This window comes from Pleuronectes platessa, chromosome 4 (genome assembly GCF_947347685.1).
Source record: "Pleuronectes platessa chromosome 4, fPlePla1.1, whole genome shotgun sequence".
NCBI classification, from domain to species: Eukaryota; Metazoa; Chordata; class Actinopteri; order Pleuronectiformes; family Pleuronectidae; genus Pleuronectes; species Pleuronectes platessa.
The window spans coordinates 24,608,137-24,669,881 of NC_070629.1; the positions used below are offsets into that span (position 1 = coordinate 24,608,137).

At 41.8% G+C, this 61,745-nt stretch overlaps 4 protein-coding genes across 6 annotated transcripts; all 4 read left to right on the plus strand.

The window, feature by feature from the left end:
- Window positions 1-1,765: 1,765 nt before the first annotated feature.
- paip1 (poly(A) binding protein interacting protein 1) lies at window positions 1,766-10,669 on the plus strand. The gene is made up of 11 exons (XM_053420792.1): window positions 1,766-2,165; window positions 3,636-3,781; window positions 4,038-4,235; window positions 4,348-4,460; window positions 4,557-4,668; window positions 5,040-5,165; window positions 5,257-5,363; window positions 5,515-5,632; window positions 7,924-7,978; window positions 8,170-8,257; window positions 9,556-10,669. The coding sequence occupies exons 1-11, from the start codon at window positions 1,967-1,969 to the stop codon at window positions 9,653-9,655; spliced, it is 1,362 nt and encodes a 453-aa protein (XP_053276767.1). The 5' UTR covers window positions 1,766-1,966; the 3' UTR covers window positions 9,656-10,669.
- Window positions 10,670-15,298: 4,629 nt separating this feature from the next.
- itga2.2 (integrin, alpha 2 (CD49B, alpha 2 subunit of VLA-2 receptor), tandem duplicate 2) lies at window positions 15,299-32,039 on the plus strand. The gene is made up of 30 exons (XM_053420791.1): window positions 15,299-15,525; window positions 16,732-16,855; window positions 18,706-18,815; window positions 19,135-19,226; window positions 19,642-19,756; window positions 20,117-20,244; window positions 20,341-20,489; window positions 20,609-20,759; window positions 20,938-21,103; window positions 21,274-21,350; window positions 21,931-22,069; window positions 25,302-25,447; window positions 25,553-25,696; window positions 25,907-26,110; window positions 26,203-26,333; window positions 26,474-26,637; window positions 26,955-27,106; window positions 27,200-27,310; window positions 27,585-27,670; window positions 28,875-29,016; window positions 29,153-29,236; window positions 29,329-29,405; window positions 29,490-29,573; window positions 29,663-29,765; window positions 29,857-29,967; window positions 30,228-30,338; window positions 30,515-30,628; window positions 30,752-30,841; window positions 31,132-31,248; window positions 31,565-32,039. The coding sequence occupies exons 1-30, from the start codon at window positions 15,480-15,482 to the stop codon at window positions 31,652-31,654; spliced, it is 3,558 nt and encodes a 1,185-aa protein (XP_053276766.1). The 5' UTR covers window positions 15,299-15,479; the 3' UTR covers window positions 31,655-32,039.
- Window positions 32,040-36,830: 4,791 nt separating this feature from the next.
- On the plus strand, window positions 36,831-43,339 carry fsta (follistatin a). Of its 3 annotated transcripts, none has more exons than XM_053421721.1 (6): window positions 36,832-37,054; window positions 38,234-38,431; window positions 38,626-38,844; window positions 38,986-39,210; window positions 39,894-40,124; window positions 42,147-43,339. In XM_053421721.1, the coding sequence occupies exons 1-6, from the start codon at window positions 36,964-36,966 to the stop codon at window positions 42,233-42,235; spliced, it is 1,053 nt and encodes a 350-aa protein (XP_053277696.1). In that variant the 5' UTR covers window positions 36,832-36,963; the 3' UTR covers window positions 42,236-43,339. The 3 variants fall into 3 exon arrangements, with proteins under 3 accessions (XP_053277698.1, XP_053277696.1, XP_053277697.1); XM_053421722.1 differs by having other exon boundaries at window positions 38,234-38,425; XM_053421723.1 differs by lacking the exon at window positions 42,147-43,339 and having other exon boundaries at window positions 36,831-37,054; window positions 39,894-40,132.
- A 1,207-nt stretch (window positions 43,340-44,546) lies between these two features.
- Window positions 44,547-59,606, plus strand: ndufs4 (NADH:ubiquinone oxidoreductase subunit S4). Its single transcript, XM_053421791.1, has 5 exons — window positions 44,547-44,676; window positions 47,264-47,342; window positions 58,189-58,361; window positions 58,470-58,543; window positions 59,400-59,606. The coding sequence occupies exons 1-5, from the start codon at window positions 44,594-44,596 to the stop codon at window positions 59,501-59,503; spliced, it is 513 nt and encodes a 170-aa protein (XP_053277766.1). The 5' UTR covers window positions 44,547-44,593; the 3' UTR covers window positions 59,504-59,606.
- Window positions 59,607-61,745: the final 2,139 nt, after the last annotated feature.

Sequence of the window (61,745 nt, forward strand, 5' to 3'; positions counted from 1 at the left end):
ACACGGCTGGTTCACCTCCGCGGCCACATGCACAACGGTGTTTTTGAGATCAATCTTGAAGAGAGGAACCCCCGCCACCGCCGCCACCATTACCACCACCATTACACCACCATTACCACCACCCAAACACCAACCCCCGGGTAATTTGTGGTCCTATGCATTAGCGAGATCTGTGAATGTTTGAACTCTCCCCAAGACACTGGCACGAGGAGAGAGAAAAGCAGCAATAACAGAAAATAGAGGCAGTAATCTTTTATCAAAGTGGGTCTCCGCAGTTCTGGCATGGGAATTCTCTGTGGCATAATGTGATCCAGCTTTGGGAAATAAGTGGAAAATGACTGGAGGCTAAAACAACTAATGAATACTTAGACTGAGAGGTCTGGTGCAACACATGTTTGTAGTGGGCAGCTCCTGAGTGAGCTCCGGGAGAGAGGTATACGTGTGAGGGAGTTACACCGGTCCAGAATCTGAAATATGTGTCTGATACATCAGGTACATGAGATCATTCAATCCTTTGTGCTTTTAGCTAATATCTTAAATGGATGTGAGATTATTTAACCGCGCATTTGGACAGACAACCGGTGGCTAAACCTGCACACATGGGCTGTAACCAAAACTGACGACACTAAGGTCAACTCATCAGTACTTACGGAGAAGTTTACACAACTCAAGCGGGAGTTCACATGAAACCCCAAACAATCATCACAGGGTTTCAATGTAAAAACAGACATTAAATAGAGTTTAGAGGCTTAATTGATAAACAGTACTAAACAATTAAATTGATAAATGTAATAAAACAGCTATAACTGACAGATTTTTCACAGGGGTCAGAATTTGATGTTTGGACTCTTGCCCATCCAGTGCAGCATCTTCTGAATCATATTAATTTTAAGACGCATGTGGTCACGCAAATCCTTGACACTTTAGGCAGCCTTTACATTTTTTGTATTACTTTACTGATCACCATTCATTTTATTGAGTAACTGTTTTATGTTGATTTTAGAATATTATGTGTTTCTCTTTGTGATTTAGTGCTTTTTGAAATTAAGCAAAATGTTTGTTGACTATTTGGAAAATTTCCTGAGAAGCTTCATAATAAAAAATATTTAGGAAGATAGTGATGCTGTGCTTTTAGGGATGTTGTGAAAGTGATTGGGATGGACAGAGGGGTTAAATGTATATTAGACCCACTTTATTTTGTACTTCTTTCTTTCTATCTTTGTTTCATAATAACATAAATAGTATGAATAATTAGTATGTCTGCGTGATTTATGGCTTCACAGGTTCCACTCCGCGCCAGCAATGTGTTTTTAATGTGTGTTTTCCTTTGTGATGTTTTGGAGATTTTTTAATGCAGGAACAACTTTGTAAAAGTTCATGTGATGCTTCATAATAAAACATATTTGAGAAGATAGGGATGCTTGTAGGTAAGGTGGGAAAGTGATCGGGGTGGACACAGGGGTTAAATGTATATTTCTTCAGTGAGAATTAGATCCACTCTATTTTTAATTTGGACCATGTCCTTGTTCTTTCTTTCTTACTTACTTCCCTGCTGTCTTGCTCTATTTGGTCTCTTTCTTACTTTCCATCTTTCTTTCATCCTAATAAAAATAGTTGGAATAAATTAAAAAAAACTCATAACCCACTAAATTCCTTGCCTACGTGATTGGTGGCTTTACAGGTTCCACTCCGCGCCACCAGAGGGCGACAGCTGCATTTCGTCATCAAACCCTGCCGAGAATAACCCGCGACAGACTGTTGTTAACGGAAGTGACCAAGAACAGGTTTTGTACCCCCTGTTAGTGCGCGAGCGAGGAAAAGACACCATGAAACACAGATAGAGACTCATTTTAAAATAACTGCAACGCAAAAGACGAGAGAGGACGCAGTGGTTACGCTGAGCATCATTCCTCCATCTTGTTGTCCGATGCTGCTTTGAGAGTCGCGGCAGGACACACGAGCGGTCATGAATCAGAATTTCGACCGAGCTCCCGGAGCGGGGAGAAGCTACAGCCTTGCAGCGGACCCCGGGTTCGTGGGCGCGGGGGACGACGACGCCAACAAGCCGCCGCTGTTCGACCGGAGGGGACCGCTGAGGCAACCGCGATCCATGCCGCTGTACGCCGAGAGCAACATCAGCCCGACCAGCGAGGCGGTCGGTGGAGGTACGGGGGTATGGGGGGGGGACTGTCAACATGCTAACGAGAACTAGCTAAGATAGCTCTCACCTTTTGTGTGCAACTCAAATGCCGCTGTGTTTTTCCACATGTGGAATCAGTCTGTGCATGTTCAGTCTGACACGTAAAGGGAAACAACGCGTTCAATCTCTGAACGCTGCCATTAGAGAGCTAACCGCCAGCTAGCATGGATGCTAGCTAACCTCGGTGTTTTGGCGGAGCGCCGTGCAGCTGCTGGATTTCATGTGAGGTAACGCAGCAGCTAAATAAAGATCGAGCTCGGGTGTCACGCAGTCGAGACGAGCTACGAGGCCACAGCCGGTGCTGTTACACGCTGTTCCCCCCCAACCACACAGCACATGTACCCTGGGATGGCGACTCGCAGCAAAGAGGAAGATTCGGTTTCGTTTCCCCAAATCTGCTGCGGTCATGTGCTCCGTCGTTTGGGGGAAACGCGATCACAACAGCCGCACGCTGGGAATGGACGCGCGTCTATTCGTGGTATTACGGTTAAAGGTCATTGGAGCAGAAACAAAGGCCGAAGACAAAGTTGAAAGTTAAAATGATAAACTGAACGAGGATGATTTGATTTACCACACAAGTCAATGAGAAGTGAAATGGAATGTTGTTTATTTAAAAATCCCAGAGACAACGAGGAGAAATATCTTTGGTACATTAAGGATCCTTTTAAAATAATAGTTAATATATGTGATGTGTGTTGAGTGTCATTATTAAGAAAGTAGCCACCTTAACCTTTTAATTTTCTAAAGTAAATTCCTGAAACTTGACATGCAGACATTGGGAGTCACCACATGGGGTAATATCTGTGTCACCTCTCAGGGATTTCTTTATAGTGATATTTAAAATCAGCATGTTTCATTGCCATAATGAAGAGAAGCCAATATTCTCCAGTAAAGTCATTTGAAACTTCTCTTTGACACCACTCAAGTAAATTATTGGAATACAATTTAATAAAGCAGTTATAATTAAAAAAAAGTAGCCAACTTTGCCCTTAATTTTTATTTATTTTAAAACTATATAAACATAATGTTTAATTTCATTATACTTGTTAATGTCTTGTTAGGAAATCACATCAATCATCCGTAATAAGTAATTTTTACTCTAAACATTTGTCCTTGCGCCAGTGACATTTACCGTAAGGCCGCGAATAGACGCGCATCAATTTTCAAAGTGCAGCTGTTGTGAGAGAACAATGGATCACATGACCTCTGTCCAAATCTGATCAGTTTGCTCCAGTAGGAAAAGAGGTGGATGAATCCAATGCACAATTATGCCATGTCAATGTAATATTGTAAGGTCTCGGCCCAACTATTTATAGTTACTCGAGAAAATGTAAAATCTGTAAATAACAAAAAGAACTCAAGGGAACTGACCTATGTGTATGAGTAGTTTCACATACAGCAAAACTTGAGATGGTATAATTTCTTTCTCTTTCAGATTGTAGAAGACAAACCAGACCTCAAACGAGTCCAAATGCCAACAACGTGTCTGCCTCATGTTATGACGTCGACTCCTTGGTCCGGTCATCGACGCTTTCAGCCAGTGCTGCCGAGTTCGTCCCCTCTGGATTTAACTCGTATGAAGTGAGTTTTAACCCCATCTCTTCATTTATTGTACTTTTATAAAAGTGATTTCCAACAACCTTATGTGGAAATGGTGCTGGCAATAGTTCTGCTTTTAGTTTCCAAGTAGGTGTCAGTAGGTAGCTGTTAGTAGTGCAGCCATTATTACTGCTGTAAAGTTCCTTATATTAGCCTGTAAATTTTAGATTTATTTTTTGAAAAAGTAAAAACTGTTCCCTGTTTAGTTTTTTCATGTTTGTATTTTGTTTTTATTTAGGACCCTACTCTTTATGATGACAACGAAGAGTATTACACTGAAATTAACCTGGAAGGAATGGTCAAAGACTTTCTTGATCACCTGAGCTCCTCACCAGGGACTTTTGAGTCGGACATAGATTACATAACTGGCATGCTCAACTCCTGCGTTACTACTGAAGCCTTGCTGCAGGATCTGGTGGAACTGATATACAAAGAGGTTTGGATATTCAGTGCTTATATTGTTCTTTGTATAAATTAATAAACCAAATAATATACATGTTTCTGCAAAAAAAGTGCAAGAAGGGTATTAAGTTTTCTTTTCGTCGCAGTCCACAGCCATTCCAAACTTCTCTTACACGGGTGCCAGACTCTGTAACCACCTGTCCAAACATCTCAACGTCAGCCCGCCGAGCGGCAACTTCCGTCAGCTGCTCCTGAAAAGGTGATTTTTATTTGGTAGTTTTCTCTTTCATTTCATTTAGGTTCGGTAATTCTTTCAAGCTGCAGTTTACAAAGCGCCAATCTTGTCTGTTTTTAGGTGTCGAACCGAGTATGAACATAGAGATGTAGCTGTTCGAGGGGAAGCAGGGACTCAAAAGAAGTTCCACTCCTTTGTGCTCTTTCTGGGGGAGCTCTATTTGTCCCTGGAGGTAAGAGGTCACGCTCATATGCATTGTGTGATGATGAGTATTTTATATTAAACAGCCTTCCCAAAGTAGCAGCACCATGGATTAATTTGGCAGCTGTTAAAAAATACTTATAACATATCCCTTTATCATATTATACATACTAGATGGCTTTAAACATCACCCTGTCGTGTCTGAGTCCTGCTTGAACTGCTGCCATAGGTTCAGGATTTCTGGGGTGGCTGTTGGTTGTGCACTCTGTTGTGGTGATTTGTTCAAGAGCTGTCCACCCTTTATACGGAAGGTTGTTACTTGTAGATCTAGAAAACAGGGGCCAACTTGAGTTATAGTTGATGAACACTATTAAGAATGCTATGTTGATTTGCTTTGCCCAGCTAAAGAGTGCTAAAGGACCTCCAAAACGAGCAGAGATCCTCCTCGTGGCTCTGAAAGACCTGATGCACAGTCTGTTCTCCAACCCCGTGGATTCAAACCTCATCTGCGCCGTCAAACTGCTCAAGGTTTCACTTCTCAGTCTGATGTATTCACAAGCTTCCAGGATTTTCTTTTCTTTATTTTCAGGTGGTAATAAGAGTGTGTTTGAATTTGCAGCTTACCGGCTCCATCCTGGATGATACGTGGAAAGCGAGTGGACAACCACACATGGATGAACTGATACAAAGAATAGAAACTATAGTCCTGGACGCCACATGCAGCAGGTGTGTACATCAATATGGTATTTGTGTGCAGCTGTTAACTTAGTGGTATGTCCTCAAGGTAACAAGGTTTAAAAAGCCTCAAACATGCATCAGTTGTCAGCCATGAATTGAAGTATAGTTATTATTCTGATTTGAGCATTTTCTCCTTCAGGGATGTTAGACAGATGCTTTTAAAACTTGTGGAGCTGAGATCAAGTGACTGGGGCAGAGTTCGTGCAGTTTCAGCAGCGAGCAATGCAACGCCAGACAACGACCCCAACTACTTCATGGTGAGTGTCACATTCTCCTGAAGATTGGCCTGTGCCAGAGAAGTTACACACATGGGAGTTTGTGTGAGAATCACAGGGTTCCCACGGTACCTGGAAACCATGGCAACCATGGAATTTATTTTTTCATTTTCCAGGTTTGGAAAAGTCATGGAAACTGAGCAAAAGTGAGCATTTACATGGAAATTGGAACAGTTGTCCTGGAAAATGTTATTGGATGATGTGTTAAATAGTAATAAAATGAAACTATTGAGCACAGAATTAAGATGAGTTTATAAAAACCCTTTACATCTGAACAGCTTTTACTGTAGATAGAAATGGATGATCCCATGTTGTAGAGCATGCTCTTGGCATCCTATCTGGTATAATCGATGTTGGAATTTGATGCAGGCCACCTGGTGATATGGACTTTAAAAGTATAGTTTCGGATTGGTGGAGTTCAGGAATAATAACCGAGAAACATTACTCGCGATCTCAATAGAAGGGTCAAATACATGCATTTCCCAGCCAACATGGGAGCCTTGACATCTACAGTGAAACTTCTTATGCAAGTTTATCCTCAAATGTAAGTAGCTGTGTTTCAACTGTGTGGTAAACCTGGCTTTATCAACGTTAGTTAGTAAGCATTGCAATCTTGCTAACTAGCTAGCTGCAACTTGCTAGCTAGCAGCTTACACTAGAATTGTTGAGGTAATTTTTAAGATAAGATTAAGATACATTTATTTTCCCACACACATGCTCGCATGCACCCACACACGACATGCAAGGGGGGAAATTTGTTTTCTGCTATAACCCATCTGGTGTACACAGGAGGACACAAAGAGCAGTGGGCAGCCATGCACCGCGCCCCGGGGAGCAGGTGTTAGGGGAGTCAGGTGCCTTGCTCAGGGGCACTTAGACAGTGGGGTGGGGTAGGCACTTTGACAGTGCGGAACAGATCCAGGTGTTGTCCAGGTGTTGTTCGTCCAGGTATGTTGTTTTTGTTGTCACTCCGTGGATTCGAACCAGAGACCACCGTCGGATTTCCTGCCCACAGTCCAACTTTCTGCCACTAGTCCTTGCCTTTAAAATACTAGAACTATGTTTGATCCCCATCTGTATTTCACTCACTGACTTTTCCTAAAACCGTGTTATTCACCACATTTAGGGGAGTTTGTTTTGAATTTGGATTCATTAATGATGGTTAGCAAGTACATGCAGTGCAATCTTGCTAGCCAACATTCAGCTTGCTAACTAACTAGCTAGTGTTGGCTAGCTTGCATTGCTAGCTAACTACCAATACATTTTCGTATTAGGCTGTGATATTACTTCTATACTAGTTGACATGACCAGTCTAGTCTTGATCAATTTTGTAACATTCATTCTTATATCTACTTTTAGCTATTTTGTGATTTTTCGTTTTTTTCTTTAAAAAAATGATACTACTAAATAAGAACATTTGGGGGGAGACATTTTTTTAAAATCATTGATCATGACCAGACTGATTCTATACATCTATACTGTTAAGCTAAGCTTACTAGTGAGGTTGCTGTACTGAGGAACCACAGGGGAACCAGCCTTATGTTTTTCCTTTTAGGTTCATTAGTTTGATTTACAAAAGCTTTTACAGAGTAACAGTAGGCATACTACCCCTTCTACGTAAGACTCATAATCTCAAATGTGTGATGCATTACAGGAGTGAGTGACAATGACACGCTGCAGATTCAGGATGAGGAAGAGAAGAGGGGAGAAGATGAAAGAGGAGAAGAAGAGAGGAGGATACAAGAGTAGAGGATGACAGAGGAAAAGGGAGAAGAGTAGGAAGAGAAGACAGGAGCGGACACGAGAGGGGAGGTGTGGAGAGAAGAGGACAGGATGAGATAGGAGAGGAGTGGAAGAGAGAACATATATCAATCCCAGTGCTCATGTGTCTCAAAGTTCCAGTTCAATAAATTGTTGTTCATCTTCAGATTGTTGCATTATTTCATGCATTGATATTATCAATAAGACATAATCTCTAAGCATTTACAATGTAGACTTGACTGGCACATCTTTTAAATCAAGTAAGTAGTCAGGTGTCCTAGGGGGTTGTGTGTGTGAGGGGAGGGGGGCGCGGATGGGGACGGAAAGCTTCACTTAATATGGTACCTGGAAAATCAGGAGGTAGCATGGACTTTTTTTTAAAGGCAAGCGTGGGAACCCTGAATCAGCTGGTGTGCGGATATCGTCAAAAACTCCCCATACAAACTGTATAGCTACCCCCTATTTTTATTCTCTTTATCTGATAGTCATGGTTTTATTTTGTGTCCTCTCAGAACGAACCTACATTCTACACACAAGATGGCACGCCCTTTACAGCAGCTGACCCAGGTAAGGTTATATAACCATGTATATAAACATGCCCCTGCTCAAGAAAGAGGAATAAAGAAAACACAAGATTAATGTAAAGTGGTTACTTTATTATTCATACACAGAAATATATTTGTATAGGAATAGACTCCTCATTTGTTGTATTTTTTCTGAATAACATTTATTTATTTTAAATGACACTTCTTCCTCAGATTATGCTGAGAAGTACCAAGAGATCCTCGACCGACAGGAGTACTTTGACTCGTTTGGAGAAAACGAAAACGAAATAGAAAATGAAATGTAAGTAGAAATTGGAGGTATAAAATAATATTGATGGGTCATACATGTCTTTCTTTGTTTTAGTCCACAACCATTAGACTAATCCCACTCTGAACAAACGGTTCAGTTTGTGTCTTTAACTTTTTAGTATTTATTTTAATAACTTTATTAGTGTTGTTTGCAAACAAAACCATCTACAGTTCCATCAACATGCACATTCGATAATCGGTGTAAGACAGAGAAGCTTATTAAGCATTTATATATTAATCTGTTTTCCTTCTTGAGTCTAGAAACCAAGTGTTTCTGTGAATGGAATTTTTCATTTTATTAATATACTGTATTTCTGCTGTCGTGCATTTATTAGGGATGAAGTGAGGAGAGACTCGTCAGTAATGTAATGTAATACATTCTCATTTCATTTCTGAAGCAGAAATCAAAAACAAGTCAAAAAATAAAGAGTTTTTATCATGAAACTCAACATTTAGGTTAATCGGGTATTACAGATATACATTTTGAGTTTCATTAACTTCCACTCAGTAATAATCCACTCAGTCCTTTGTGCCAATAAGCAACAGAAAGATGTCATTGTGTTTACAGGGTGTGGATATGTAGAAATCTACTTTTACTAACAGTTATCACTGCAAATAAATTACAGGATTACTCAATACTTGCACACTCAATCGACGCCATGTAAAACAATAAGCAGAGTTTAGAGGTTATACTTAATGATATGAAATGGTTTTCGATGTGTACATTTCTGATAAGTGTGTGTGGGTTCAAAACAAATGTTTGTTCTTTATCACTTGGGGAAATAATACGACTTGAGGGAGCTGTGAAAGCAAAAAAACGATCGGCTCGGTTTTTACATTCTAAAGATTTTCTGTTCATAGACTGATGTACCTTTTAATTATCTGACTTTTATACCAACCTGACCCTAAAGTCCATCACTACCACTGTGCCGGCACACCGTCAGCCATGTGACTGCATGGCGGCTTCTCACAGGTCACGTGACTGCCCCTGACCTGTGTGCCCCTGAGTTTGGCGAACGTGTTTGTCTGGCCCACAACAGGGTCCACGGTGGCCTCAGATTTGGTCTAGTCAGCAGTTATGAGTGAAAGAGGGCTTAACTTTCCCTCAGAACTGTGTATGTATGTGTGTGTGTGTGTGAGCTTGTGTTTTTGTGCCTCTGTATAAATGATGGTTGCTTTCACACATTGTAGGTTCTGTTTATATTAATTTAACAAACCACCTTTTACACATTTGTCTTTAAGATGTAAAAAGAAACATCCTCTAAATCGCTCCGTGTGTTGTGTTTTCAGATCCGACTATGAGGACGAGATGGAGCCTGAGATGGAAGAAGCGTTTGAGAGATTTTGTTTAGAAACGGAGCAGAAACGGAAACTGACACAAAAGAAGTGAAGAGCAGTAAGACTCCAAAACAGGCACATACTGTATTTTTCCATCTTATCTTGCTGGAATGTTGAAAAGCAAAATAGGAACTAAGCGGACGATAGGCTCAAGCGTTTATTTTTTTCTGCAAACAAGCATTTTAACAAAAAGATCTGTTCATAGTTGCACTTCTGACTCTTTTGTTCGGTCAGTGTTGATTAGAAAATGTGGACAATCAAGACAATAATTGTTCAGAATGTTTTTGAATGGAGGCTCTTTTTAGACATGGAAGTTTTCTCTTTGGTCTTTTGAAATCTTTCGGCAATGTATCCAATTTATGCCTGAACTAATTGCAAAGAGGGAAATGGTGTGCTGTGAATTTTTTTTGTTATTGTTCTGAAAGGCAGACGAGCTTTAGATTCCCGTGCATAACGTACAGGCCCGAAAAAATGCACTGTAGATGAGGCAGGTGGTTGTTTTTACCGCGTCCTTACATAAGTGAAAATACGGCCTCTGTTTCCGCTGTCGTGACATTGTCTGTCATTTTAAATTGCCAATATTAACCACTTCATTCAAAGCTTCTCACCTGTTTATATCTGGCTGGAGTTCACTGAAGCTGTCAGGAACTCTGTGAAAGTTTGTTCCGTTCAGACGATTCGTTGTAGAGCTAAGAAAGATCATCTGTCACAAACGTGGACTTGATTTATAGACACATAGTGTTTTTAAATTTCTTCCGGGGGTAAAAAAAAAATCAACATCTTAGGAAATTTGAAGCTCATGCTTTGATATCTTAATAATGTGGTGCATCTAAATTCAGTTCTTTTCTCAAACTTAGGTTTAAATATCTACACGTGTAAAAATCTGCAGCGGTCAGTGTCACATAGAATAACTCAACTCAAGGTTCTCCTTTTGATCTCGGAAAGACTACAATACTGTTTACCAGCAATCCATGGAACCCCTACAAAGGAATGTTGCTCTATAGTTTGTAAATATTATTTATAGTTTTGTTTGCCTGCAATAAATACTTTATAATGTGAGACTTTATCCTGCTTGATTTGTGTTCGAGTCTTTTTCGACCTGTAGAGTCAATGGTTCAAACTTGTACAAATAAACATCAGGAGACAAGAAATATTTTTAGCTTTTGCTGCTCTCTAGTGGTCAATTTGAGTAATGTTGTAAAAGTCAGTAATCAGTGATACAAGAATATTGATACCTGGTACTTAATAAAGGACTTGAAATGCAGTATTTTTATACTACGATATATCAATAGTACTACTACTAAAGTTGTGGTTTCCTATTTGTGTGAATTAAGGGAACATCGGAACACTGCAATACTATACACTATGGTTCGACACAGAAGCACATGAGGTATGTGTGTTGCAGCAACTTTGTTTTGATTGAAAACAGGATTGTGAACGTTTTTCACGTCCAAACATTCAGAGTACAAACATTAAAACAGAAAAACCTCACAGTTCAAGTATGACTCTCCTACCACCACATCCTCGTATCAACAATTCACGACTGTTATTCATTTGTTTTGGAAAATGTGCAGCACAATGCCAGCTTCTATTCTATAATTGTGTTTTTCCATGTAAAGAAAATATAAAGATGTACCTTTTTAAGTCAGAAATGTGTTGTGTGTTCGGATCGGCCATGAAAACACTTAGTGGTTTCCATGATGGAGAGGAAACTGACAGTCGTACCATGACCTCCTTTCAACATCGAGGCCCACCCCACAAATATTTTTCACTCTACAATGACACAGCTTAGATGTGCTGTAGTAGCTCAACACCAGGACGTGTTGAAACTGAGATGTTTGAGTTACATTTAAGATTATTGCAGTGATACAGACTGAAGTTATTACATGTCTGTCAGGGGGTGCAGTTTACTGAGACATCCTGGTGATCCAGAGATGTACGATTATTTTCATTTAACCACAATACTCCTGGTTTGAGCACTGTTGTTGTGTCAAAGATAATAATCAGTACATCTTGAAGCCAGATATCATCCTTGATTCTTATTTTAAACATAATATATCATGTAGTTAGCGATTGCACTGGATTTATACCTTGCAATGAGCCTTCAGTCAATTGTTAACATGTGCCACCATTGAAACCTCTCCCACACGCATGAAGCCAATTTATCTCCAGCGAGAGGTTGTGGCAGTTATCCAGCCCAAGAAATTCTCATTGCATAATCTTCTGACGTAAATTTTATGAGCCTTCTTCATTAATCAGTAAAACTGAAATATTGCATGTGAGTTAGTATGTGTCATCATCATGTCCTCATCTGCAAACCCCTGCCTGTCAGCACACGGCTTGGAAAAGATGAATGCCTCAACCTGTCCACGTTTGCCAGGCACTTCTCTTCACATTCTGTGCTTCTGTCCGGGATGGTTCCATTGACCCGACGCCAGGAAATGCACCTGTGCAAATCCAACAGAGCCTCTCCACAGGTTGTGTCGTGTCATGTGACCCGCTCGGGGGAATTACCACTGCGTCTGTGTACAGTCAGTGACTCGTGAGCCCCTGTGAGCCGGCTGGATGGGACTGTGTGCCTCACAATGCAACAGGGCCTTAGATTCTCATTGGTCAGCAGATGGGTGTGAAAGAGGGATTAGTGCTACAATCCAGCCGGCCAGAAGTTTGTGTGTGTCTCTGTGCTGGTGTCTCTCCATTACATTGTATGACCTGGGTTTTGAAATGTACTCAATAGTAACAGAAGTTAAAAAACGATCTATTTCTTCGTGGGGACGCATTCGTGTGAAAGCTGTAGTGACTAAATCTGTGACTCTGAATCACTGGATATTTTTATAACGGCAACATGGTTCTGTTGGTGGGATGGAGCTTAAGACTGAAGATGTGTTTGAGTTACATCCTTGAGTCCGAAAGGCGATGACTTCAGCTTGGAAAATCTAAGAAACCTTGATTTATGATTTTATATATATATAGAGATTTATAATGGCCATTCAATTTGTTGGCTCCTTGGTGATTTGTGTCTCTTAAAGACTCGGAGTGGATCAAACGGAGTGGTACATTCATGAGGCGTTTTTTTTGCCAGAGAGGTGTTGGTTTAACTTTGTGATTCTTGAGGTTGCAGTTTGTGGTGGTGTTTCAACTGCACTGAAAACATAAGTAGAAAAAAAAAATGCATTGAACAGCAGCACAAATACCACAAACTGCTAACGTTGCTTTGAACACTTTGAAACATCTCTGGTAGTTCAGTGAACACAGCATGTTTCATCCTGTAAATCCTACTTTTCATTTAGAAATATGTTAACAGAAATATTACTCGTATTGGAGTATTGGAGTAATCCCAGATACTCTAAATACGTCTGTAATCGCCATCTGAGGTAAGTGAGGAAATACCTTCTTTACAATGTGGGTCCACTTATTGTTGAGTTTATAACCTGTACAAAGACTTTGTCCTGTGATTATAAATGGTGTCCAAACTTCCTGACAACCTCATATGATTCATGTTCCTCCTCGCAGGGGATTTCACTGCTGTGCCCACACCGACAGGAAGTCAGACCACAGACTCTGTTGCTTCAAGACCCTTCCTTGGATTGTTTCTCATAATTCAAACGACCTGAAAGTCCCTCCGCTGTTGTCAGTGAAATAATGTATAAAAATAAAGGGTTGCGGGATCTTGTTAAAGGGGAAAGGGCTTTAAAAACTTGGTTTCTCCATTCCACGCCCAGATCGAGACGCTGTTTACTTTACAAGCTCACCTTTCCCAGGAACTGCTCTTCATCACAGCCACGCAAATCCTGGAAGTTGCTGATTCAGATTTCCTAACGTGGGCTCGGCTCGTCAGATGACTTGCACACGAATCATGATTTCACAAACAAAGTGGTGGGCGAAGGGATCCAGCCACTGAAGGCTTAGATGGTAACAACTTATATGGAAGACTCAGCAGAGGGCTGTGAGGCTGATGACTACCTGCCTCCACAAACACCAACAGATCTGCTGACGACCAATTCAACTGAACACTTCAGCCAATAATGGCCAATAAGATATGCTACAATTGCATCAGGTGTTTAAGAAAACTTGTTTCATTCTATTGAAGTTGGCGACCAGCGACTAGCCCTGGCCTAGGGCGTTACTTTCCGATACCTCGTCAAGGAAGCGTCCAGTTTGACCTCGGAGGCTGTACACTTCCTGTGTAGCACATTGCCATAGGGACCATCTCAACCAAGAAGTCACATTTAGCATCAGAGATATAGCACCTTTAAAAAAAGTCTTCACCGGAAGCTGGGAAATGCTGACTCTGCCTTCATTTCCCACACAAGGGAACTAGAACGGCATCCCTTTCATTTGACCCACCACGGCTGCCAAGTGCCCTCATCTTTCAAATTCCACAACCCCAATTCACAAGGCAGGCTTTGTGTTAAAAAGTCTGTCGCTGAGATGACAGCATCAGGGATCTTTTCTCAGACGTCCTCCAGAGCCACAGACACCGGCTCCTTTCAGGGGCTGAGTCATACGTCCAATTACAACTCAACTGGTCTTTTTCGGCCAGTCTCCCTTCTAATGATAATATTCAAATGGGACTTCTTTTTTCTTTTTACAGTAACGAAACAACATGGATGTACAACAGGATGTGATTATGCAGCTACTGAGCAGCAGCCCTCTTTCCAAAACACAACATTTGGAATGAAACAAGTCATTGAGGAAAAATATAATCCTTCAAATCCTTCCCTACTTCTTTTACAGCCTCTTAAAAATGCTCCAATGCTTCATTGTTTCCCACAAAAGAAACATTCCTCCAACATCCCATAATAGACTTTCTTTTGTTTGGGGGGGCGGGGTTCTTCTTGATATTCTACACGCCTTATTCTACTCTCAGACATCACTTCCTGCTCTGATATGAGTTTTTAAAACAAAAATGATAGGGTTCAGGCTCATGGGGGATGAGAGAAGCCTCAGATTGTCAACTGATAATTGATGTGTTGATAATTATTTTTTAATTTGACATGTGCTGATTTAAGAGTTGTTTGTCCACTCATACTGTGGCTCTGATTAAATATCATCTAAACTGAGGCTGATGGATTTGAACATGTATTGAACGCTGACATTTGTTTGGGGTTCAATTTTACTGTGTATTTAAAGGGATAGTTCACCCCAAAGTTTAAATTCACTCATTATCTGAAGTGTTTGAGTCCACAAAACACTTTTGGAGTTTCAGGTGCTGCAGCCAAACCCATTGAATTGGGATGTTGGATCTTACGGACACTTGGACGACACCACAGGAGCAGTATGGAGGCATTTTACTTCAGTTGTTCTGTTTGAAGAAGTGGTCGCCATTTACTTTAATAGTATTGGATTTGGCTGCAACGCTGTTTATCCCTGAAACTGAATAAAACATTATTTTGTGGACAGACACACTTTCACCCACTCCTCTACCAGCAAAGTGCTGAGTAGATAATGAGTGAATTTTCATTTTGGGGTGAACTTTCCCTTCAAATTCCCAGATTTCAACTTTTATCTTTACAGCACCAAAACTTTTAAACTTTCCTCCTCCTCCTCCTCCTCCTCCTCTTCATCATCACCCTCTATCCTCTGCGCATTCCACCAGATCCCTGGCTGCTGTAACCACGTGCCCTGCAGCCACCTCTTCCTCCCTTCACAACAGACACACTCCAGTTCACACCCTGTGTCGACACTCGGGTCAAACTCTTGAATGAGCAGGTCCCAGGAAGGAGCGCAGCGCATTGCCTTATTTAGAGAGTCTGCGCGCCGCGTCACCGCCGAGTGTCGACGCCGCAGCCGCAACTTTGACAAGTGCGCTGTCTTCATCTGCTCACCTCACACGCACACACACACACACACACACGCGCATGGAGTAAAAGACGATGGAGCTCACCTGGAGGAACGTCTGCTTCGTCCTCACACTCCTCTGTAAGTACTGAGCCTCTTCTTGCACTTTGAACTTTGGCTGATCGACGCAAAGAGAAGAAGTCGGATCGTCCGGTCCTTTATTTATTGATTTATTTATTTTTTGACAGTTTTAATGGAACTGTGGTGAGAATAGATTATTAGTGATTCGTCATGGGTACAGAATGTGATGGTTACATGTTGTCATTGGCACGTGAATAGCACAGTATCAGGGGTGGGTGCACACTCACAATGAAATGACTGGAGGACTTTGGTTTGGCAGAGCTTTTGTTTTCAAACTGGATTTCTACAACATCCTGCAAAAGAGTTCTACCTCTGCTGTCAAATGAAGGATCCACAGTCCACTCAGGAGGGAGGCAATACACCTAGATTGGTTCTGTCGTCCAGTCTATGGTGTTTTCAGAAGTGGCACATGAACCCTCTTGAAGAGACAGACGGACACTTTTAATCATTCTCCTATATGCACGGCTCCCATTGCTGCAATGGAAGGAAGTATGAATGTGTTTCTGGCTCTGCAGAACCTCCCAGAGAGGAAGCACTGTGCTATACTTTGTGCTGCAGGTAGAAAAAGGCGTGGCAGGAGAAGTGTGTGCTGGAGAAGGTCTCCTCAGTCCAGAACCCATCCACATTCCTGTGCCTGTTGATTGAGGGGAAGGCAGGCTAATAGCTGAGCTCTGCCTGTAGCGGCTTGTGGGTCCAGCGTTCACAGACAGGCAAATGTCCCGAGGGGGATCAGAGGGCTGCTGCTTTTCAAGATGCATCGTGTCAGTGGAGAAAAACACAGCTCCACAATGTCTATTAATGCAGAGAGTGTGACCTTTGTGTGTTGCAAAGCCTTTCCAGTGCTGTGCCTTCGTGAGTCAAGCTGTTGTGGTTTTTAAAAGATGTGACTCAGGTACTCAGAAAATAAACTATACCCTCTGGTAAGGAAGTCCTGTTGGTTGATGTGTAAGATAAGACATCAGAAATCACCTCTCCACCTATAAGAACAGAGATGACTACAACTATTTGTTTTCAAGTTGTAGATACACAAGCACAAACATGTCACACAATGGTTATGAACATCAATCTGTATTGTTTTCAGATGCTTTAGTCGTTGTTGTGGATTTGAAAGGGTCGTTATTACCAGTATAAAGTGTTATATGGTGTTGTTAAGGTGCCGTTCCATCAGTGTCACTGTCACCTTATCAAAGCTTTCTCCTCCACCAGCCCACAGCGTCTGGAAGTCACAGTCCTTCAACGTCGGCACCGCAGGAGCCAAGATCTTCAGTGGACCGGCGGCGGAGGAGTTCGGCTACACGGTCCTGCAGACGAGCAACCATGAAGGCAAATGGTGGGAGTTTAAATCATCACTTTCCTCTTCTGTTCAATGAAAGTGTTTGTTTTTTTTTAACCAGGGTGTCTGATGTCTAGGTCACAATTTACTGTGCTGGACGTTTTGCTTCTAATGCGCATGATGATTAATTTGAACTTTATCAGCAAGTTAGTTTAACACTGTGAAGAAACGTTTAAATGCTTCGTGCTGTGAACACTTCTCCTCTTGCATCACCATGAGGTTAACATTTGTGGTTTTCTATTGAGATGGAAGATTATCTGTGAGCAGCAGTGTACTGAGAAAGGCTGTCAACTTTTCATATGTCCTCCAATCCCCCTCATTCACTTACTGACAGTCAGGAAATGCATTATATTAATTTGCACTAGTGACACATATATATATTTAAAGACAACTTGATGGTTCCAGCTCCACTGAAGTTAGTTCCTGTCCAACACGATGCCGAGTGAATTCTCTCTCCCCATTTTCAAATCCTGTCTGAAAACTCATCTTTTTAAACTAGCATTGTTTTAGTCACTGTTTCTTCTACTGATTTTTTTTGTTATTTCTCTATATTGCCAGGTGACCTTTATTTTATTTTTTTGAAATGTTTTAGTTTCAGTTTTATATGTAATGTGTACAAACAAACATATCAGTATACAAACAGTATAGAGACATAACAAAGGACAACAAAGGACAACAAAGGACAAAGTGCCCCCCGCCCCCCTTAAAAAAAAAAAAAAAAAAAAAAAAAAGGTCAGTGTTCAAGGTCAATACAAAAAACTACATTAAGTCATTAAGTATTTGGTATAAGAGATGTACCAATATGGTCTAAATATGGCTGCCAAATTTTCAAAAAGGTGTTATATCGTTTTCTGAGACAATAAGTGATTTTTTCCAGGGGATGCAACTATTCATCTCAACAGACCACCTGTCAATAAGAAGAGGGGAGACAGATTTCCATGACACTGCAATGCACTTCTTAGCCACACATAGAGCAACTTCAATGAATTTGAGTTGTGCATTGGTTAGAGAACGGCGAATACTTGTTAAGTTCCCCAATAAACAAAGTTCAGGGTCCACTGAAATATTTACTCCCGTGATCCTGGTTAAAGTGGAGCAGATATCATGCCAGAAAGGCCTAACTTTCATACACAGCCAGGTACAATGCAAAAAGGAACCAACTTCAGTATCACATCTAAAGCACATTTCTGACAGGTTAGATTTGAATGAGTGTAATTTTTCTGGGGTAAAATATAATTGATGTAGAATATTATAGTTAATCAATCTGTAACGGGCATTGATAATAGTTGACAAGCTGTTTTGACATAGTTCTGTCCAAAGTTGTTTGGTCAGGTGACCTTGAGAAATCTGCAAGGCACCCCTTTTAAATCTATAATTATTATCATTATTATTCATTCCTCCAACACTAAGAGTGAGTCAGTCTGAGCTGCTTCCATCAAGTGTGTCTCAAACACGTCGTGTTCAGTGCCTCACTCACATTTAGTAAAACATTAACTAAACTTCTTATCCGTGCACGTCTGGATGTTGCACACCCTTAGTCACCGTCTCACAGAGCAAGTCCCTGTCTGGAGGAGTGCCACCCTCTGTTTGTGTAACTGGGAAAGTTTCTAGGTCTCTCACTGTACATCCCACTGTCGTCCCACTGTTATCTCTACAAACTCTTGAAGTCGTAAAAAAATTACGTAATCTTTCCACAGAAACGCATCACGGTGTGTGGATTATTGTGTAACCATTTTCGGATGAATGTTCAACCCCTGCGTGTACATGTGGTCGTGCACGCTGCACAAAGAACATCCACGGTCATGGTGGGTGTGATCATGACAGATGAATCTGGCTGTTTCCTGCAGGCTCCTGGTCGGCGCTCCGTGGAGTGGATTCAAACAAAACACCAAGGGGGACGTTTACAAGTGTCCAGTCTCCGGGGCCAGAAACAGCTGCGACAAGCTCAATCTTCAAGGTAACGTTTGGTGTTTTGCTGTTTCAACTTCACCTCTCCCCCCCCGGCTCACTGACACTGGCCATACACAATAAAAACACCTAGGAATTACTGAAAAGATGAGTCAGCATATAAAATCCTCCAGGCTGTCCTGACACGTTTTTCCTTTTTGCCTGTTTTGAAAATGTAAAAAAAATAGAAACAAACAGAAGCAGTGAGTTCTACAGAAAAACCTGTTTACTGTCCGTACGTGGAGTTCAGGATAATTGTGCAGATTGTATGAGTTTCTGATTTAACATCTGTAATGTGAACTTTCATGTGATGCTGCCTTTTGCCACAGATTCTGTCAGTATTCCAGATGTGAGAAACCTCTACGACAACATGCACCTGGGTTTGACTCTCACCCGGATGCCTGCAGTCAATGGTTTGATGGTACGTCTGTGTGTGTGTGTGTGTGTGTGTGTGCGTGTGTGTGTGTGTGTGTGTGTTAAATAATATTATTTCAGAGACTCGTCCACTTTTAATGGAATGTTAATAGTTTTGATCCTTTTTAGAAACACAGGCTTCACTTGTGATGAGCACCCTTGGATGATACAGCTCTGTCATCATGTTAATTCATTGCTTCCCTTTAAATTTCCATTAAGATCTTATTGTCTGGTAACAGGAAGTATGTCGGTCATTCAAGCAAATTCATCACTGGTTACATGGAAGTTACTGAATAAAACTGCTCTTCAGCTGAATGGTGTCCCAGGTTTCGTGAGAGCTTCCACGGATCATTTAAAGGCACTGGTGATCTTGAATGTCCCTTAAGACCGTCCTTTCTACTTCTGTGGTTTGTCCCATACAGACGTGCGGTCCTCTGTGGGGACAGCTGTGTGGCAACCAGAACTACTACCCTGGAATATGTGCCAAAATGAGTCCCCTCTTCAAGCCCCTGCCGGCCTTCTCTCCGGCCGTCCAGAGTAGGTGTCAGTGTCGGTTAATAAGAGAATGATAGAAGTCCATCACAGTGACCAACGTTTGATCAAATGCAGTTTTTTGAGTTGAAGAACAGTTTTTAAAATGGTTCCTTCACTTCCTTCCTTTTAAAACAGCTATTTTTAAGCGGCAAAGTGGGAAATAGATTTTCCAATTAATGTTTCTCATCTGGACTCAGTTGTTTTTTTTGTGTTTGTGGTATAATTGTGTTATATTTGTATAATTTTTTACTTTTAGCTCAAACTTACTTAAGTCAGACACCTTTTTTATTTTTCCAATGGTTGTATGAAAAGTAGAAAAACAGGAGCTTCAACCTATTCTGTCCCCTCTCATGACATTTCCAGCATGTGGAGGACCTATGGACATCGTGATTGTTTTAGACGGCTCCAACAGCATTTATCCCTGGGAACCAATGAACGATTTCCTCCAGAAACTAATCCCCACGCTGGACATCGGACCCACAAGAACACAGGTAACTGAAGCGGGGAGATAATAGCTGGTTGCTTTAAGGATTTTGTGTAAATCGCCTTCTGTGCTTAATCAAACCATGTTTTTTTCATTTGGCCAGGTCAGTGTCATTCAGTACGGCGTTAATCCCAAGTTTGAATTCAAACTGAACGACTATAAAACCAAAGAAGAAGTGCTGAAAGCATCGTCCGGCATCAAACAGATGTTCGGTACCTCAACCAATACCTTCCAAGCCATCGAGTATGCCAGGTTAGTACTGACGTCTTTCACTAAATAAACTGTGGTGTACAGTCACTTTTCTAATCCCTTGCTAATAAATGGGATATTACAGAGGTGTGTGTGTGTGTGTGTGTGTGTGCTCTCTTCAGTCAGTGGGGTTTCAATCAGAAGCATGGAGCTCGACCGGGCGCTGCCAAGGTGATGGTGGTGGTCACGGACGGAGAGTCTCATGACAGAGCTTTCAGGGACACGGTCATTGGAGAATGTGAGAAAGAGGGAATCACCCGCTTTGGTATCGCTGTAAGGAACAACTCATTAAATCCCATTAAAACTCACTGTAGTGGGGTTTTGTTTAATCATTAATTCTGTAACTAACATTTGATTAATATGACTAAACTAAGCAGTGTGTTTGTCCCGGTGATGAGAGTACGTAGATGTCAATCGCGTCATGATCCTGATTGTTTTCCTTTCTCTCCAGGTCCTTGGTTATTATATTAGAAACCAGATCAACACAGATAACCTGATAAAAGAAATCAAATCCATCGCCAGTTTACCCACAGAGAAGTTCTTCTTCAATGTGTCTGAGGAGGCGGCCCTCTCCACCATCACCGGAACACTGGGGAACCGCATCTTCAACATAGAAGGTGCATGTTATCTATTTTGCCTTTCCTGTTGCTTTAAAGAAACACATCCAGGCATGTCTCAACGTGTCCATCACAGTTGAGGACCCTATCATTAAAAACAAGTGTTATACACACACATCTTCCACTTTGTCTGTTTCCAAATCTCTAAATGACGGTTTGTTCCCACAAAGGCACCGGGAAAGGGGGAGACAACTTCAAAATGGAGATGTCCCAGGTTGGGTTCAGCGCCCACTACTCCAGCCAGCAGGTACAGAGCGCTGCCTCGTGAACCTTTAGAACCAGAGAACGTGTCACAGCAGCAAGAATCTTCCTCTTAGTTTTAAACCTTGAACATGTCCGCGTGGCGCAGGCTATTGTCCGTGGTTCAGTGCTTCTCAGTGCACTGTATTATACAACATATACACATAAACAGTAAATACAGTGTTATAGATTGAATCATAGAGGGAGAGTAGAGTGTCTTTCTTTTTTTTACTAGTGGTGTTGTTACTCTGCACACCACCAGCCACCAGTTCCTGTTCTCAGTGTCTTAAAATGTGTTGATAACAGAAGACTGATCATCTATCAGAAAGCAATATGTGACCATAACTGACAAAACAGCTCCTCCCAGAATTTGACGGGTCACATAGAATTCTGTGAACCCACACAACGTTTTCTCTGGAAGGAAAAAGGAAGCTTATTTTTGTACAGCTTGCTGACCATGATCTTAAACAATGTCCTCTCCACCATCAACTGTGGTATAATTCTGCTGACTAACCTAAAAACCACATTCAAACATGTTGCTGCTCAGTGTGTGAACCAACAGTTTTTTGACCTTTATGCCGTTAAAGGACGTGATGATGCTGGGAGCAGTGGGAGCTTACGCCTGGAGCGGGACTGTCGTCCATCAAAAAGGATCCAAAGTCGACATTCTCCCTTTCTCAGCCTTTGAGGCGGCCCTTCAAGACAGAAACCACAGCTCACTACTGGGTCGGTGTTTTACGATTCACTCTTTTGTTGGTTTTTATCCCGATACTCAATACTCCGATACTTAATCTGTGCATGAGACCACACAGGGATGGGAAGGTAGCAGATCTTCACATTGAGCTGTTTGATGTGTTTCACACAGACAGACAGAGGCCGAGGTGGTTAACAGTTGTGGGGTATTTGAGAGGAACTGTTTTTTTTGAGAAATGGTCGTCAACCACCTCTTTCATCATGATTCTGTGGAGTGAAAAAAAAAAGATTTTCCCACACATATTAGAAGGGCAGTAGAGGCCACAGCTCATTTCACCATCATTATTACCTGCATGCATACTCGTAGCATAGCTTCCCTTTACCGTCCTGTTAAATACTTCATTGTCATAGAATAGCTGTGGTGAGGCTGCATTTAAAATTAGCTTGATATATGTTTTAGGAGAATCTAAGGAGTTATGATAATGCCGTTATAAATATTTAGCTGAGGGAAGGGACCATATTTATGCAGATCTTATACATTGACTTGGTCTCTTTTTTTTTCTTTTATAATATTTTTATTACATTTTCTCATAACACAGAACATACAGAACTACTCAGACACGACAGAAAAGGGGGAAAAAAACTAAAAGTGGGCATGTGCGTACAGTAAATAGAAAATAATTAAGAAAATAAAAATAAATGACAGTGGGCACATTTTCCATCCCGCCCCCCCTCCCCCTCAATCCCCCACATCAAGACAAGGCAGAGTCCAGATAGGAGTCAATACAGAGCATACAAACATAGCGAGGCTACAAGGTGCACGTAACCACCTAAGACAAAGTCACAAAGACAGGCTAGGCTGATCTGGGAAATCCACGAAGCAAGGAAGATGACAGTGTGGGCCCAATATGCAGCAACATTCTTTTTTTTTTGTGATCAAATATTTTTTATTGATTAACTGAAATGTGACAGAATTTAACACATTTAGCATAACACAACAGATAATAACAACAAAGACATAACATACAACAAAGTGTTAAGATTCAGCAGCACATATTACCGTAATATCTATCATAAGCACAATATTACACAAAATCTAAGACCTTCAACATTTACTGGTCTCATCAGCCGCTGAATTCAAAACATCAAAAGAAGAACAGACACAAAATAAAATAAAATAAAATAAAACACAAAAGGTGCCACCCCCCACCCCCCCAGTTATATTCATGCAAAATAGTAAAGAGAGGAATCCTGCAACCACATGCACATACAGAAAACATTAAGAATTGCACAGGTTCAGGACATGATCATTGTAATAAATCTTTCAATGAGTTGGCCACAGCTCGCCAATCATTCAGTGTAGATTCCTTCGCACCATTTATTCTGGCAGTTGACATCTCCAGATACACAACATCCAAAAAACTCAACATCCAGTGTCTAATGACAAGAGAGTGGGGAGGCTTCCACCGCAGTGCGACCAGCTTCTTAGCGGCTGTAATACCAGCAAGCACAACCCGCCTCACAGCCCTCGATAGACCAAGTCCAGATAAGTCAGTCAGTAGCAGGACAGGTATAGTAGCTGGAACAGCTACAGAGGTCAGATCTGATAGTTTAGAGGCCACCCTAATCCAAAACTGTTCGACCGGTGGACACTCCCACACCATATGAATGAACGTACCAGGGGAATTTAAATTGCAGAGGCTGCAAGACGGATCATTTATCAGTTTCATAGCATGCAGTCTACGTGGTGTGAGATAAGTTCTATGGACATAATTGAAATGAATTTGTTGGTGGTCCGGGTTGCGGGAAGCCTCCCTGATATTCGTCCACACCTGTTCCCAGTCAAAATCTGGATCTAGATCAGGGTGATCACTCCTCCATAGCCTATCCAGCACTAGGTCAGAATAAGAAGATTCCAGGAATGCAGCAACATTCTTGTTCCAGAAGAGTAGAATGTTCTTTCTAGCAGCAAAAGACAGTATATTGAAAAGTCTCCTGTGTTTACTGTCAGTGATCCGACCATCCGGGAGACCAAGTATCAGGCACATAGGGTCCATCCGTATTGGGACACCAAAGATAACAGTCAGTTCAATCACAATACCAGACCAGTAGCTTTGTAATTTCACACATGACCAGAGGCAGTGGACATAATTACCAGTCTCAGAGTTGCATTTCCAGCAGAGCGGGGAGATATTAGCATCCATTTTGTTCTTGACAACAGGTGTTATATGCGTGCGATGTACAATTCTGAACTGTATGGATTTGGTGCGGTTACACACAGAAATGTTCATGGCCTGAGACCAAACTTCCTGCCAGTCAGCATCATCTATAGCAACGCCTAGATCTTTCTCCCAGGCTTGCTTGGTGGTTTGTGAGGTAAGAGGAGAATTAGAGTTCAGAGCTTTGTAAAAAACAGTAATACATTTCTTACTAATCTGCAGAGACAAGGCCTTCTCCACACACGAAGTGGTGTTATTAGCCGTTAAGGTGGTGTCTTTAACTATGAAATCTCTCATTTGTAAATATCTGTACAAGTCACCCTGATTGGATAAACCAAATTGTTGTTGCAACTGCTTGAAGGATAGTAAAGTCTGGCCTCTAAATAGATCACCCATTTTCTTCAGCCCTTGGGTGCTCCACACTTTAAAGCCCTGATCCCTACAGCCTGGCAGGAAGTCCGGGTTATCCAGAATGGGAGTGAGAGGAGACGATAATTGAGCCTGGTTGACTTGGTTTCTTGACACTGTGCTAAACTATCTGATCTAAGTTAAGTGGTGGAAGAAATATAGAGCTGATTTACTTCAGTAAAATTTGCCATTTTGCAGTGCATGAACTATGTTTTGATTAAAAGTAAAGCACACAAGTATTTTAGGAAATGTCTGGAAAATATGTTGAACACAACACAATCCAAATTTATGTATTATTGATTTGTTTATTTCTTAAGGGATTATTTAGGTAGATTTTGAATGTGAAACCGTAATCCCTGCTAGATTTTGAATGTGAAACCGTAATCCCTGCAAACCCATAATCCATGGATCAGGATAGTTTTCTCCGCTAATCACCTCTAGTGAGACATGCTTCATTCATACCATACATTGCATAGAGTTTAGTGAAATCCCTGAATTCCCAATCCGTCCCTCTGTAAGTAAAGTACAAATACTTCAAAACAGTTTTTGAGTACAGTACTTTGGTAAAATCAGGCTCTGATCAAGTCGTTCGAGTTGGGATGTTGAGCAGTGAATGTGTTACTCGTGTTCACTTCCAGGTTACTCTGTCACCACACTGAACGACGGCTCCACTCTGTACTTTGTGGCCGGGGCGCCTCGCTCCAACCACTCTGGACAAGTCATCGTCTACACCGTCAACGCCGAGAAGCAAACCGCTATCATCGATTCAGAAAGAGGGAAACAGGTACTGTCATCTCAGGTTTACATTGTCCCCAGGTACCAGCTGTGTACAGGTGCTTTAACCTGACACCTTTAACCCATCGTCAGTAAAACAATCCTCTCCTCGTAGATCGGGTCCTACTTTGGGAGCGTCTTGTGCTCCCTGGACGTGGACAAAGACGGGACGACGGACATCCTGCTGGTGGGGGCGCCCATGTTCATGAGCGAGCTGAACAGAGAAGAGGGCCGGGTCTATCTCTTCTCTGTCACCAAGGTAAACACATTATGTCTTCTGGATTTCCTGAGCTACAGCGAACGGGAGAGTGATGGTCCCTCTTCAGACAATTAAAAGATTAGTGAGGTTTTATTTCATGATTTAGAAAGTTAATTTATAGTTTTGTGAAGCTTGAAGGACATTATCTTAGGTGTAAAGGAAGTGTAGCATCTACTTATACCTGTCTTTTCTCTGTCCTCTCATTTGAAGGGTATTCTGAATGAGCAGGGATTCCTCAACGGTCCTGACCCGACTGAGAATGCACGTTTCGGGACGGCTATCAACGTCATTCCCGACCTGGACCTGGACGGTTTCAACGACGTCGTTGTTGGATCGCCACTAGAGGACAGACAGAAAGGCGTCATTTACATCTACAACGGAGACAAGAAGACATTAAGCAAAGACTTCTCACAGGTATCAAGAGAAACACGATTACTTTATAGCATACTCAGTTATATTCAACTCTGTGACAATATGAGTGATGAGATTTGTTTTGTCTTTTTCAGAGAATCTTTGGCTCCAAACTGGATCCTCAACTGCAGTTCTTTGGAAGATCCCTCGATAGCTTCCATGACCTGAATGATGATTCGCTCCCAGACATCTCAATCGGTGCCTATGGAAAAGTGGTGCAGCTCTGGTGAGTTAACCCAGTAGCACCATATGTGGGAAACATGGAAATCCTGTCTCCTCCATGTTAGTAGATAGAGAAGTGCATACCGTTCTTCGGTTCTTCCCACATCCTGGAACAAACTCTGACTGTTGAATTGTGTGTTCCAGGTCCCGAGGTGTGGCGTCGGTCTCAACTAAAGCTTCTTTCAACCCCAATAAAATCAACATTTTCAACAAACCCTGCACTGTTTCCGGGCGCAAGCTTTCGTGTTTCATCACCAGCCTCTGCTTCACTGCTGCGTTCAGGCCGAAGAATCCTGTCGGACCCATCGGTAAATCACATCACCCGATCGGGAAGATGTCAACTCTGTTCACTAAAGATTAATATAGGAAACACTCCTATACCTAAAATAAAGGATTGTTGTTTCCACTTTCTGGTATTTATCCTAAGCTAAGCTAAACTAAGCTAAGCTAAGACTAACAAGTGATATTACAGTTTTCATCTAAATCCAGGCAAGAAATCCAATATGCCTATTTCCCAAAATGTTAAATTTCTGTTTGAGCGATCCTCATTCTTTCCAAATCTTTTTTTAGAGAATATAATCGAACTCAGATGTGTCACACTCAGTTTTTCTTTATTTCTTTTCAGACATATCTTACACCTTGACTCTGGACGCCGACCTTCAAGCTTCACACGTGACATCAAGAGGAATGTTTACAAAAAACAATGAACGCTTCCTCACAGAAAACGCAAAGATATCCTCTACCCCCCTGTGCCGAGACTACGAGGTTTACGTTCAGGTAATGATTTGTTTCTTTTTTACGATTCCCTTCATACATTTTATCTGAGCACGTTGATAAGGCCTTATTGCTGTCTCTCCATTTCGTCCATAGGAGACACCCGACTTTGTCAATTCCCTCAGTTTAAAGGTGGAAATCGAGCAGAAGAATCCGGATGTGAATCCCGTCCTGGATCAGTTTTCTCCCAGGGCCTCGCAGTTCTTTGTAAGTGACTAACACAGTGCGAGAATCGGTACACTTCAGAGGTGATTGTACAGTCATTTTAAATTACATGTTGTGTGTCTGTGTGTGTGATAATTAGTATTTCAGTCAGTCACGCTAGTTTTTGTTAGAACGTTGTGTTTTCCGCGAAACAAAATTAAAGTTCATCCAAAATGTTTTGTTTTCTCTGAAGAGGCTACAGGAGAATAAAGAACTGAAGTGATAAATAATAATAAGCAATAAGTGTTCTGAATGTGTTTCTGTGTCACGGTTTCAGATTCCCTTCACTAAAGACTGTGGCTCTGACGATGTGTGCATCAGTGATCTGGTGCTGAGTGTGACCACCGACTCCAAGGCGTCCAGGTGAGAATCTATCCTCTCTCACATACATGTTATCTACTGCATCACATGTTTCCTGATTTTACCTCATGTGCGGTGGTTTCCCCTCCGGATTTAGAGTTGGAAGTTTAAAGTGAACATGATACAGCGACTGAACAAGCTCAGACACGACTTGTTCCTGTCTTTTCTCTGAGTCACTTGTGAGATGAGGAAAGATACAATCTTCTCAACCAGCCTCTTACTGTAAAGGAGAGTTTTGGTTGTAACTCCTGATATGAACAATAACTCTGCTACCTTTTCCTACTTCTTCTGTTTAATGAGTCTGTCCCTAAAGTTAATAGCTGTAGAAATGTGAGCTCTTTTTCAGTTTATAAGACTTTGCAGCACAAAAAAAGAGGAAAGGTATGACTGTTTAATTAGCATAGAACTTAGTAAAAGATTAATAAATTGTAATTAAAGAAAAGGGGAAACTCCCCTCATAACTTAGAGAGTTCATCCCGGGCACAGGCCACTTCCTCTTATTAAGTATTCAGAAAATCGGTTGAGTAGTTTCTGCATAATCCTGCTAACAGACAGACGCAGGTTAAAACCTAACTTGACAGAGGTAATAAATTAACTCAGATCGAGGGTCATAAACAATTTGTATATTTCGCTATTTCAATATTAGGATCAACAGCTGATTTTAACCACAACAGCAAGAGGCAAAGTTATACATTATAAGTCAGTGCAAAGCGACACCAAGGTTAACCTTTGTTCTGTTTGTTTTTGTGACTTCTTTGCTTCTGATAAGGTCTTCTAGTGTAGAGTGTGTTGTAAGCTGTCGGGTTGTAAATGCAACAGTTGAAGAATCTCTTCACCACCGGCCGCTCCCAGCAGTAAACCATGTTACACAGCAGAGAAAACACACATAAGACTGTCCCACACTTATTCACATGATGATAACATGTGGGTTTGCAGCTGCTCTTCATTCTTAGTTCCATCTGGCTGCATCTTTTTGTATTTCCTAATCTAACTAGAGGTTAATACAGCAGAATGATCCACTTATAAACGTCAGGTTTACTGTTTGTTTTCACTGTAGTTATGGACGTTAAGAGAAAAGAGGAACAATCTTTTGAATTCTGAATAAATCGCCCTCAGCTCTCATCTATTAATGAAATAGGGAAAGATGAATTTAACCATCCGCCTGGTCAAGTAGATGATATCATCAGTATTCTGCTTGGTGTTGCAGCTCAGCTCCCATCCTGGTCAGCGCCAACAACCGAGAGGTGTCGTTTCAAGTTGTCGTGAGGAACAAGAAGGAGAACGCGTACAACGCTCGGGTGTCGGCCACGTTCTCCAGCAACCTGTACTACTCCTCCGTCTTTCCTCCTGTGAGTGGACACCAAGCTAAACTGGAATTCACTCAGCAAATGCATCCTTATCAAATCATTTAACATGTTTTTGAATCAATCCATCCCATTTTGGAAACACTTGAGTTATGTAATGTTCTGAACTTTGAATTTGCAGACGGACAATGTGAAATGCACCTCGACAGAAACACAAACTGTCACTTGTCTAGTGGGATATCCAGCATTGAAGAAAAATGAAGAGGCAAGTGTCTCTACGTGTGCACAATTTTGATTTGAATTTGTCAGTGTCTGATTTTTCACATGTTATATATATTTTTTTAATTTTTATTTCAGGTGAAATTTCAGCTCAATTTGGAATACAGTCTCGATCAAATGCAAAACCGAGCTGAGGTGAATTTCGAGGCTAAGAGGTACTTTCTCACCAGTCACTGATCAAATGTGTCTTTTAATGAAAAGTGTTGTGATAATGGTTTTTATCGTTTCATCTTTTACAGCGATGGTAAAGAGGAACGACCGGCCGACAACAAGGTGGACATATCCCTTCCTGTCCGATATGATGCAGGGATTGTTTTATCCAGGTGATTTTGCGTTTTATTTTGTAATGAAGTGTTTGATTTGACAGTTGATGATGAGGAAAGCATTAACAGGTCATGTTTCTTCATCTCAGGCAGTCGAACATCAACTTCTACGTGGCGAATACGACCAACGCGCTCGTAACTTCGGTGAAAACTCTTGACGACATCGGCCCGGAGTTTAACTTCACTGTGAAGGTGCAACAAACGAATCCGTCTCTTAACATGTAATCAATTCATTTCTCATAAGCATCTGAGACATTCATTAAAATAATTTTTTTACTCAAAGGTCTCAACAGGGACCTTCGCGGTGAACCTCCTGTATCTGACCATTGGTCTGCCCATGACGACTAAAGGTGGAAACAATCTCCTCTACGTCACCAAAGTGGTCCCACAATCAGTGAGTACAAAGTTTTTAAAAGTGTTTAAGACCTGTTTTATCCAATAAATGTTCTAGTTGACACCAAATCGGCAATTTATAGTATTTATAGTGTTTGTAGCAACAAAACATCTGACTTTCAAAAAATTTTTTCTTCATATGCAGATTGTGAATGAGCTGATTGGTGGCAACCGTTAACAAAGAACTCAGTCAGGCTGCGTAAAATATATCTGACTGAATAACTTGCAGCAGTGAATGACCCAGGTCCTGTTTGCCTGCAGGGAGGTTCTGTCAGCTGTGATTCCAGCAGCCTGGTTGATCCTCTGAAGATCGGTGGGAAAACACACAACGTGACTTTCTCCGAGGAGAACCTCCGAGGCCTGGACACACTGGTCAGTCGCCTTGTCCTCTTCCTATGTGTCCACTTTCATATACGTGTCTCAGGAGACATTTTACTTTAATATGATCATCTCATATAGATCAACTGTATCTAATCTATCGATCTATATATGGATTTTACTGGGGATGTGCACTGATTTCCTTTTATTTTAATGTTTTTAATTGACAGGATTGCAAAACTGCTAAATGTGAGTATATCAAATGCAACCTCAAAGACACTAAAGTAAAGAGCGACTACTTTGTGATGGTGAAAACCAGGATCTGGAGCGGCACGTTTAATCTGGTAAATAAATTCTTTCACAACTTTTCTATAACTCGTTATTGTGTTTGTTTTTATAACCATTGTAACAATAAATCAACGCTGTAGCTGTTGGTGCACTGATTTGTATTCGTTCTGTAATGACAGGCCACCTATCAGACCATCGAGCTGACCTCCAGTGTGGCTCTGGAAACCTCCAACCCCGACCTGGTCATTATCGGACTCAAGCAGCTGCCGGTGAGATTCCCTTTTAGTATCTGGACATAGAGACATGAAATAACCAAAGACTTATGATACTGAAGATGTTATATCATTTTTTAGCTTATTTGAAACACTTATACTTTATTCTCTTAATGCAACACAGTTTTTCAAACACCACATGCCAAAGCTTTAGAGCACATCATGTTAAAATATTCTACACAAACAAAGAAGGTGGATTTGAATCTCTCAATTGCAAAAGTGGGACGCTTCTCCCTTCAACCCTGTGGACGTGGTCTTGATCATGTGACGTCTCTGCTGCTGTCCAGGTGGTGCTGAGCGTCAGTAAACCAGGGGAGACGGCTGATGTCCCGGTGGGAGTGATCGTCGGCAGCGTCATAGGCGGTGTGGCGCTGCTGGCTCTGGCTGTAGGATTACTGTGGAAGGTATTTGTTTTTGGTGACAATCATTTCAGCATAAAGAAAAGCATTTTCAAATTATCTGAATAGTGTTTTTATAGTTTGTCAATGGAATGTTTTCTCATAGAAATGTACTCTACAACGCAGCAGAAGTATATTTACTGTCTGTATCTGGATTCAAGAAAATAGGACGTGTTCCTTTAATCAGGGATTTTTTTATTTTTAAACAGGAAATTGACAATATCCACAGGAATCTCTTTTGAAATATGTGCTCAGTGTTTTATTGATTCTGAGTTTTTGTATCAAGTAACATAACTAGAAACTTCAATTGTTTCCTTTGCAGTTTGGGTTTTTCAAAAGAAAGTACAAGCAGCTGCAGATGGAGGCCGAGGAAGACGGACAGAGTCGTGCACATGTCGATGAGGTGCTGTGAGCTGGAGGGAAAATCCGCAGCCTTCTCCCGCCACTGGTCTGTTTCCAGTGTGGATACTGGTACTTCTCACTGGTTCTTGTAAAGTGCAAATGGACTAAAGCTCAGTCACTGGAAATCGGACATTTGAATGCAATGGAAGTTTGTGAATAAGTGAGATCACACTCTTTCTGCTTTAAGGACTGCACATTGACTATTTGCTATTATGCACTGACTTTGAACAAATATAAAAGCTGTATTTTTTTCCCAACACCACAAAACTGCTCTTAGACTTCAGGCTTTGAAATTCATGGATGAAAATGTTGCCATCTAGAGTTTTACACTGTAACTGCATCTGATTTACACTTAATTCATTATGACTAACTCTGGGCAACACGATTGACAAGTAAAAGTTCACCAGCATTCGTCACAACACTGACCCTTTAAACGTACACACACACACACAAACACACACACACACACACACACACACACACACACGCACACACACACACACACACACACAGACACATATACAAACTGTCCAACTGTAGCATTACTTACTTCTGGTACTCAGGACTTTTCTTAAAACTGTTGATATCTATAGTTCAAATCCTGAAAAAGTGAAACGTGTCATTACTGCTCCTCTGTGTTTGTCTTGTATATACTGTGAGATAAAATTATGATCTTTCTTGTAGAGTTTTACATATGAAAATATTAGAGGCAATGTGGGTACATGGAAAAGTTTCTTATGTTGTGGTTTTTGTGAACCTGTGATGTTTTTTTATTGTGACAAATTGTCATATATTGTCATGTCAACGTTTAGGGCTTCAGTCCACCTCTATTTTCATAATTGTAAATTGGCTGAGTGGTTTTCCAAATGAATGGTTTTTGCCTATCAACTTTCAGAGAACTCTTTTTAAAAATGCTGATGCTCCCAAGTGATGTTTATGAAGTGTTTTTTTTTGTCCAAAATCTCATCCAAAAACCAAATATATTTATATCTTTTTTATATATAATATATACAATTCTTGTCTTTGTGTCATTACCAATGACATAAAGACAAGAATTTTTACCTTTTTTTTGCTTAAACATTAAATTAATCAGGAACATATTTGCGGAGTATTTTTTATCTGTTGGGCAGAAAGACACAATGCTGTAAGTTAATAAAACACAGAGCGCTTAAAGAGTATAGAATCATTAATCCTGTGTTTAAATCAATTGAACAAATGCAAAAATTTATAAAACTTCAACAAACAAAATGAACAGTTATGACACCAGCGCCTGAAGGATGATAATCAGCAGCAAACATCACTAGTAGCGAACTACTAGATATAGAAAATTAATGCTATTCATGTTTTTATTGTTGCATAAAGTAGCAGTTTACTCTTTTAATACATCCAAACTGTTTGTCTTTTTACAGTATAGGAACTTTATGAGGCATGTATTGGTACCGCTTTGCCACAAGATGGCAGCATGATATAGATGACAAGTCAGCTATGTTCATTCTTTCCTCTGCTCTGTTGATGTTGATCACTGAAAACCATCAATTAATACACATTACTGAGTGTCTCCTCTCCTCTCTTTAGATCTTCTCCTCTTCGTCTCTTGTCCTCTTCCTCTCTTTTTCTCCTGTCCTCTCCTCTCTCCTCTCTTCTACTCTCTCCTCTCTTCTCTCCTCTCTCCTGTCTCCTCTCTCCTCTCTCCTCTCTCTCCTCTCTTCCCTCTCATCTCCTCTCCTCCCTCCTCTCATCTTCCTCTTTCCTCTTTCCTCTTTCCTCTTTCCTCTTTCCTCTCTCCTCTCTCCTCTCTCCTCTCCTCTCTCCTCTCTCCTCTCTCCTCTCTCCTCTCTCCTCTCCTCTCTCTGACCTACTGGAAACCTTCACGGACCACTTACTTCCAAACATCAGAATAATTAAATTGTTCCCTTCCTTCATGATTAGTCTCTTCTCACATTTTGGCCTGTGGTCTTAGGTTAGTCTGTCCCTCGACTGTTTTGAAATGTGTTTCTGAAAACTTTCCCTTCTTTTCTCGCCAACTCCATCACCCAGCAGAATCTTTAGCATTCGTTTCTTTGGAATCTGAGGAAGTGGAATGTGCTATTTGTCTCTAATAAGCCGCACATTTATTAGCAGCCTGGGCCTGGAGCCTCCTTGTTGGAGGGGATATATAGAATTTGATAAATGATTGGACTGGTCTGTTCCACTATTACTCAGGCACTACAGCATTGGGAAATCGCCTCTTGGATTCTATGCATATGTGTACAGGGAGCAATGTGGAAATAGTTGATGAAATCAGATACAGTGGAAATGGTTGAACACCTTTGTAATTCCATCCCTCTGGGGTCTCCTGCAGATGATTGGCAGCTACAGCAGAACAGCTGACCCCTGCCACAGCGGGATGATTGCTCACAAATTGCTGCAATGCCGCTGTGACTCAAAAAATGATGTCATAAATTATTTAATAACAGCTTGGCCTTTTATTTTTGCTCGCATATTTACCCAAATCTGGACTCTAGTGCTTACTGGTTTGAGTGTAACTACAAACTGGAGTTTAAAAGAAGGGTAAGGGGATTTAATGAGCTGACATGAGGGAGGCTTGCAGCTCCTCAATACTTCATTAGCTTTAAATGATCATTATAGTAATGAACATTTTGTCAGGCATGCTCATACTACATCGGGAATTAAAGCCTAAACTTTACTGGTTTTAATGTAAAAGCTCTGGATCAAAGTTAAACCGAATAAATGTCATATCTATCATGATCTATAAAAGGGATTTTACTTAGAGTTGCAAAAATGAGCTTCACTCAGAACAAGACATTCGCTGCCTGTTTGATCCGGAGCCTGGGACAGTCCATGGCAGTAAGTGGCTTCAGGACAACAGCCAGCACTTTCAAGTTTATACAGTCTGGCGAAGATGTACTCGCCAGTCAGGAAGTGTTTTGGAAAATGTAATACCTCAAAGACACAGAGCTCACAAATCACACACTCCAGACACCGAATGATTGATCGAGCACAACTGGACGGCAAGTGAACCTTCACAGATTCGTTGAAAGAAGAAACGGCCAGTGTCAAAAGTAATGACTTCACAAGAGTTTTGCTGTTGTGATGATTCTTAAACAACAAGGGACATAAGAACTGTCACTGTACTGTAGTCATTCTGCAACTTATGTACAACTTCCATTGAGAACAGCCATTTCCATTGATTTGACAGAGATCAGTGAGAAGTATGAGAAGGAGCAACCAGAGAGCTCTTCCATGGTAATGGATGTGATGTTCAGTCCAAACCCAAATATGTGAAACGTGAATCATGTGAATGTTTCTTGATCTTTGATCGTTTAATCGTCTCTGATAAAAGTCGTCACAAGGTCTGAATCAGTTTGATGAGCCCAATTCTGCAGAAGATGAAATTTAATTTGATTGCATTCTTGGTTTATGTCTTCCATGTTGATTGCTGTTTCCGATCATAATTTCCAGCAGCTAACGTGATATGGTTGCTGGAAGGATTTTTGAAGCAGTACCTGTGAAAACTCTTTCTCCTTCTCTGTTTGTTCTGGAGTACAGATGTTGGTTCTGTGTAATGTAGCATGAAATCCACCACTGGATCACAAAGAGGGCACGAAACACACGACCGATACTTCAACTACTACTACTACAACTACTACTACTACTTATAATAATACTAATGATAATAATATTAGTAGTAATAAAAGTAGTAGTAGTAGTAGTAAAGAGTGTAGAGAAAAGGGAATGCTTTAGGAATCATAAGCAAAAGCAGAAAACATTAGACCATAAATAATCAATAAATCTATATATATCCAAAACATCAATTCATTTATAAAACAATATGTGCATGTGTGCATGTGTGCGTGTGCATGTGAGCATGTGTGCATGCTGTCAGGCCCTTTAATCTGAGGATATTTTATGCTCATTATAATAGCTAATTTTTAATAGCATTAATAATATAGTAAATCATATAACCATCTATATCAACTCAACACAAACAGCATGACTGATAGTTTCTGATCATATTAGTTGTCACAGCACATGAATTGATTTGAACACATTTAGTTTCAGCTCACAGCTCCGGGTGTGTGAAGGCTGTGTGTATATTTTAATTCGGTGTTTTTCTCCTGTGGAATTAGAGAAGACTTTACATTGTGTTCTGTCTGGCCGACAGATTATAAACTCCCCGGAGTGTGATTCACGCAGCGGACACTTTGCTCTTTGCTCTGCAGAGCTGCAGCTGTACCCAGGGTTCCGCTGAAGAGGTCGCGCAAGGACTTCTGAAGGAGTGCAGCCTGTGCGTCAGTGAGTGGAGAGCCGCGTGTGTGTGTGTGTCGGTGTGTGTGTGTGTGTGTCGGTGTGTGTGTGCGTGTGTCTGTGCGTGTGCGTGTTTCATTCAATGAAACGCAACACCCCGCTCCTCTGTCTGAAGCCTCTTCGGAAACAGGTTTGATTATATTTAAAAGCTTGACCTGGGAGAGAAACCCAAACAACTGTCTGTTCTAATATTAGCTGTGCGGCTGCGGACTACTATGAATTCTATTATTGTCTGGACTGGGAAATGTTCCCAAAAGGCAACTCTCATCAAAAGATTTACACTTTTGTCTGCAGTTGGTGGAAAGAATATCAGTTACCATCCAGCAGTATACTCTTAATTTGAAGGTATGATGATGGCATGCATGGAAAGGATGTTAGCTGTGGGCCTGTTTGATTATACAGTAAAAAGGTCTTAATGCATAATAAACTATTATTTTTATCACTATTAATGTGATTATTAATATTTATTAATATTTGTCTCTTTTTTATTATTATTATTGCTTCTAAGGCTCATATCAAGTCGTGCGTAAAAATGACCCCTTTGCCTGATGAGAAAACTAAAAAGGATAAAAGTTAATATCAGTAATGTGCATTAAAAAACTAAATTCACATGCACCGGCCCCTTTGATCCGATGGTGCAGAGTTCCCCCGGTTTCACAGCAGAGCCGCAGACACTCGTGGCGTTTTATCACAACAACACCGGAGCTGTTTCCGCGTAATTTAATTGTTGTGGCAGGTGAAAGTTGCTGTAACGATGTCACCTGATTGGGATTGAAAGAACTTTGGTAAGAAGAAGAAGAAGAAGAAAAAAAAAAAAAAAAAAAAAAAAAAAGATCTCCCCACCCCCACAGAAGAGGAGACCGCCCACCAGAGACAGTCAACCCGAGACCCCTTATAGATTTAAAAAGAGAGGCTGCATTCTCAGACTGACACTTATTCAACACTGCCACCTTAAGCAGATTACTTTGGCGCTGCCCGTGTCAAATACGTGCTTCACTTTGCCTCTCCATCATGTTTGGGATGCTGAAACACCGCCTCCACCCGGGCATTTTTCTCTTCTTCATATGGCTTTGTCACCTCATGGAACATCAAAAAGTTCAAGGTAAGGATTCTCCTCATCCGTCTTTCGGCTTTTTTATTCTCTCCGTTGCTGGGAGCAAAGAGAAAAAGAACTTCCACTGCTCTCTGGTCAGCCGCAGGGAAACGTGCACCAGTGTCGGATGATTTGCTGCAGGCGACAAACTTTTCAGAGTGGGTTCGCTCCTCGCCCCGCTGATAAAAAGTGTCCACCTCAGACAGTGCGTGCGTAAAGTGTCCGCAAAACAGGTGCCATCTGGGACACTTCAAAGTGAGACCGGACGGCAAGTTTCTTTTTGCAGCCCTCGCCAGGGGCACGCACGGCGCCGGACGCAGCCTCAGCTTCTCTCAATACCTCAACATGTTCTCATACTTTTTCTCTTCAGAATTCAATGTCTGTGCGTGTTGACGCCAAACCTGTAACAAACTTGAAAAATGTCCACTGGGACTTCAAGGGCGTGTTAATCATATAATTCCCCGCATCCAGCATTCATGCGTAAAATTGCTTTTTTGGGGGGCAATAGTTTCATTTTACTGTGATAAAGATATACAAACTGGAAACTTTTGCACTCATCACTCTTTCTTTGAGTTGCTCTAGTTGAGATAGATACGAATAAAAATGTGTGTTCTGTTTAGGAAACACATCATGAACACTTACTGTCATGTGTGTCTGTGTCGGTTTACACACCCTGCTGCTGTCTGGGTCGAATTATGTCCCCGTGCCAATGATTTAAGATTCATTTTGGTTTGAATGTGTTTAAAATGAACTTGGCCCTGGTTGGTTGATAAACCACAAAAGCTGGTTGGGTACATGTCTGGGATCTCGCCCTGAGGCGGTGGAGGCAGTGGGGTCTTGCTACCTTAGGACGGTGGAGACGGACACTGTCTGTACGCTCCGCTCTGTCCAGTGATAACAAGGAGTCTGGGACTAAACCACAGCCTACCTCCTTAGATTCTTATTACTTGTTTGGGTTTTGTGGCTGCATGGCGAGGGCTGTCAGTCACAGGCTGGATAGTGTTAACAGTCTCGCAAAAAAAAAAGAAAAAAGAGGAATCAGACAAAATACTGCCGGGTGGGAGAAAGGGGAGGGAGCGTCTCGGATAATACGGGCTGCGTGTGTGTCTGGTGCGTCTGGGTCAGCGCTTTGAGGCGTTCAACATGCAACACTCGAGGTTTTCTCATGTTTTTTTTTTCTGATTTCAGCTGGGAACTGCTGGTTGCAGCAGGGGAAGAACGGGAGGTGCCAGGTGCTGTACATGCCCGGTATGAGCAGGGAGGAGTGCTGCCGGAGCGGAAGACTGGGGACGTCCTGGACCGAGGAGGACGTCCCTAACAGCACGCTCTTTAGATGGATGATCTTCAATGGCGGAGCCCCCAATTGCATACCTTGCAAAGGTGGAGGTGCACTCATTTTCCTTTGTTTTTACCATAACATACATGCTCGATCATTTTGTCTCATAAACCATATGGCGATGATCTGATTTGCGCATGCCAAAGTGCGTAAAATGGCCAATTTTGTAATGCGTAATTTTGCGCACCATGCCAAAAATCCTCGCCAGCATCTCTTACCAGAGACCTCTTTCTGTTTGTTTCAGAAACCTGCGATAATGTTGACTGTGGGCCTGGGAAGAGGTGCAAGATGAACAGAAGAAGCAAGCCGCGCTGCGTGTGCGCACCAGACTGCTCCAACATCACCTGGAAAGGACCGGTCTGCGGCTCGGATGGAAAGACCTACAAAGACGAGTGCGCACTGCTGAAGGCTAAATGCAAAGGCCACCCTGATCTGGACGTGCAGTACCAGGGAAAGTGCAAGAGTAAGTAAACATTACCTTTAATTCTGCCCCACTTATGAGATTACGCGTCTGCATTTGCCAAGAACCCTGCAGTCTGTTCCTCATTTTCGTGCCTTTCCTGCCGGTTAATAACAAAATCTCCAAATTCCTTTGTCTGGACAGAAACGTGCCGTGACGTCTTGTGCCCTGGCAGCTCCACGTGCGTCGTGGACCAGACAAATAATGCATATTGTGTGACGTGTAATCGGATTTGCCCCGAGGTGACGTCGCCTGACCAGTACCTTTGTGGAAACGACGGGATCATCTATGCCAGCGCGTGTCACCTGAGAAGAGCCACCTGCCTCCTGGGCAGATCCATCGGAGTGGCGTATGAGGGCAAATGCATCAGTAAGTCTGCAGACACGAGAGACGTGAGCGCGTGACACTTTGCTCCCTGAAAGCGCCTCCGGTCCCTGACTCTGAATATTGTTTGAGTGCATGTTCTTCCTGGCCAGCTCTGCACTTTCTCACTTCTCATTTTTGCCAAACATTCCACCGAGGAGGGGGTCTTAGAGAGCGAGGGAGAGAGAGAGAGAGAGAGAGGGGGAGAGAGAGAGAGAGAGAGAGAGAGAGAGAGAGAGAGAGAGAGAGAGAGAGAGAGAGAGAGAGAGAGACAGTTAGTTTGGTATTGCTTGTGTTTGCTCAAGAAATGATAGACATCTTATTATTTCCTGATGTTGGCAGCACTATCCCATATGGGAGAGAGGAAAGAAGAGGAGGGGTGGAGAAAGAGAGCAAAACAGGGGAGTGCTGGGGGCCAGGAAGACATGCTTCAAGTTAATATTTGAGTCAGATGGACTCTTATCCAGAAAGCAGTCGATATAAGTCTTGTAGACTTAAAACTGCTAATTAAAACATGACTTTTTGTTGCCTGCCACGAGAACCTGAGCCTATAAAACCGGATTTGGTTTTTATTCCTCGCTTAACTCTCCAATACGCAACAGTCATCCGATCCTGCTTGAAACGCGTTTGTGATAATCCACCTAATCAAAGATTTCCCCTGTGCCGGTTCTCTTCCTCCCTCTCTGCAGAGGCTAAGTCATGCGAGGACATCCAGTGCAGCACGGGGAAGAAGTGTCTGTGGGATGCTCGGATGAGCCGAGGCCGCTGCTCACTGTGCGATGAGACCTGTCCGGAGAGCCGGACGGAGGAGGCGGTGTGTGCCAGCGACAACACCACGTATCCCAGTGAATGTGCCATGAAGCAAGCTGCTTGCTCTCTGGGTGTGCTGCTTGAGGTCAAGCACTCTGGATCTTGCAACTGTAAGTAAAATAACAAAAAGCTAAAATATGAAAAAAATAATCAATCAAAACACCCCCCTCCCTACCCCCCTCCAAGCAAAAGACAATATTCCATGTTGCTTTCCCAACAAAAACCTCCCCTGAAAGTCCCCCCCCCGCCCCCCCTCCAACCTGACTGTCCCCCAACTCCCACACCAGCCACACCACCACCAAGCACAGCTTGAGCAAGCAGAACGGACTTGGGAATGGAAGAACTTGCATGACATTGTCTTTGTCGCTGGCTTTTGTTCATGTGATTTTTTTTTTAATTTCACTTTTTATTTTATTTTATTTTATTTTATTGTTCTGCAAATCAAAAAAATCACAGAAAGGTGAATGAAACCAACACATTTCTATATCAGCAGCAGACTCTAAACAAGAGTCTGGTAAAAAAAATTTAAAAAAAAGCTCACGACAATTAAACTAACTTGAAAAACAAAGGGGACTAGTTTGGTTTGCAGTGGAACAATCCTGATATTTAAAACTAGTCGTTTTCACGGCCATGCTAGTGAACTGCAGGAGCAGGTTGCCTTAAATCCCATGCAGTTTTATTTTTTAATCAGAATTATTTTTATGATAGTGGTCATATCTTTACAGCTTGTAAATTCCATGGTCACATTGCTCATTTCATAGTAAAGGTGTGTATTTTGTTGTTTTTGGAATGTGTTTTTTTCTTCTTCTTCTTTTTGTTGCTATTGGCTGTAATCAATCAATTCAAAATGCACTGCCTCTTGTGATATACACCACACTGCCAACATGTCCATGAGAACAGAATACTTTTTCAATATACTAATACGATTGCATAAGGTGATTGTAACATTGGTGCCATGTTAGCGGTAATGTTACCCATGTAGACTGCCGACCTGCGGACCAGACCGAGCCAGTCACGCGCTCGCAGCTCTGGGGGTAAAAACCATCAAATTGAACAATAGCCTCAAGGAAGTATCAAATTTACATTCCAAGTCGCTATGTAGAAGAATGTCTCCGTGTTAGTTTTTCTCTCTCCTGACCCGAGTACCTTACTGTGATGTGCCTAAGGTATGCGATGGAATCCAAGGGACCAACTTTATGATCACCTCATGAGCTAAATATAGAAATGTGATACTTTACAGTGTGCAGGATTAAGCGTAAGAAGCTCGTAGAACCCCGCTCTCTTATTTCTCGTCTCTTCATCGTAGGAGGAGTGTTTATCGACTAACTTTTTAATTGTCTGTGCTGTTTCCAGTGAATGTGTTGTCTACCAGAATATGTATCACAAATCACAAATCCGTTGGGATTGACGAGGGACTGCCTGTTTGTTTGTTTTTTTGTATTGTCACTCTCGCTCTTGCTTGTGTGCTTTTTTTTTTTTTTTTTTTTTGCGTTTTCCGATGTAAATCTCCTCTGTAAAAAAGAAAAGAAAATACCTCAGAACTGTGTTGATGATCTGTGACCTGCTTGCTGAGTCCAGGCTGTGACACAGAGTCCTCCCTCCCTGGACGTTTGGGCCAGAAGCTAAAATAATAACCAGAGCAAAGAAACTCGCGAATCCAAGAACACAGGAGCACTTTTCTGTGTTACGTGTGTGTCTGCTTTCAGGAGTCTGCCCAAAAGAGACCCGGGGCCACTGGAGCCATCAGCCCCAGTGCCCCCCCCCCCCCCCCCCGCGCCCAGTACCCGCCAGGCACCCCCATCCCTCACCCACCAAACCCCCCAACCTCCCATCCACCCCTCTTTTCCATGATCCAACTTTTTTCTCTTGTTACAGCCCTGACTTGCTAGATTATGTAAAGCTGCATAATTGGGGATGCCACAGTAATTGTCAAAGCCAAGTCACACAGACCCTTCCTCATACACACAAACACACACACACACACACAGATACACAAACGTGCACACACAAAACAAAATGGAGGCTGTGGGCCAGTGGCTTTGCTGTGAGATTTTATTTTAGAACGTTCAGTGATATTCTGCGCTGTTTTGGTCCATATTCATACAACAGCTACCGTATATTCTCCCATATAGCCATCACAGAAGACCAGGAGGAGGATGGGGAAGATGAGGACTCAGACTACATGGCCTATGTCCATTTATCTTCCCTACTGGATGGATAGGCTCCCATCATTAGGGGAACAGTCCTAGGGCAAGGAATCATGTCCATACTGTACATTATGTGTATGCTTATTTATTTTTTAAAGAAAAAGGAAGTATACATATAGTTCAGTCTGCTAGATGTTTATTTATACTTTTTTTGTGTTTTATAATTTATACATTTACAATGTCAGGCTTACTATCTACCATGATATATTGTGTTACCACTCATTTCCCCCCCTTCTTTTCTGTTGTTGTCCCTTTTACTTTCTTTTTTTTTTATCATGAAGAAATATATTTGTCCAAAGAAAAGCAGTGTTATTTATTTGTCATGTTACCGTGTAAGTATAAGTCCTCTACAAGCTGTAAATTGCATTCCCTGAGCTGTACAAAGCTGCTTGTTTCTGTCAAATCTCTATCACAGATGTTTATGTCACACATACGTAAATGCATGTTTAGGCTGTGTGTTTATTTATTGGGAATATATCAATCATTTTATGTACATAAAGTGTTTCTGGTTTGTTTACAACTCATAATAACCGACCAAAGGGATTCTCTCGATGGTTTAGCAAAAGAGCATTGTACAAGGTGCAACACAGCAGTGATGGAACGGAAGAGAAAAAAGAGCCATTTGTTTTTCTTTTCTTCTTTTTTTTTTTTTTTTTTTCCGTTGGTTATTCCTCAGTTTCATCCCTTTAGATTTGTTTCCACGCGGAGACGACAACTCTAGAAATTATACGATAGCGTTTGTTTTATCTCACCAGTTTAGAGCAGAGGTAAGTGTTGGATGATACTTGATTCTTTTGGAAATAATGTGCCATTAACATTTGTGTGCTGTCTTCTTGCCAATGTGCTCCATATTGCTCTCGCAGAGCTCAGATAGGACTAATGTACTGCAGTACTCAACACTATATCAGACTTCATCGCTTCGGTTCTTTTTGTTTCATTTTTTTGTTTTTTTGTTCTTTTCTCAGAATGCATTTTATTTCAAACATCACAAGAGAAATACAAAATTCTGTTATGAATATATAGTTTTGTATTTTTTATGTAAATGTCATATGTACATACAAAGTTTGATGGTATTTGTACAGATATGAAGAGTGAAACAATAAAAGTTTTTTTCCTTATACGTTTTTCTGACTCTGTTGTGTTATTGCATCTTTTAAGAAGAAGTTGGACCAAAATAAAACAAAAATCACAAATCAGTTCATTCTTTTGAAAAACTCTTGCATGTCACTAGGTGTTAAAGGGGTTAAGTACTACATTTCTTCTGAAATTATACTCAATAAACTTTATGGTATGTATAAATATTGCTGCAGAAAATGACATATACCACAATGAGGATTTTTTGCTGTCCCATTACTCTAGTGTTTAGTACAGCATTTAAAAGTGTTTAAGCTCTACACCAATTGGATAAACTGCTGTTTATTTCTATCCGTATTATATACAATATTTGAATAAACGCAATATGTATTCAACATTTAACTGTAACATGAGATAGTAGAACTTCTAATGTGAATTAAATTGATCGAAAACCAATTCAGACAGAGAAATAGGAGAGTTTGTACGGTGGCCGAGAGAGCTCAACACACTGCGAATAAAGAAAACACATGAAAATACAAAAAAACACGTGGGATTTAACAACACATGCGCTCCAAAAAAAGTCACAACACATGCAAATACAGAAATAGAAAATACACGTGCAAATTAAGGAAAACATCTTCATCAATTTGACGACACACATGTGCAAATACAGAAACACACTGCAGATTGCGAAAAAACCACAACGAAAACTTTTGTGAAGTTCCATCACCACTGACGAGTAGCAAGGAAAGGAACATGTCAGTTGTTGTTTTTCTTAATTTGCAGCGTGTGTCTGTATTTGCACATGTGTGTCGTCAAATTGATGAAGATGTTTTCCTTAATTTGCACGTGTATTTTCTATTTCTTTATTTGCAGTGTGTTGAGCCGCCCTAAGGTTGTTTAGTTTAAGCATCACACACCTTCACACACAGCTCATTAAGACAAGTGATCCCAACTGAAGTTTAATGTCTATTCTACACTTTGATCTCTGCATCAAGAACAAATCCAGCTTTTGACAGATTGAAGCCATTTCTGGACCCTGTAAGAAAACCCCTGCTGAACTCCTCTCTGTCAACACCCTGCTCGTCGTTACCTGTGATATATGAAATGAACATGAGGTGTGAACAGACGCTGCTGGCTGTGTCTGGACATGTCTCCCTGCGTGTGGCACGTCCACTGTAAAGTAATATCTGGCATCTGTCCTCCATGTCTCCTTCACGTCTCCTCCAGTTGCCGCCGTCAACCGCGCGCACGCTTTGTCCCTCTGCGCTCGCCGTACTCCAGTGTTGACAACAGACATGGCGTCCTCAATGTCACTGCTCGGCTTGGGACGGTTAGCTGTGATCAACACCGCTTCTAGGGTGTTGCTGAACCCCGTCAGGTAATTCACTGTCCGTTGTCTAGTGGTTTAATGTGCACACGTGTTACTGTGCCTCTTTTATTGTGGAACAGTCAACTGTAAGTCGGCTAAAGACGATGCTAGCAGGCCTAGCATGTCACAGGCTAATCTGTGGCTGCAAGCTAACCAGCTTTGTAGCATAAAACACTTTGAATAAAACACGTTTATAAAGTTTCCCTTCTTTATTTGGCACAGTGTGGATGTTTAAACACTTAAGTACGTTCTTTCTCGCTGTTTTAAAGTGACTTGGGTGTTGGCTAATGTCAGGGTTACCCTGTGTCCTTACAGCTAGCCGGCTAGTTAGCTAACACCAGGTCCAACTTGTCTGTGTAGAAATGAGTTTGGCTGCTAATGAAGATAAACGTTGCTCACTGCTCCACACATGGACGTCACTATGTGAACTAATATCGTTCAGCTAGATGGGAAATCTTCATTTAATAACGGATCTCATCAGGAATAAAAGAGGTGGCTAACCGGAAGCTAACCTGTAGCATCACAAATTCACTTTTTAATTTGTTAACACAATGGATTTCTTGCAGTAAAACACATGTCTCTGGTTTATTCATGTAATATGTTGTATTACTGGGCTGTTATTCCTTTTCTGTTCTAATCATGTTTGCACTTGATCCCATTGTTTTCTAAGTAAATAAACCCATCATATCCTGTGAACTGCTCACTATAGGAAAAACAACGTGACAACATATGTGTTTATTTGACGTTGCTGCTCTTCTGGTTTCTGCCCTTTTTTAATACACAAATATGTCACTTCCTCATTCTTGAACAGTTTCCTGAGCTTCTCCAGATCTGTTACCCACAACACTCAACCATCACCACTTACTCCATTGTAGCTCATGTTCCTGCTTGCAGACAGATATTGACGTTATTTAATAAATAGTTAGTCTAGCCGCCTACAAAACATCCACAATTGATTCAGCTGGGGATTAGAAATGTTTAGCTTTGGGTCGGTAGCGTTAAGTTATACGCTGTATTATTTGACACCCGGATAAAGAGCGGAAACAGTTTGGCTCCAATTTATGCAAACAGTGCTTCGTTCCAGTCTTATCATAATATCAGTAGATACGTTTTGGGATTTGGGGAAATAAATATTATGATAACTTAATGTTCGATTTTCTCATTTAATTTAACTGACATAACATATGTAATATTGTTAGTGATTTTATTTACAGTCGACGTGAGTTTTGGTATAGATTAAATATGTCGGGGGGCATGTAATCCACATTGCGGCACGCTATGTTGAGATACTGACACAACATTTGCTCTAAATGTGTATGTGGGCAAGCTGACAGCAGTTAATGTGAGATTACATGATATACTGTCAGGATATGTTCAAACATATTTATGCATAAGCCTGCAAATGATATTGTTTCTTGCATATTCATCTTTGTCTACTCGGTTCAACACTGTTGAATATTTCTTCAAATATTTGCTCTGAAACATAAGCAGCCAAGAGTTTTTCTACACTCTAAGGTTTTGATTTGCCTGAAGGACTGAAGCCATCTGAGACCAGTCACATTGCAACTGATGGCTTTATTTTCATCTTTTCGTAATTTGACATTGGCCTCATCAAGCATTCGATGGGAACATGAAATAATAGTTGACAGGTTGGATTGTGTTGCTTCACCAAGAGAAACACGTTGTCCAAGTGAAAATTCAAATTCCATTTCATTTTCTAGGCGTGAACATGAGTTGATAAAGATGTTGGAGATTAGAAATGGACTCAGCTGGCTTAGAGTCCAGGAAGAAGAGACAAAAACTTTTGCACATGTTCCTCATTTTAAGAATACAACATAATATCTGAGGCTTGAACTGAAAACTCTTTGTTTTTGATTAATCTGAAACATAAACATTTGCTTTATCTGTGATAGATGTTGATCACATACAATTAACTACTGTATAGGAAAGTAAAGCATTATATACTGTAACTCCATTTACTACCTATTACTATCTAAACTTATTATACATTGTTCTGCATGTGAGTGCCGTCTGCAGGGATTCATTCGAATGACAACTTAATAGAGTCAACTATAAACATGGAACACCTGAAACAATAGTTGCATAGGTCACAATGATGTTTTTATTGTATTCTTTTACATTTTATTTATTATATGAGACAGTAGGGGGATCTGTAGTGTGAAAATACTTACATTTTAAATAAATAAAACACAGATAATCTGGACATTATCTGGAATGTGATTATCTGTAATAGCCCTTTACTTTCTGAGCCCCAATGGCACATTACTGTTTTGTGACGGCTGCACATTCACAAAGAGCTACACAGTCCTTGCCTGACAGTTGACCACAGCCAACATGAAGCACGTCCTGTCATTAGGATGAGAGCGACAGTCTGCCAGAGATTCACCAGACAGAACTAATATGTGGCGGGGAAAATTCACTTTTGATCTCTTCTTATTTCACGATATATCCTTGCCCCATCATTTCCTCGGAGATAGTCGGCCTTTGCAGAGTGAAGCTTATTTATCATTTACTTCTTTGTTGCTCGTCTGGTGTTTTGTGCTCTGTGTGTAATGTCTGTCTAACGGTTTTTCAGGTCTACAAGCACATCAACATGGAGGCTGGCAGAGAAACAAGGACAAGACACGCAACTTATTACAGTTGATGAGAAATTGGTAAGGATCCCTCTCTGTTCAACGTGACACACCAATTGGTGTTTGTCTGATCTACTGTCCCCCAATTACGTTCCTGGAAAATTTGTTAAAAAGGTCTTCGAACTCGCTGCCAAAGTGGGTTCGTAGTGGACAGTAGGCTTTTGTAGCAATATGATGGCAAATGTCATCACTGGCTCCCAGTTATTATTATGAGTTACTGCAGTAAACAAATAACTTTAAAAATGGAGTTTAGATGAAAAACTCGTTTAATTTGACAATATCATTGTGTTTGATGCCACCAAAGTAAATATTAGCTTTCATTTGAATTTAGATAACACCAAGTATTTGCAGTCCTTCCTCTGCAAAAATAAAGTTATATAATTCAATGAAAATTAGAATAAACAGCATAATTAACCTAGTGTGAGTCTCCACTGTGTTGCTGTGCTATGTTTCTCTCGCCTTCTGTTTCACCATGTGTGTGGCTTACCCCCTCCCCACACACGTGGAGTAGAGGAGATACAGGTTGGCAGCCTGTCATGTTAAGTGATTCAAAGATTACAAACAAGTGTTTTGAATCCCACTAAAACCAAGATGTAGTCAGACGTCTGTGTCAAATGTCTTTAAATCGGGTCAAATGATCAGCGTTTTTTTAAATACACACAATCTGGCGACAGCAGCAAGGATGACTTGCTGCTCTGCTTCCGGTCCTGGCCAGAGTACTGGCACCTCTTCTGCTGTTACAGCTGCACCCCCCAAGTAAAGAGGACAGACTGCGGCTTACATGACCGATATTGGTTGTTAGGTGCAAGTTTTCTTTTTTCTTTTGGTCACATTCATTGCCACAAATGCACCATAAACATTCTTTTGCACTCTCTGTCCAAGGCACAAGAGAATACAATCAAAAGAGAACAGTACCCCACTGATTTGGCAGTGCACTCAAGCATTGGGAAAAATAGTAAATTAAAGTCCATTTAATTTTTATTTCTTATCAAACCATGTCAGCAGAGGACCACTTTTTCTCCAGGTCATTGCCATAATGCAAGATTTGTTTTCTCCAGCTTGTGGTATATGATGTTGCAATTTCAAGTTACTGCCCTCAAACCAAATGTAACTGGATTAAACATATGTAAACAAACTGAATGTCAGAATCATGATCAAGCTAAAAATCAGTGACTTTCTCTTTACACTTGTCAAGTGGTGGGGCTTGTGTAGCTCGTCCATGGTGCTTGTTTCATTACGTGCTAAAGCACAGTCCAAACAGTGATAAGTGAGCATTTGAAGTGGCCAAGGTTAGCAATGTACCGACTGTACAAAACAAAGAGGGATCTTTGACGTAAATGGCTTGTCATTAAAAGACGAAGGAGATAGACGATAAAGAAGAAAGAGGGAGTTAGGGGAGAATGTGGGAGTCTGTTGTAGACTTGTGGGGGTTTGCTGTGTGTGGGCAGCGTCAGTGCGCTTTTGTCCCAGCCCAAAGCTGACCATACTGGCAGACAAACCTTTGGCTGGGTGGAGTGTCTGTCTCTGTCCTCTCAGTAGGGGCCACTGAGAGGAACAGCGAGGACATGAAAAAAGAGGGCCTCCAAAAGTGGGGAGGGGTGAAAGAAAAGCAAGTTTCATGGAAACAAGTTTGTGAGACACCCTGAGACTCATGAAAAAGACAGTGGGCACTTCAGTGTTGTTTGCCACAGAGGTTCCTTTGTAGCGTGCCGTTGCTGGCGACGGCGGGAAGTACTCTAATGCTTACCCAGACAGGCCAAAAAGAGAGGCCTCAGCTGTTTACAGTACAGTGGTCCCTGTCTCACATGGAAGAGGGCAATGAGAGCACTCTCCCTTTTGGGCATTCAGCGCATGTCAGCACGCTAGTCCTTCATCAGGCTGTCAATAATTGTGAATTGCTTTTCCGGTTGGACCAATCAAACCAGGGTCTCGATCCACTGCAAGGTTATGCCGGGCTCGGACGCTGTCTCTCTGGAGCAGCCCGAGGAAAAAGTGGTGTGCCACTTGTTGTGTGGCGAGTCTTTCTGAATAACCTCATTTAGATGAGGTTGCAATTTGGCCGGGGCAAACGATATTTTGAATTCACTCCAAAAGCTCTGTCTGACAATATGTGTGTGGCACTCATTATCTTGTCCTTAGTTCTCGTCTGTCCAAAAAATGCAACCCTTACAGGAACTCGCGTCCCTACAGCATGTTTGGTCATATCCATTACAGACAAATTTAGGCTTTGAAGGGCAATACTATTCTGCAGGTCAAAAATCTGAACAGATCTGTTGAAAAATACTTTTAGTGGGATTTGTGCAGGCTGCTTTAGTCATTAAAGTGTCTAAACCCACAGATAATTAGGGCTTGAAACGGCATTTCTGAATTTGACCTACATTTTCAGCTGTTTTATTTAACTCAAAGTCCGCAAAGTATACAGCAGTTATCAGATAAATTAATATATATTAGCCTCAGGAAATATAGACATGACCTGAGGATGTGTCCACTGCCTTCAAGTGGGCAACACATTCAGTCATTTCAGGTTTAAAAAATCAAAATATCAAACATCCCCCCCAGTTTAATTATTTGCTGGCTATAGGGTGATGTGACAGTAAAGTATCTTTGGGTTTTTCTACTCACAGACAAAATGTTTTTTACTGTTTTCTGAAATGTTAAGGACCAACTGATTATCAAGACTCTAACCAGCATAATCACTAACGAAAACAATTGTTTGTTTGTTTCCTGGTATTTAAAAGGTCGAAAATGTTTTAAAATCTTTTCATGAGCAAATCATTGAAGGCATTGTCTACATTTCAGAAAAAAAGCCAAATAAAAAGACCTGCGTGATGGAGCTCCAGTGCCCAGAGCGGTTCCCTCGAGTGCCCGGGCCGACCTGCTTTTGTTTGTAATTACTGTTTGATTAAGCATGCTGGGCAGCTCCCAGGGTCCAGCTGGCTGGCCACTGATACACCGCTTTACACGTAATGTCTGTGACCTCCCTCAATTAGAGCCAGGCCTATTGCTTTACTCTTTGGCCTCTTGCAGAAGCAACTGAAGTTATAGCTGCAGCAGCTGCTTGAATATGTGATATTACAATATCCCCCACTTGTGCTCGAGTGTCTCAGTGTCCACTCCTGCTTCAGCCATGGCCAAGTGCGCTCCCTCTCTCCACATAAAGGCAACACCATAATCTTAAAGCGCTTGTGAAGCCTTGTTATAGAGTTCTCTAAAGGCACTAGGGTTTTATGAGACAGAGGAGGACAGTTATTAGAGGGTGGGGAATTGAGGGGGAAGTGTGTGTGGGGGGGGGGGGGCACAGAGAGGAAGAGCGTCTTAAATTGGTAGAGCCATTTGATTCCTGACATCTTGAGTTTGCTAATCTGAAATCTTTTGTTTTCTCACAAAATTAAAGTCCAGCGCGTGCTCGGCAAATAACATCACATCTGGAGTAAAGATGTGGGGGTTGATAGTGGTAAGGTAGTTGAGTCTGAAGGCCGGTTGTTGTTTTTAAAGATTTAGATTGAAATCAGATCGGAAAAATCCAGAGTATGTCGCTCAAGTTTAATCACGCAAAGATCAGACAAGACCCTCGTACAGATAATATTTAAAGGAAGCTGGTTGACTTCAGGTCCTTTCAGTGCAACAGGCCGATTCGCTTGGACACACCAGTTTGCATGGTGGCACTTTGGAACTCAACTTTCGCAGAATTAGATGCGTTGGCCCAAGTGTCCTTGGGCAGAGTACTCTCAGCCAGTGCAACTTCGAACAGGTATTTGCTTTCGTGTTTGGAAATCGCAAGAAAATCAGCGTGAAGGACAACGGAGACGCAGTAACAATAAAAATCCTTCCATCTCAACTATGAGGATATATTTAGCACAAGGAGTTTGAGTCTGCACTACAGCGGTGTATATTCTCTAAGCCTGTCTAGCCACAGACGGAGTGACCTACAGTGCAGCAGACCACATTCCCCCCCCCCCCCCCCTCCCTGTTATCCTCCTCTCCCTCCCTCCCTCCCTCCCTCACACATAGACAACTTAAGTGTCTGTTTTGTCTGGTTGCCCTTTCATACGGCGTGCTTATGCAAAAAATCTCTCGGCTCAAGTTTGGAGTAGTGGGTCAGAGGATGTTGGTCTTTGAAGAGCGCTGGACAAGAGGCTTTATTATGTATCATCCACTAAATAGTATTTCATTCATTAACACTCTCTTCCATAGAGTCTAAGCCTCTTAAGAGGACTTCTCAGCCCTGTCAGTGCCGAGGAGTTTTAGGAAGTGTCTCGCTGCAAAGTGTTGTGTTTGTGTAACGGGTAGAAAAAGGTTTGCTGCTCCAGTTTGCCTGCACCTTCATTTCTTCAGAGATTGTAAACTCACAGCTATTTTCCAGAATACAAGAACTGTTTCAGTCTTTATAAATCGCTGTGATGACTGAATGACATCTTGGCTCATAACTACTGGTCAGACAAAGTGAGGCACTTTATGATGTCACCCTGGGCTCTAAGATCTTTTAATGGTTTTGTTATTTGCAGACTATCTGCAGAATTATAAATTAAGTCAAATTAATTGACTTTTTAAGAAAAGAATTGGCAGATTATTAGGTGATGAAACGTTTCTGTTCTCAATGTGCACTGTTTGCAGCTGCAGTTGATTTTTATTATCAGTTATTCAACTTTATTAAGTTAATCAATATGAAGAACATCCTTACTTTTTTTTTAGTTTTTTTGCTTATTAAATGATTATAGATTTGCTTTACTGGCAAAACATTTGGACTGACGTTTGAAGGAGTGTTTCTGAGATGCTGTACGACACGCAGACAAATAAGTGCGTCTGCATCCAACATATTCATAAGTGACCTTCTCCTTCCCCTCTCGTTCCAGTCCTCACCGGTATGTGTAATGTGAGATTCGAGATGACCCTCGCGCCAGCTGCTCCTTGTTCTCCAGAGTTGAACCACTCCCACACATGAGCAAGCAACATAATATTTGTTTCTATTAGAGACGCCCCCTATGTCCAATCAGTAATTGGCACGCTTTTTCCACTTCAAAGACGTCTGAAGGTGGGAACTGGCGGAGGCTGTTGAGTGAGGCTCTTGGTCTGGGTGTGGGCAGGACAGTGGGGGGTTAAGGGTGATGTGTTTGGGCTTTCACCACATGCTGACTCAACATGATTCAGCTTGGCTGACCTTATGACCCCCCCCCCCCCCCGGCTGCCGGGCTGCAGTTTTGGCATACAGGCGTTCATACAATGATAGGCTGCACCATACTTGTTTCATGGTTGTCACGCTGTCCACTACTACACGTAACAAGTTTGTGGTGATGCTAGAGGTATTTAGTCTGAGTCAGTTGTGTACAGACAAACCTTGTTTGCTTAGTTCTTCTATTTTGTTGTCGTACTAACAGGAAAATACACTCTGTACCTCTGTTTATATTTAAACCCTATAAATAGGACGGCCAGTATTTGTGTTTAGACTATCTGACTGGACTTTTTTCTAGGAATTGAAACTTAATTTATTGTTAATCTAACCCTGATAGTCCTTGACAATAGCCAGACTATATGAATGGGTTTATATTCAAATCTAAAAACCTCTCAGGTTGGAAGGGGACCATCGGTGAACAGTTTTTTTTAGATCTCCCCAGAGATGTATGTTCGGGTTCAAGTTGAGGCTCTCCCAGAGTTTTCCCTAAGCTACTCCTGAGTTGTCTTGGCTGCATATGTGAACTGTAGTCTCAGTCCTTTTCATTAAGGACGTTTCTATACTTTGCTTCAGTCCCTGCCAGTCTGCCTGTACCTGCTGCTGGAAAACACCCCTCAGCGAGATGCTGCCACCACCGGGCCGCCCCGTTAGGATGGTACTGGACAGGCGATAGGCAGAACCTGGTGGTGATGGCGCTTGACAGTTCCGCCAACCTTTCAAATTGCTTTTACCAGACCAGAGGACCTTGTGTCTTGTGAGATTTTAAGGTGTTTTCACTTGGGAGACGCTTCCGTCTAGCACCATTCAGTCATAGGTCTTTTCTGATTGCAATGTTGTGTAGCCGACTGCAAGCCCAGACAATGTAGCCAACCGTAAAAGGAATTTGCACATCGTATTACATTCACAGAACGGCATTCTAAGGAACCTCCTTTCTTTTCAGCGTGTGTGTGTGTGTGTGTGTGTGTGTGTGTGTGTGTGTGTGTGTGTGTGTGTGTGTGTGTGTGTGTGTGTGTGTGTGTGTGTGTGTGTGGTGGGTGGGTGTGTGGGTGGGTGGGTGGGTGGGTGGGTGGGTGGGTGGGTGGGTGGGTGGGTGGGTGGGTGGGTGGGTGGGTGGGTGTGTGGGTGTGTGTGTATACTTGGTTGTTCCTTGCCTCTTGTTGATTTGAGAGGTTTGCGAGTTGAGACACCGGTCATGTTTTTAATGGATAAGCCTGGTCTCCTGGGAAAAAAACAACAACTTATAATTCCAGATATTGTTTCCCAATAAAGATCAGACCTGGCATACAAAACATAAGTCAGGGACCAATCAGCCGTCCTCAACAGCTCCTTCATGACCATTGTGTCACTGCATTCAACAAAAACCCAATGTGGCAGAGGACTTGCACACTGACCGCAGAGACACCTTTACTGGTGATGAGGTTGAATTTGTTCAGGGAGATTTCATTGAGATGTGGATCCAGTCCATTGCTCCAATGACATGAGGAAATCCAGCCATGGCATGGAAATCCATTTTCTCTCTGACCCGTCGAGCAGCAGTGCTTGTTTTCTGAGGCCAATGAAATACCCCCACAAAGCACTGAAAGCAATATTCAGCTCATGGTTTGTCTTGACAGACCAATCTGTAATCTCAAACTGGTTTGTTCCAGTGGACAGAAATCCCAGGTTGCACAAGGCCTGGATATGCACTGTGTTTCGTCTTTTCTGAAACTGGAGGAAGGCAGTTGCAGAGATCCAAGTCATTAGTCCTTGGAAAACAAAATCTGCTGATAAGCCAAACACATTCCCTGTTTGTACAGCTTGTATCGGCACTTCCAGTAATTAACCACATCACAATGTCTTGTGTTACCTTTAGTATTATTTAACTGGTTTAACTCAACTTCTGTCTAACTTACAGCCAACTGTCTTTCGAATTGACGCAATAACTCAGTCACCTTAAATGGTTTCATGTTTACAAACTTCTTTGTAGTTTCTTAAGAAAATATGAATAGCTTAATATTGTCTGTAAATGAAGTACACAAACTATGAATGGGATGTTTAAATTCCTTTTAATGAATTAGCAATTTGTTTGACTGCAACACAACAACATGCTCTGATTTACTCTTTGACCTGAGCCCAGTGTTTCTACTGTTAACACTGCAGCACTGTCCAATCCTCCGTGCAGTGTTCTGGTGTCTGATAAAACTTCAAACTCTCGCATCCGTGACTCAAATTTCCAGAAGAGCATTTTGTTGTCTTGGTACCTGAAGCAACACACAATCACAAACGTGGCCTCATGCATTGTTTTTGTTTTTTTTAACACACGGCTGTTTTTGTTCTGAATCCTCACGAACATGGGCTAGACACTTAGACTGAAGGAAGAAATGAAACTTAATGGTAATCAGGCTTCTCTTACTGGTTTCCACATTTTGAGGTTGATTCTGCAGAGGAATTAGTACCAGGATGGAAAAGACTGAATTTCGCAATCTTTTATTTTGATGTACTTTGCTCCTCACCTCCTCTCTTAAGAGGACGCTCTGTCTCTCTCTACTTTCTCCTGTTATTTCCTTCAGTTTAACACTTGAGCACGTTTAGATTTTTTTCTTGTTTACACAGAAATCCACCAGCTTTCAGCATTCTGGTGGGCCCAGCGGCCCCACAGCGACAAGCCCCTAGTGCTCTTTATCTGGCACGTAGCCTGGAGGTGTCAGAATTATCGACACGCTTTCACGTGACGGAGACTTTGCCAGCCTTTCCCCCCCCCCCCTCTCTTAAGCCCTGCATTCTGTCTGCCCAGCCAGGTATTGTAGGGCCCCGTGAAGGCCCTGTGAATAGTGTCAAACTTGATAGTTCTCATTTTGCTTCCTGTACATGGCAGAAGAAAAAGTGCCCACCGTGTGGGTTTTCCTTTTGTGATATCCCTCTCTAGTCCTCCTGGGAACACACCACATTCCAGCCACAATCATTCCCTTTGTGAATCTGGGTATTGTGGGTGAGTCTGTCATGCCAATAGCCCTCCTAGCTTTCAGTGTAATGCGTGCAAGTATCATAGAAGTCTAGACTCATATTTTTGCAAACAATGCCAGATAATGAGCGGTGTGTTTTCAGTGATTTGGCCGGGCTCTTGTTTTGACACATCCTTCCTCGTTCATGAAGGACCTTTTGTGCTCATCCATGCCTAAGATGTGATTTAAGGTCTGCTACATCTGGACAAATTATTGCACCAGTTTACCATACATGGGCCTCCTGTGTCAGTTGTGGTTTATGCAACGTACACATGCGTAACCATCGTCTGGCCCTGCTAATCCCAAGGGTGTCATTTCTGCTGCGTCTCCGAGGAGGGTTTTCTATCTCCCAGAGCAGAGCAGATCACAGGAGTGCTAAATGTTTGTGACTGCAGGTTGGGTTCACCTCAACTAGGAAGGCACCATTTCCCCCGGAATTCCAAAATCCAAATGTGTTTTGGTTTTCAGGGAATTCTTCTCTTCTGAGCACTTCAGGAGTATCAGGTATTTTGAATGTTATTCATTCAAAAACATAAAAACTTCTATCCAACGGAAACATTTTTAAACGGCTTTAGATTATCTGCAGCAGACTTGTGTCATGAACCGTCCACAGTTCCCCCCTTTGGGTGAAGGGAACATGTTTTCCTCCTCGCTCTGACAAGAGGGAATTGTCAAGGTTAAGTAGATAGGGCAGCCGGAAATAATTACCGAGCACTTGTGAATTTTTTCCCCCCCGCCTTTTGTTCGTGTCTTCCCTTTCATTTTAACAATCTTTTCAATGTGCAGATCTTGTTTATGATTAAATTCAGTCTGGTCGAGCCTCAGCAAAGCAAAAGATATTCCCCCCCGAAACGAGCTGTAGTCAAATGATTGGACCTGTAATTTCCGAGGCTTAGATGCCACTGGAAGCTCCTTTAGCCCAGGGAGAGGCCGGCTTTTGTGTTGAGTTCATGCACAACGACCCCCTTTCTACAAATCAACTGGCAGATGACAGACAATGATGAAAAATTGATTCTTTGAAGTTGTAATGGCCATTGAAATGTGTAAAATTCTTGTACTGAAAGGAGAGCACCCTGGAAGGCCCTCAGTCTTGGGTGGCTGCTGGTTGCATGCTGGGAGGTTGGTCTGTGTTTTGTCGGAGACTTCCCATCGCTTGTTAGCTAATTCCCTGAAGAATTGGACGAGATCCTTGATCGGAGCTTGAAGGGTCTCCAGTTGCTCACAAATATGCATTTAGTACGCCCCTCCTCCTCCTGCAGCCCCACTGGCCTACTTTCTGATACTGTCTGGAATAAGTAAAAGTATTAAGTGTTAATTACATCTAAAACAAACTGCGTAAAAATCTCTTATTATATTCTTCTTATCTGGTTTTCTGTCTTTTTGGTGTTTGAATCTGACATTGACTTTTTTTCCTCATCTGTAAGCTGTATTTTATAAAGTTGTTATTCACTTAGAATAAAATTGAGAAGAAATTTTAAGTCTTAAAAAACGAAAACTATTACCTGGAAAAATTAGTGTCCGACCATTAAATGCTGACGGACGTTTACAAGCAACATATCAAGAAGTAGAGAGAAATCACAGTAAAGTTCTGACAGGTTAAAACACGGGAGAAATTGATGTGTAGTTGTAACAGCTGTGCTGGCAGAGCCGGACCTGCCCACAGAGCGAGCTGCAGATCACACAAATAATAAAACTACAATCCAAACTTTTTAGTTTATTTTACTGTGACTATAAAAAGTGTTCACTCCTTGAATTTTTCATATTTTATTGCTGTTTCTTGTGACACTGAAGACGTATTTGAGCTTTTTTTGACTCTGGTATTTTAAAGTGAAAATAAATCCCTACAGATCGACTTGAAGTACAAAAATATAAAACATCATGTAGTTGATTACCTAACTCCTTTTTATAGCACCTGAATAGCTAACTTTCAGATGACCTCCCTCAACTAATGTACACACATTCGTCTTTTCGTGGCCCCTCTCTGGTTTGCAGGGAGAGAAAAAGACATCAGTCAGAATTGTCCTGGAAGAACCCGAGCTGCTCTGAGACCAGAAACATGTCAGTCGGTTAACTCCAGGCACATGGTCGCGTTAAAAGGAAGTTTGACGGCTTTCAGTATTTGTTTTGACGGCTCACTCTAACGCATCCTCCTCTAAGATCAAAGCTTTGCCGCCGGCGATTGTTTTAAGATGAATCATTTTCTAACACAAGTCATTATGGAATTAAAGACCTTTAAAGGACTTTAGCACTAAAAGTCCTCTCTCACAATGTTAAAGAAAGTGATAAAAGATAATAATAAATGATTTCTTTCTTGCGTCATGTTCCATTATTCCAAGTTTTTCATGTAAATCCGTTGTGTAGTTATGAGTGGAATCCTAAAACCAATCAAACAAACCACTTATGAGTGTTGATCAAAGACACGTTGATCATAAAATGATGGCGTGCTAAAAATAACGTTGGGCCCAGGATCACATCAGCAGCTCATTCCATCAACATCCTCAAACTTCACAACATAACATATCTGATCGTTCTCAATACATTAGCCTGAGTTCACAGGCCCCTGCACAGTTTTATTGATTAATGAATAATGTTAAAATGTTAAACATTGCCATTTTCGGAGAAGCAACTTCTTTACAAACTGGTTTATAATAAGAACAATATATAGTTTGAATTCCTCCCGTTCCCCCGTCTGACACTGTGCTCCCTCTCTCTGCAGGACATCAGTTCTCTGTCGGGCGTTCCAGACGAGCACATCAAAACACGCAAGGTTCACATCTTCGTGCCGTCTAAAACCGCCATGCAGTCCGGAAGCAACAGCACCAAGAAGTGGAAGATCGACTTCGACACCAGGGAGCGCTGGGAGAACCCGCTGATGGGCTGGGCCTCCTCGTAAGAACCCACATCTTCTTTGTGTTGTATATCCTGTCAAATCAAAGTTTTCATATTGTCCCATTCAGAGAGAAAATGGTGTCACTGACGTCTCTGTGTGTCTTCCAGGGCTGATCCTCTGTCCAACATGACTCTGTCCTTCTCCTCCAAGGAAGACGCCGTCGCCTTCGCTGAGAAAAACGGTACGAAATGTGAAATGTAAAGATTTTATGTAGAATTGAACATTTAAAGCAACACGTTGGATAAAACATCTTTGATTTCAGTCGCTCAGTTTAGCTTTAAAAGTGATATAATGACTCATCGTTCTTTAGAGTTTCACCAACACTGAATGAACAGACAGAATATTCAATGAACACAATATTACGTTGAGGTAACTGTGGAGCAGGAGTAATTCGATTTTAATCTGAAACATTTGTCCACTTCACCGTCTTGACCAGCACCTCAAAGCTTTTTATTTTTCTCAGCAGTAAATTAACCGATGATCACGGAAACTTTGCTCTTTCTGCCAAAGTCCATCAGAATCTTTCGATATCGACAACGTGAATCTTTGTAAACGTTGTCAGCTTGTTAAACTCTCCAGAGCAGGATTGTCATCGGCTGATATTAGTGATAGTAGTAAAACAGCACCTGTTAAAAATGGCTTTACTGCAACGAGAGCAGCTGATTCCAATATGTGGGCCTCATAACGAATCCAGTAATAAAAGATTAAGAGAATAGTTTGGACGGGCCGACTCCATCATTCGAAACAGTCCCCGTAGCTTCGAGTGAAACATGGCGGACGCAGGTTTTGTGTTTGGCTCCACAGAAAGTTCACGTTGACTCCGAGGAACCGAAACCATCTGGGAAGGTTTGTTGAGACGAAGCAAAGGAAACGGCCGACCTCTGTTTATTGAGCCATGAAAGTGATTAGTGCAGTTGTGACTCCACGCAGCCTGTCGATGTCCACCGGACACCTCATTGTGGTTTGGAGCTGGTCCAGAGTGACTGTGTGTGACGCTCCGGCCTCCATCGCTCACTCTGAGGATGTTTTCACTTCAGGTTGGAGCTACGACATCACGGAGAGGAGGAGCGCCAAGCCGCGGGTGAAGTCCTACGGAGCCAACTTCTCCTGGGACAAGAGGACTAGGAGGTCCGCTAAGTGAACTGAAGACACACATCTGCTGCTGGGCCTGACCTCCGCTGGTCCCACAGCCGACTTGTATCGCTCTTGTCAATAAATGCATAATTATATACTTCTTAACCAAACATTTGGGTCATTATCGCTTTTCTTTTTCAAACATTCACCTCATCACTGACTACCTAGTGTCGACCAGACGATTGATGAGCTGTTTGTTCTCTGGGTGGAGCAACAGCGAGGGGAACATATTATTACAATTAGATATGTCCATCCTGTTACCTGTTTCCACAACTGGGTTCAAATAACAAGCGTTTCTCTTTGTGATTATTATTGTTATTATCACAACATCTGCTCGGCGAGGTGACCTTTCCTTTAAAGAGTATTTTTCTTTCAAACGTTTAACGACACAACCTCTTCAGGAAGGAAGTTTTAAAATGACGCAACAATGATTCACATCAAACTGGAGCCAAAGCTGAAGACTTCTGATTCATCTGAACAAACAACCACTTCCTTCATTTCACACATTCACCAAACCCAGTTCAGCCCTTTTCATGTTTTAACTTTGTCTTGCTGCTTGAAATTAATGTTTAAATCAAATTTAAAATAGTTGTCGGGGAGTTTTTCCACTTTTCGGGAGCTCTGCATACTTTTCTATCAAAGACGAATAAAGAATGAAATAAAATGCAGCTTTATTGGTCGAGTCGGGTTCAAAAGTCCAACAAATGTTTTCACAAATTCCCTCATTTACAGCTTAACCTCAAATGGTGAAGAACATGAAAAGACACGGGAGAATTAGTCTGAAGAACAAACTCTTTTTTCCATTACATTGTTTTTAAACGGGCACTTTCTGGTTATTCGCCCAAAATTAAGATAAAAATAAATAAACCACACGCTTTATTGTACAATAAAATAGTAAAGTATGTAAACGTGTCGGTCTCCACTCTGAGGTAAAGTTCCGACCTTTGGAAGAAGCTGTAAATTCCTCTCGATGCCCAGCTACTCACCCTTGGCCGTGTCCTTGTTGATGCTCTTTGTGTTCAGTAAACAGTGGTGTTACTCTGCGCCGGGCCCCGGACTGCGTGACTGCACTGATATTCACACAGCAATCATGGCCGCCTAATTGGTATAGCCCTTCGTTAATTAACGCACTGCATTGCAAAACTTTCACAGCCTTGCGCTCGCTATTTATTTTGTTCTGTCGCTCGGCACATCAAACGGGCCGATCTGATATGAGCGTAATGGTCCATCTGAACGCCCCCCCCCCCCCCCTTTGAAATCTCCTTTGGAGAGAAGCAGCGGCGGGAAAAAAAAAATGCTCTTGGCACAAGTTTGAATCATAAAAGTTGAAAGCATTCCGCCCCGTCTTGGCCCGTAAGCACAATAATGTATGTGGAATGAGCGGCATTGTTCGGAACCATCAGAACAACACACACACCAGCAGGAGGGCGGCTCGGAGCGGTCGGGACAAAGAGAACCTGGACTCGTAGGTCTCTAATAGTACGAACAGTTCTAGTTGGACGGCCGTAAAAACGAGTTATCTAATGTTGGCAGAGGGAAAATATCATTAACAAGGACACGTTTAAAGTGCACTGGGCTGTTAGACTCTGTTCCCTCCACTGAACCAGTATCACAGAGTCAGTTTCTTACTCATCCAGCAGTGAAAGAGGAGTTTTCTGTCTGTGGAGCTCACAGGAGGATTTCATTGAACCACAACACACGAGAGAGCGACATCTCTTTAAAGAATCAGGGTCAGTGACGCTCTGGAAACTTCAGGGACGTCACTCTGGAGGTTCTGAGGTGTAAACAGCGTCTGCTCTGTGGATCAGAGGAAATGGAGGTGAGTGGAACACGGGAAGCAGCAGGTGATGCTACACAGCAGCTCAGCAGGATTTCATTCTAACTGCTTTGAAATATATTAAAAAAAAAAACACTTTTAAAGTCTCCAATTCCATTTTTCCCCTCGGTGATCAGATCCCAGATTTGACATAACTCAAATTATGTCAAATCAGCATCGGGCTGTGGGCGGAGGTCAGTGTCTCTTCAGGGTCACGGTTCAATCCCCTGGACGTTCTGACACAACCCGGTGAGAACTGGACGTGGAGCTTCTCGTCTGCTGCTCACACATCTGCTCTTCCCATGTGGAGTCGTGGCCTCGCTCCACACTGTGTGGATCTTTGGGTGTGAGAGAGGGGAATCTGAAAATAGACATAAACTCATATTGTATGATTTCTTTGATCTCTGCCAAGGAGGTTACGACTCTGCCTTTA

Excerpts from the sequence above, each read along its gene's own strand:
- paip1 (XM_053420792.1), top strand. The coding sequence starts at position 1,967 with ATGAATCAGAATTTCGACCGAGCTCCCGGAGCGGGGAGAAGCTACAGC. Across the intron at positions 2,166-3,635 it reads CAGCGAGGCGGTCGGTGGAG|ATTGTAGAAGACAAACCAGA; the intron begins GTACGGGGGTAT and ends TTTCTCTTTCAG. Across the intron at positions 4,669-5,039 it reads AGCTCTATTTGTCCCTGGAG|CTAAAGAGTGCTAAAGGACC; the intron begins GTAAGAGGTCAC and ends TGCTTTGCCCAG.
- itga2.2 (XM_053420791.1), top strand. The coding sequence starts at position 15,480 with ATGGAGCTCACCTGGAGGAACGTCTGCTTCGTCCTCACACTCCTCT. Across the intron at positions 22,070-25,301 it reads AAACCACAGCTCACTACTGG|GTTACTCTGTCACCACACTG; the intron begins GTCGGTGTTTTA and ends GTTCACTTCCAG. Across the intron at positions 27,671-28,874 it reads ACCGACTCCAAGGCGTCCAG|CTCAGCTCCCATCCTGGTCA; the intron begins GTGAGAATCTAT and ends TTGGTGTTGCAG.
- fsta (XM_053421721.1), top strand. The coding sequence starts at position 36,964 with ATGTTTGGGATGCTGAAACACCGCCTCCACCCGGGCATTTTTCTCTTC. Across the intron at positions 37,055-38,233 it reads GGAACATCAAAAAGTTCAAG|CTGGGAACTGCTGGTTGCAG; the intron begins GTAAGGATTCTC and ends TTCTGATTTCAG. Across the intron at positions 40,125-42,146 it reads GCACTCTGGATCTTGCAACT|CCATCACAGAAGACCAGGAG; the intron begins GTAAGTAAAATA and ends TCTCCCATATAG.
- ndufs4 (XM_053421791.1), top strand. The coding sequence starts at position 44,594 with ATGGCGTCCTCAATGTCACTGCTCGGCTTGGGACGGTTAGCTGTGATC. Across the intron at positions 58,362-58,469 it reads CTGATGGGCTGGGCCTCCTC|GGCTGATCCTCTGTCCAACA; the intron begins GTAAGAACCCAC and ends TGTGTCTTCCAG. Across the intron at positions 58,544-59,399 it reads CGCCTTCGCTGAGAAAAACG|GTTGGAGCTACGACATCACG; the intron begins GTACGAAATGTG and ends TTTTCACTTCAG.